Source organism: Lytechinus variegatus, chromosome 2, assembly GCF_018143015.1.
Source record: "Lytechinus variegatus isolate NC3 chromosome 2, Lvar_3.0, whole genome shotgun sequence".
NCBI lineage: Eukaryota > Metazoa > Echinodermata > Echinoidea > Temnopleuroida > Toxopneustidae > Lytechinus > Lytechinus variegatus.
In genome coordinates, this window is record NC_054741.1 from 28,046,877 (window position 1) to 28,118,965 (window position 72,089).

At 36.4% G+C, this 72,089-nt stretch overlaps 2 protein-coding genes across 3 annotated transcripts in view; both read right to left on the bottom strand.

Annotated features, from left to right (window-relative positions):
- Nucleotides 1-2,731: 2,731 nt before the first annotated feature.
- LOC121407748 (coiled-coil domain-containing protein 102A-like) lies at nt 2,732-53,618 on the bottom strand. Its single transcript, XM_041598939.1, has 9 exons — nt 52,954-53,618; nt 38,081-38,178; nt 14,410-15,918; nt 13,676-13,784; nt 10,522-10,638; nt 9,160-9,369; nt 5,003-5,173; nt 4,033-4,136; nt 2,732-2,846 (listed from the first exon to the last, which is right to left on the bottom strand). Exons 3-9 carry the CDS (start codon nt 15,639-15,641, stop codon nt 2,747-2,749), a joined length of 2,043 nt encoding a protein of 680 aa, XP_041454873.1. The 5' UTR covers nt 15,642-15,918; nt 38,081-38,178; nt 52,954-53,618; the 3' UTR covers nt 2,732-2,746.
- Nucleotides 53,619-68,045: 14,427 nt separating this feature from the next.
- The window catches only part of LOC121407750 (monocarboxylate transporter 13-like), an 18,922-nt gene continuing 14,878 nt past the window's right edge, over nt 68,046-72,089 (bottom strand). For both annotated transcript variants that reach the window (XM_041598940.1, XM_041598941.1), the window contains exons 2-4: nt 71,380-71,523; nt 69,805-71,055; nt 68,046-69,078 (exon numbers count right to left, since the gene is read on the bottom strand). In XM_041598940.1, coding sequence (XP_041454874.1) covers nt 68,921-69,078; nt 69,805-71,055; nt 71,380-71,523 — 1,553 coding nt within the window. In that variant the 3' untranslated portion in view covers nt 68,046-68,920. The remainder of the gene's footprint in view (nt 69,079-69,804; nt 71,056-71,379; nt 71,524-72,089) is intronic.

Consider the following 72,089-nt stretch of genomic DNA (forward strand, 5'->3'; position numbering starts at 1 on the left):
CTGTCAATAAAATAATAATCAAGTAATCACCGTTGGTGAAGGTGATGGGTAAACTATCGCTCGAGGCAAACGATCTTTCTGAAGCGAAGCTGAAAAAAGATAGCGTGTACATCCAGCTTGCCAAGGAAGTGATAGTTTGCCTCATCACCTGAAATTATTTTATTTTGCGCAAAGTTTACTGCTAACTTCTATGTACACTGCGCACGCATATCTAGATCTTGTGCGATCGTCACTGCATGTGATGGAGAATGATGGACACAAAAAAATGAGGGGAACGCCCTCTTCAGTTTGCGAGTACTCGGACTAATTCATAACACGTTATGAGCCCATGGGCTGAAGTGATCAGCGAAAGTTCCATCACTGCCCTGCCAGTGATGATTGATGGGGAAACTACCCCCTTTATCACGTGACTGATTCTGACCAATCCTATAGCAAGATTCTTAGTATGCAGAATATCAAAGAAATAATTTGAATTCTTGAAGGGTATTTGCACTCAATTATATCACATTGAAAATTTGCTATAGTATTATACATGTAGATTATACGGATTCAGAAGACAAAAACTATTCTAAAATGTCTCCTGTTATGAATTGTCACCATTTTAATTAAAGGCAAAACAAAAATAACGCAAACATCTAAAATTGACGAACATATCCAGACTGATAACCTTACATCAGATTGCTGATGTTACCTTATCTCAATAGATAGTTCTACTCATATTTCTTTCAACAGAAACAAAATTGTATAAACTGTAACATGGAAATGTATCCCAGAAAAGTGTGGAATGTGAAACTGGAATCTGTTTGGTCAGAAAGGACGGAAGCTGTGATTGGAAACTTGAAACTAACATTTCGCTTACACAATTTGTAGACAAAGAAACAAGAATCCTCACAAATACAAAAGGGGCCGTGAAACGGTTTTGAAAGTGGGGGGGGGGGTACTGACCATGCAAAAAATAAAAATCAGATTGTAGTTTTTACGTTTTTGTACACGGTTTTGAAAAAAATTGTAGGGGGAGGGGGCTGAAGAACCCTCAGCCCCCTCCTATTGGTTCCATGGCCCCTGCACAAGATTCAATTCAAAACCACTTCATGAATGCCCACATTCATTTCACATTCAATAAAAGAATGTTTGATACTGAAAGTCATTGTTTATACTAGATAATTACCTTCCTTCAACAGAAATCAAAAGGATAAAAAAACACATTTAGCAGACTAAAAACCATTGAGTTTCTAATCTGCAGTCTAGTTTCTTTTAAACTGACTAGTAAAACAGAGAACTTCATTGATACAAACATGACACTTGTCAGAATTGAATGCTAATTAAAATGAAAGCAATACTATCTCTGCAATAGATTCCAGGCAGAAATCTGGCTTAACATATTTCACAGTGGCTGTCCTTCATTCCTAATTGATTTTTACAATACTGAAATGAGAATAGTAAGCAAATGACGCTGAGTGTGATAACTGCTAAAACTTGGTCCAGACTTTCATTATTCAGGGTGCTTAATCATGACTTCTGCATGTATCCACCCCTGAGGATTTGCTTCTTTGAAATAACTATCACCATTCAAATAATATATCAAATAATGCACAGGTTCCTGTTTCAGGGCTGGCTTTACTAAGATTTGCTACTTAACGTACCAGTTGTCTTGAATAGGCTCTGGGATCAAAAGAGAAAACAAGTGGAATGCCTCTGGCCGTCTCACCTGCATCACGCGGTTCAATATAGCAGCAGTGCTGACTTTGAATACTACTCTAACTCGCACAAGATGTTCAGTGATACATGGTTACTCTTATGTCCACTTTTTATGAACTAGACCAATAAACTTACAGAGTTATGATGGTAATTCAACAGATACACCCAATTCGGCCAAAGTTCATTGACCTTTGACCTTGGTCATGTGACCTGAAACGTGCACAGGATGTTCAGTGATACTTGATTACTCTAATGTCCAAGTTTAATGAACTAGCCCAATAAACTTCCAAAGTTATGATGGTAATTCAACAGATACCCCCGATTCGGCCAAAGTTCATTGACCCTAATGACCTTTGACCTTAATCATGAGACCTGAAACTTGCACAAAATTTTCAGTGATGCTTGATTACTATTATGTCCAAGTTTCATGAATCAGATCCATAAACTTTCAAAGTTATGATGGGAATTCAACAGATATCCCCAATTCGGCCAAAGTTCATTGACCCTAAATGACCTTTGACCTTGGTCATGTGACGTGAAACTCATGCAGGATGTTCAGTGATACTTGATTAACCTTATGTCCAAGTTTCATGAACTAGGTCCATATATTTTCTAAGTTATGATGACATTTCAAAAACTTAACCACAGGTTAAGATTTCGATGTTGATTCCTCCAACATGGTCTAAGTTCATTGACCCTAAATGACCTTTGACCTTGGTCATGTGACATGAAACTCTAATAGGATGTTCAGTAATACTTGATTAACCTTATGGCCAAGTTTCATGAACTAGGTCCATATACTTTCTAAGTTATGATGTCATTTCAAAAACTTAACCTCAGGTTAAGATTTGATGTTGACGCCGCCGCCGCCGCCGCTGCCGCCGGAAAAGCGGCGCCTATAGTCTCACTTTGCTTCGCAGGTGAGACAAAAAATTGCCTAGAGATATTTAGTTTGATACGGTAGATACCAAATCCTTAGTGAGAAGAGACACTTTCAAATGCAGTGATTATCTTGCAAATTCAAACATGAGTACTATCCACTTCTTGATCAGTCAGAACAGGACTCGGTATCACTTTTATTATCATTCCTCTTCAGAGTTGACATTCTCTTCTTGGCAATAGTAAGATTTGAAGTCTGAGTACGTAGTCTACGAGAAAAAAAGAAAATGACAAATACACACACAAAAAAAGTCATTGAGTGAATTCGTGCGAAGAGAAACTTGGATGATTTCTGACCCAATCAGGGTCAAGTAACACAAAGGTTAGAGAATAATCGAATGTTTAATTTCTAGATTTAATTCTACATTGTGGTCAATGCAATTACTAATTATAAAAATGTTCTAAAATGATTGCTAAGGTTTGTGTTACTAGTCCCAGGGTCCTGTAACACAAAGATTGGTGACTGATCTAAAATTAATTTTCACAATTGATTTTACATTGTGATTAATGCAATCAATTATAAAATGTGACCAATTATAAAAAATGTGATTAATTGCAAGCAATGTGTTACGTACCCCTGGTCCCCATCTTACAAAGAGTTATGATCAATCCAATCAATCATAACTCTATGGAAATCCATCAGTGTCAAGATTTTGTCAAAAGGAAATTTGCAAAATATCCTTTGTAAACAAAGGAGAACACACCAAATTGTCAAGAAGTCACTGAATTTTATGAATAGAAATCATATACACTGTATAGAAAATAAATTGAACAAACATGCATTATATCATGTTGACTTTGCTGGCTCTCCATACTTTTGATTGGATCAATCGCAAGTCTTTGTAAGACAGGCCCTTGGTCTTCTGAAGTATGACTGACTACTGATTGAAACATGCAAATATTGATATACTCCATGACTTGCCCTCAAGTTATTAATGTGAAAATATGTGCTCAATCCATTGCTTTCATTATCTTTGAAATGCATCTACTTATCTCTGATTAATCTATGTTAAGTGAAAATTAACCATCATAAAAAGTAAAGCAATAGAGAATGATGATCACATTAAAAGTACTCCAGAAAGGAGGAAGACACATTCAAGCAGCAAAACACTTAATACAAGTCTAGCGCCCTCAAATGGCAAAGGCCTCCCAACCTTTCTGACTGAAAAACTGGGATGATTTTGCTAAAACAATTTCCACAGTAGTCGTATTACAAAGGAAGAAGGATCAATAAAAAAAACAAGAGCTAGGATTGGTCAAAATTTGAGACTCTTTTCTTCAAAGTCAGCAAGCTAACTGGGTGTTATGTATGGCAGGATGGCAGGCATACATTTGGCTCTATTTCTTTCCCACTCATTTAACACCCTTCCTTTATATGATTGGCATTTTTCTTACCTGTTTTGTAGATGATCTATTTGAAGGGTGAGGTTTTCATTCTGTTGTAACGTCTCGTCCAGGTTCCTCTGAATTTTCTTCACAAAGTTTATTCTCTCATCGACCTGGAAGCCCAGAGAAAAAGAGAAAATTTTATAAACAAGGAATACTCCAATAAAGTGATATTTATAATGATATTCATATGCTGTTTACATGTAAACAGTAGGGACAAAACATGGAGATATAGTAAAGAGGGAGGGTAAGAAGGGAAATGAAGAAAAACTGAAAGAGGATTATGGTGAAATCTTTAATCACTACAGCGCAATGTTGATTCCATATATGATTCTCCTAATCTAGAGTGAGAGTGTGGTTGGGGTGGAGGGTGTCAGTTCTCCCATGGGAGAGTGCAATGATGTAAGAATTGTACACTGCTACTCCATAGAGAGCAAGGGGACAGGAGAGAGGGGATGGGCATGGTTCACATGCTGGTACAAACATGTTTGAAATTAGGAGAGATCTACAAAAATGGTCTATTCACTATTGCAACTGCCATCAGACCCTGAACCACCTGCATCATTCATTGTTGTACCCCATCCTCTCTCCTTGTATATGTTTTTTTTTTTTTTGTTCATCCACTCTGGTCCCCATTTTCTCAAGGTCAAATACCAATTATATCCAAGATTATAAACCAAATTATGGTGCCAATTACCATTGCAATTTACTAGATTACCCTATCCTTAAGTGAGCAATATGGACAAAATTGGCTGTTTTCATGTGCAAAGGCCTATGGAGAAAAATTTGCTATATTTCTTCAGCTCTTTCAAATTCACTAGATTGTTTGCTAATCCCTCTTCAGTTCATCCATTCCAATCCCTGTTTTCTCAAGGACTAATACCAATTCTATCTTAAATATTGATTAAAATATGCTATATATTCACATTGGCAACTTCATTATGACCCTCATAAAATTCTGTACCATTTATCAGCTTACCTCATCCTCTCTCCTAGCAAGATCTCTCTTCAGTTCGTCCACTCTTATTCTAAGTTTCTTGACATCTTCTTCATGCTGTTGACATCTGGTGGTGGTGTGGTCTAGCTCGGCCAGTTTGTCCGCTAGCAGCTTCTTCATCTTGTTATGACTGTGCTTCAGTTCCGTTAGCTCCTACAAAGAACAAGGTATGGAAATATTCTTAGTTAATACTCAAATAAAAGTAAGTAAACATATTATCAGGACATTAAAAAGACAAGGTAGAATGATACCCCCCCCCCCAAAAAAAAAATCCAATTGACTTTCAAACAAGTAATACCATTTGACAGGATGTGTCTTACTCTCTAATACCCTTTTTACACAGGCTAAAATGTCCTTAACCCCATACTATAGGTGGGGCTAAATTGCCATTTAGCCCCACCTATCGTACGGGGTTAAGCTTAGCCCACTTTCTTTTTACACAGCAATTTTGCAAAGTGGGCTAACCCCACCTATAGTACGGGATTATTTGGCCCTGCAAAAAAGCAGGGTTATCCCACCAATTGCGGTGCTAAGAGCGATAGTACGGGGTTAAGATCGCATGTGTAAAACGAAAGTGGGCTAAGCTTAACCCCGTACTATAGGTGGGGCTAAATAGCAATTTAGCCCCACCTAGAGTACGGGGTTAAGGAAATTTTAGCGTGTGTAAAAAGTGTACGAGTGAAGTACTTGTACTACGAATGATCGACAAAAACCACTAGTCCGGGGTTAGCAAGTTTCGTGTGTAAAAAGCAAGCATTCCTTATCCGGGGTTAGCAATAACAATTTGGCATGTGTGAAAAGGAAAAAAATAGTACGGGGTTAAGGATAGTACGGGGTTAGCGATAGTCCGGGGTTAAGAAAATCCTGTGTAAAAAGGGTATAACTGTCATACAGTACAGACCACCCACTTAGTCAAGTATAAGGACTGATGGATAACAGACTTCCTTCATGCTTTTTTTAAAAGAATAATTACAGAGTAGAGAATGTTATTAATTTTGCCTATGTGTAAGCAGTTTATCATTACAAGATGTGTAATTGGTACAACACACAGGATTAAGAACCACATGTGTTCTAATTCACAGAATGAAATCTGAATACCGTAACCGTGTATTAACCGCACCCCCAACTTTGGACTAAAAAAAAAAAAATTCCCCTCACATTTACATGCATATTTGAGGTACGAAGAAACAAAATCTAAGTTTTTAAGATTTCAAAGTATCCAAAGAGATTCAAGCGGAAATCTGCTGTTCTTGATCAATTCATCTACAAATGTTAGAAAGAAAGAACGGTCCCGACAATATTGGCAACTTACACACCCACTCACCTCAGTCAGTGTACACACACAGCACTGCCATTACATTGCAAACTACGATACAGTACCAGTCATGCCAGTACATCTTATCAAATTATGATCTGTGTCTTTCCCAGCATAGGAGGAAGAAACATTCACATTTCTTGCATCACAACCTCACAATCACTTCTCAGAAATTTGATGTCTTAGTATGAATTTTGGATACGGGATTACAGGAAGGTTCGAGAAACAAAGAAATTGACATTTTTTCCAGTTGTTTTTTACGGCTTCGTGCCGTCTCTCTTGTGCGTGGTTTACATGGTATCTTATGAAAAGCAAACAGGAAGGAAAACAAACAAGCTGGCGCGAAACGGGACTTTGAATAGCGCCAGCTTAAGTCGCACTATAACCACATTACAACGCAATCTCTAAGCTCACTCAACTCCCGCTCAGCGGTGACAAAATATTACCGAGTATGCTTGGCGTCTCTTTTAAAATTAGCCAGGGAACTTCACTACTTTGAATCGAGAATAAAGTCAAAATTAGTGTCATGAAGGTGGGTGCGTTTGTTATGGACAACATTTAATCAATATTGTAATAATCGCTTTCCATTACCCGCGGCTCATACCCCTCTAAACGACATTGCCTGGGCGGCTACTCCCGGCCACCCGATGTGTTGTGAACTGGCAGACATCGAACATGTACGGGAGGGGTTACGGCGGGTTGGCTCAGACCCGTCACCGTGTATAAACCGCACCCCTGACTTTTGCTTCTATCCCGCCGAGAAAAAGGTGCGAATAATACACCGTTACTTACGGTAGCAGGTGCTACATGTTTAACGTGTCACAAATTCAATCAGAGGAGGGTATAAGTTCGTTTTTAAAAAGGGGAAGACCACTATAGGTATCAGTAACAGTTTGGACCGATTCTAACAATTAACAATTCCTAAAATATATTTTCAAAGAAAAAATCTATGCAAATTATTCAGGCAACAAATAAAATACAGCATCATGTTTTTTTTTATCAATTAGAATTACACATTCTCCAAATGAAATGAAGTGTTTTATGAGCCCTTTTCCCCAAAATGCAAACTGTCAACAGTTATCCCTAGGTGGCTATATTAGATATGTTGCCAAAGAATACCAAGGTTTCCAGAGTCTATCTACTAAAAGTTGGCATCTCCAGTAAATACTAACAGCCATGCAGAGGGGAAACACCCAACAATTATTTTGCTATCCAGGGGGTGTTTCACAAAAATTTAAGTAATCACTGATTAATATACAGTAATGCGCTTTCTTTGAGCCTGATTTGACCAATGTGGAGATGCATTCTATACCTCATGGCGCATGCGACTGGACGATTGTTCACATGTAAATCTTTGTGAAACACTTCACAGGACCATTACCAAAGTTCTACACCTGTGACTAATTAATTCAGTCTGCTGTCTGTTTCCCGAGCTTCCTCACTAGGGAACATTCATGTTATGACAACACCACACCCCTACATGACTTTGTACATACCCTAGACACTGCTGATGTGGTTCATAACAGGCGCACTCCTTGATTATAATCAAAGTCTGGTTTAATTAGGGCATGCACATCAACAGCTTTGGGGAGCATTATTAAACCCAGAGCGAAATTGTACTGAGACCCCCAGGAATTGGAAAGGTGTGGAAAGGGTAAGATGAAGGTCTTGAAATTACTGGTCAGATTTTACTCCTCAATTAAATTATGATTTCTCTCAATTTATCAATTCTCTCTCTACTTATCTCTCACAACTACCCCACCTCTACCACCCCCCCCCCCGAATGAAAACAACAACAGAAATGACTAGGCAGATCGTTGACAGTACACAGTCAAAATTTGTAAATGAAATCTGCAACTTCTTCCAATGATTTTTTACAGCTAAAAGAATTTTAAATTTTTTTTAAAAAATAAATCAAAATGTCTGAAAAGGATTTACAATAAGGAAATATCCCACCCCTTCAAACTAACAGCCGATTGTGTGCCATAACCATGTGGGTGGTTATTAAGATGTAATCTCTATTATTTCCTAGTTATTAAGTTGGCAATGCAGCTGTCATCTTCTGCTCAAGGTTGAAGACAATCAAATTAACACACATTTGTGTTTGGATTGATTGAATTTCCTTTCCTCTAGTTAAAACAGTCCTAGTCAGATTTTCTTGTCAATGATTTTCACTGAGAATTGTTATAATCTACTATAATCCTAGAATCTGATTGGCGGAGACCAAGTCTATCACTGAAAATCACTGATTAAATGCTTCATGAAATGCTCCCCAGAGTTATTAAGGAAGGATATTCAATAGTAATGATCTTGGCACAGATTCTTTGTTCCTTTTATAAGCATGACAGTGAACTTCAAGTTTCCCTTGGGCTAGTAATTCAATACTCAAATCAGAAATATCACAACTTAACTCACAGCAAGTAATTTTAGACTTTGGTATGAATTCCAACTTAAGCAAAATGCCTAAAATTTACTCATACTTTACATCCCAAGCCATTTATCTTAAAGGGCTCATTGATGGGAATAGTTTGTTTCCCCACTTTAACGAGAGTAAATAGCAGCTCCTCACATCTTTGTTGTGAAATCAATAAAATAAAGGCAATATCGCTCTTCTTATCGTTCCGGTGACAATTGCTCCGTTATGAATTCCAAACACTAATTGAATGACTAACTTAAACCCTGGATGTAGACTATCCCTTACCCTAAACCTAACATAAACCCTATTGCAACCCTATCCCTCACACTTATAAGAAATCAAGTCCGGATAAATATCCTGCAAGCAAATGTTGTGCCACCCTCTTTTACATATACCACTCAGTCTTACCGCAGACTTAGCTTTGAGATCCTCCTGTGTGTTCTTAATAGTATTCTCCATCTCCATGGTGGTCTGTTTGCTCCTGATGGAGATGGTCTCCCTGAGATCCTCAATCTCAGATCTCTGCTTCTTGTTCTCCCGCTCCAGGTTCAGCTTCTCAGTCTCCAGGCGCTCCCTCTTGCCCCATTCCGCTGCGTTCTCCGCCTGGAGCCTCTCAAGCTAAGGAGAAAAGAAATACGTTTGATGACAAGTTGAAGTTGGTATAACAGAGAGAATGTTTTACCATAATGAAAAGATGGTCATTGAATATTTCAAGTACACAGTGGCGGGAAATTCCAGTGAAAATTGACCAGATGGCCAGGAAAGTAAAACATCTCAAATAAATCATCACTGACTTCAGAAAAAAAAGTATTCATTAATAATTTGCACCCGGTGTTAGACATTATTTTGTAGGTTCAACTGTGATGAGAAATGGTATGAAAGAAGTGCCCTTCAAATTTCTCTCATCCTAAGGCTATAATTGCAAACTGCAGCTACGCGATTTCACATTGGTAGATCTTGACCTTAAAAGTCATTAACCCACTAAACCGACTAGTTTTTCTTTCTTCTGGTAGACTTGGTACTTCACACATGCTTCTAATCGAGGGAACTGGCCATTTTTGTATGAATCGTAAGAAAATGGCCGATCGAGACTGGGGTAGAAGGAGAGAACTTTTCGGGGTTTTTTGAGGTTCCAGTTTGTGCCCAGATGTCAGGAAACTGCCACTCGTTAGACCTTCATCCATATAATCGTGGTAAGTGCTTGATTTCTGTTTTAACTATTTATTTGGAGATTTTGACCATACTTCACGCTAGTCAGGTGAGTATGGAATTACACGTACATGTAAGGTCCTGGGCTCCCGCCCCCGTAGCGGGCGGGAGTTCCCTGGGTTAACATGCTGCCAGTTATGCTTACTTGTTCCACTTTTCTTTTCTTGTTTTATCATTCTAATGGGCTACAGTGAGGCTTACATTAGACTAGAATTTTAGTTTTTCATATTCATACCACTATTTCAATTTTTTAAAGTATGATTTTACAGGTTGAAATGTTTATATAAAACGTTGCTAATTTTTGTTTTAAGTCGGATTTCAAACAGCTTGTGTAATGTGTGCCAGGCTTTAGAGTACTGTACCTCTTTCATTCTCATGGGGTGCAGTGAGGCTTACATCAGACTAGAATTTCAGTTTTTCATATTCAATCCACTGTTTCAATATTTTTTAAAATAAAATTTTACAAGTTGAAATGTTCATATAAAATGCTATTATAATCATTTTTTAAAGTCGGATTTCGAACAGTTTGTGCAGTGTGTGCCAGGCTGTAGAGTACTGTACCTCTTTCCGTAGTGCACCTAGTCTCTTATCCATGTGATTCCTAGAGCTGGCTTCATCTTCAAGGTCATTAATGATTCTACCTATCTCCTGTTGATGAGATGTCTTCAATAGTTGCACCTGGGTTTACAGAAAAGGAAAAATATGATTGAAGGTATCCATATGTATTTCCCTACAATGTATTAAAACCCAAACACCTAAGAGATGAAAAGCAGCAGAAACCCTGATTCATACTTGGGTGACAGCTTCTACATAACAATGTTATGCTCATTATCACTTCATAAAACAATTCCTATCTAGCTAATAATAGGCATAATCATGGCTACAATCAGTCTTATGATGGCACTTATCAATTTTCCATTCTTTTTCAATATCATTAGTCATACACAAGAAATTAACATATTTGATAAATTATCACCCAAGAAAACTTTCTTTAATCCACAATTATGACAATTTCTTTTGGTAAGCTTACCAAAAAAGAAAAACAGAATTTTTTGTGACTGTGGAATAAAGAATGTTTTCTTATGTTTACACACCAAACAGATGAACCTTTTCAGTAAATTATCACCTATTCTTATTTATAATTGTGTCTAACTTATTTCATGACTTTACATACAGCAAGTACATTCTTTGTTTCATTTCAGTCTGCATCCCTACCCATAACCATTAATATCTGGTATACATGTGCCAATGTATAACCACTGGGATGAATACGACTTTGTTTAAAACCTTGTTTCACATGACAATGAGGAGAAAATATACATGTAAATATTTCATATAATGAAATACACAATAAATAGTGAGTGAATGTCATTAGTCCCCTCATTTGCATACCGACAAGGATGTGCATATAACTGTTTGTTTAAATTAAGAGAAAAATTTAAATGTCATAACTTTCTTATTTTACATACAATTTTAATGACATTTTCATTATCATGTTTGTTGATTTTTTCTCATTTTATTCAAATCAACACTTTGTTGGGATGAACTTGTCCTTTAAAAGTACCGCTAGAAATCGGCTTAGCATGGTTTTAATTCTACCAGTGGGAAGGCATCTCTGAGATGATGAATCTGTTTTTCTATCATAAAACGACACCCGAGGGTGTGGGCTGGAGGATATGACGTCATGTCTGTTTACATAAAGACCCTGTATTCTACATGAGTAAACAGAGCCGTGCTGTTTGACAGCACACTACAAACTAAAGCGTCCATTGGGAAGATTCCATAATAAAGGGGAACACATTCACAGCTTCAAGTAGAGAAGCAGACTCATGTAAGATCAATGGTGCTCTCTTCAATCACGATGATTTTATATACGGTACAATAGAAAATAATTTTCCTTCATCCAATTTAGCAACGAAACCCCAAGAATTTCATGTTGTATCATGTCCCATAACAATTCTTTGACTACCTGTTTACCTGTTTCACCAGAGAACAATAGATTCGGTCCACTGAATCTATTGTTCTCTGGTGAAACAGGTAAACAGGTAGTCAAAGAATTGTGACTGGTACTGTATGTTTGAAAATAATATTTTATTGAAATAATAGTACTTTACAAATATGTTGATGTAACATTTGATTCAAGAAATCCAGTTACAAGTTTTAGCAGTAAATATTCCTTTGATTTATTATAATTAAATTTGCTATGCACTAAATTCAATTATGATACCAATCTACTTTTTCTTTCTTATATCATGTGCATTCAACATTTCACCTTGATATTTTGTTGAATCATTGCATTTTGATTACATCCACTGATACATTCTATGTGCACAATATTATATGATTCTACATTGATTTATTACTCTTAATACAGATTACAAATCATGCAGCCACAGGGCTTCTAGGAAAGGATTTGAGGGTTCCATGACATTTGATCTGGCGATAATCAATCTGCTCTAAATTCCACACACTAATCAACTGAACTAATTTTTGCCCTGGGTTAACACACTTTACCCTGCCCTTAAATAACCCCCTATTGCAATGATTATTGCAACCCTAACCCTACATCTTAGATGAAATTAAGCACAGAACAATTGTTGCAGGAGCGAATGTCGTTTCACAGATTTGAGAGCATAGCAAACATAATATTTACTCCACATTTACATATCAGGTGCATACATTTACACATACGTCAACATAAAATAACTTAATTTGAATCCGTATACTTTCATTTTCTTTCATATTAGGAAAGTTGGTAAAATATTCTTGGTGAATAAGGAATCTATGTATCTCTTAAAAGCCAGTCAGAATCTTATGTATGTCTGGAAGCACGGAAGACAGTGACAGTACACCCTTGAGTCATATGATAGTCAGCATCACATTCATGTATGTCAGGTTCAGATGAGTAATCCCGGTAACCTGAGAACACCATGTCTCATCTTCGTCCCACACCTGCCGTACGTCCATTACAAACCCTTCTAGTCCTTCATAAAAAAACCCAAGTGGCTCATGAAAACCGAGGATTGGAAATTTAGGAAAGCCATGAGAAGCGCTGAATGTATCACATTGCGCATCTTTACCGGCCTTGTCAATGTAAACAAAAGCAACTGACAGTCTCGTCAAAGTCCTTGGAGATTCGCCGTGAAACCTTAGACAGACGCACAGACAGGAATAGCATCTCGGCGTCTCGTTATCACCAGAATACCAGAGTATGCTCTTAGAAGGGGAATTATATACCTGGGATTACATAGAAGTCATGAGAACTATTTTTAGTTTCATACATAACCAGTATTGGTTTCCTCCAGGTTGCTGTCCTATACAAATGGAATCTCTTACTTCGCTTTTTTTCCCCTCAAGAGATGCATTTTACTATAATTAACTTACTCCGGGAAAGCACTTTCAACAGAGGATGAATGAATTAGCCATCCACATTGAAATCAGCAACATTAAAAATTAAACCTTGAGTACATTTTATAAATGTATTAAAAAGAATGATGAAATAATAATCTACAGAAATCCTTTATGACCTCCAATATCCTAACATGCCATAGAATAGAAAGTTGATGAGTTGACTTTTTGAAAGTTAACATTCAAAATGAGCAGCAAATCTTCAACAATGATTCATGTCCTTTTAGTAAGTACCGTTGGAGATATGAATAAAGATAAGCTGCCGGGGCTCACATGCAAAAGAAAATGGAATATAATCATTATTTACCTCCCTGATTGCAGTGTCCTTTGCCTCTTGAAGATCTGATGTTCTGATCTTCAGAGATGATACCTCTTGTTCTAACTTGTTAATGGCTTGATGAAGGGTGTCCTTCTCTCTGATGGTGGAAAAATATCACCATTAATACTTATCATAACATTAAAACTGATTGACCAAAGATGACAATTGTGACAGTAATGATGGTGAGATAGATGATGGTGGTGAGATAACGATGATAATGGTAATGTGATTGTGATGATGATGCTGATGAAGATGATGATGAAGATGATGATGGTGATGAGAAGATGATGATGATGATTGATGATGATGATGGTGGTGATGACGATGATGGTGATGATGATATTGACTTATTTGACTATGTTAATGATGGTGATGATGATAAACTGACATACTATCAAGTAAAAGATCATGATTCTTTGAAACATGAAAGTTCCAATAATTTGTATTCATCTCCACTTTAATGGGACCATCGCTTTGGTTCAATATGAATTCAGATCAAAAGATATCAGAATTTCCCTATTCTTTAAGGCTACAGTTATAAAAAGGGAGTATTTACATCTGCTTTCAGAAACAAATTTAGAATTTCCCATTTCTATTTCTTTCATATTATACTCAAATCAATGTGTGTCTTTATGTGTAATGCTATACTCTTTTAGTGTAGAGTATGCACGTTAAGTTGATTTGATTAAAAAATATATATAAAAAAACATCATTCAACTTACTGCCTCTCCACCTGGATGGTCTTGGAAGCCTCATCTAGCTTCATCTGCAGCATGAAAGCCCTCTGTTCAGCCTTCTCTTCCGATGGTGATGGCATCTCTTTGGTCTTACCTCTCCTGCTTGGGCTATCCCTGGAGCCGTGGGATGAGGAGCCCTGGCTTCCTCTCCTGCTGTCCAGGTTTAAATCATGGAGCCCACCGCCCAAAATGAAGGAGCCATTACCCATTATGGTGCTTGAAGTCTCATCAGGACCCCATCCAGGAGAGGTCTGGATCTCCATGGGTCTGCAGATTGGAAGATCGGTCTGGCTCATGGTGTCACAGAGGGTCACTTCCTGCGATGGCAAATCTTGTGACTCCATGAGCTGTGAGACAAAGTCCACTCCCTGTGGCGGAGCTAGGTCTTGCGGAAGCTGTATCACACCAACATCCCTCTCTGGTAGATCACTGGCATGGTTCACATTGTCTAGAGGGGAGGCTTCAACGTCTCCTCCACTGCTTTGTTTGATTTTAAGGCGCAACTGCTCATTGTCTACAAGAAGTCCATGTTTCTCTCGCTTTAGTGATATCGCTTCTTTCATGGTTGCTTCTAGCTTGAGTCGTAGCTGCCTGACCTCTTCTCTGGCTTTGTTACGCTCAGCACGAACCTTACCCCACTTCTCCCTCCAGTTTGCTGTACAGTCTGACCACCATCGCATTGTCTTCTCCATCTGTGCTGCTCTGGCCCTTGCTTCCTCCAGCTCTCTAAGCCTCATCTCTTCCTTGTCTTCCATAGGATTGTCAAAGCAATGAGGTGGAGTGCCACTTCTGCTGCTATCGCTTCCTGTCCCATACCCCAAACTGTGAATCCTTGTAGCACCGACATGTGTCACATCGCCTGCCTTCGGTGGGCCTCCTGACATTAACTTGATATCTAATGGATGTGGCATTGTTTCACTAGGGTCCATCACCATCGGTGCTTTATGCGGTCGCGGTGCATGAATGTGTGAGCTAACATGAATGGGTCCTGACGAAGCATGCTGCAAAGGGGGTGGAGGCTCTGCAATGCTCAGTTCATGGTTGGCGTGGATATTTCCTAAACTATGTGCCTTTGTTGATCGCCCCAGTTTTGGGCTACTCATTGGTTGCCCTTTCATTGGATTTGGTGGAGTCCTGCTCCTCTCCCTGCCCATCTTTGGGCTCCCTGGACATTGTACCCTTGTCCCCATTTTGGGGGATCCATTCATTCTGTGCATGATCGCCTACCAATTCTACGAACAATACACTCCTGATGATTCAAAAAGAAAATCAAACACTCATTGCTTTGATCCACATAAATTCCCCTTCCTCCCGGACTAATTTGGCATGACTTGCATCCAGCACTGATCCACCGACGAAATCCTCGCGAGACACGGTTACGAAATGAGATTTTTGTCACTGGTGGTCACAGAGGCTTGCTGAACTCTTAAACCATTGACAGGCCAACGAGCACCTGATGGCAGCTGCTTTGTGGTTTGGGGTTGTAACCTGACCCTGGATAAAGAAGAGAGCGAGAGAAAAGAAGACAGGAAACTATGAATAAACCTCTCTTGCAAATGACTAAAAACATCTCTACGGATCGTTAATACAACAAGGTGAAGGTGACGGGTAAAATATCACCTTTTCTGCTCCCCACTCTCCACTACAGCTCATCCCCAAAGCTTTCAACAAGGATTATATATCTAAAGTTCATTATCAGCTTAAAAGACCCCCTAAATTTATATTATATCACAAGAGCCATCCTTCAATCACTCTTTTAGCACAAATTATAGATAATAAACACTGTCAAAATCTATGTACATCGCACACTGGGCCAAGACCTAATACTGTATCTTTATATTATAAATTAAAGAAGAAAACAGAAGTAAACCAAAGTCTCTAGAATTACTTTCTAATGATGAAATAAAAAGAAATTCAGTAAAACTGTGGCTTTGGCAATGTTGGCTTTACACAAGTGCAATGGAACAGGAAGGGGGTACTTTTATCATGCTAGTAGGTCCATGCTTTTATCATTTTTTTTTCCACAAAATTTATAAATGTCCCATCTGACTGTGATTCTTTGAATGGTCAGCCCCTCCCTCTTTTCCCCTTTTAAAACCACTTTACAGCCTATGATTCTAGCTCGTATTATTCAAGCTTCTCTGAAACAAATGCCCAATCGCTAATTTCCGTTTATGTGATATACATCACACTGTCAGCACTGTTTTGTACTATATATATACATATGAATTTCCAAACCAAGTCATATTTTTAATGTGTGTCAATGTGTGTGTGAATCCAATCAGGCCAAAAATACATTTTTTTTTCAGGGACTACTTTTCACAACCTACTGCTTTAATCTGCAATTTTGGATAAGCTTTAACATTGCATTAAATGTAGATTTTCGGGGGCTCTTTTTATTTTCTAGGGCCTTTTTGAGCATTTCGGGGGTGACTTCGCCCCGAGCCCCCATTGTATTTTTTTTCCTGAATCAAATGGTGATGACAATAGGATGTCACTACATATGTTCATACATGTATGTAATGCTGTAACCGATTTTTATTCCAATTCCCGATCCGATCTGATTTTCCCCTTTTTTCTACATTTTTCCGAACTCCGATTTTTGACCAGTGGGGAAAAAATCGGATCGGAAAAACCAAAACATAACAAGACAAAAAAAAAACACGTGGCGACATGTTTGCCGTCAAAATGCGCTGGTGATTTGTTTAGATCTCAGACAAAAGCGGTGGAAGGAAAAGAAGATAAAGGAGAAGAAAATTATGATTTGTTTTTATCTGTGATATTAGCGGAAAGGCAGGTGGAGAAGAAGATTATGATTTGTTTTGATCTCCGACATAATCGGGGAAGAACAAAACGATAATGATGATAATTGGTGATAATTTGTTTTGATCTCCGACAAAAATGGAGGAAGAAAAACAACGAAAAGACGATATGTTTTGATCTTAAGCGGAGGCAAATAAGATTTAGTTGAACACGCTGACATGCGCGGTAATATTTACGACTATCTGACTATACGTCCTCTAAGAGTTTACCATTACCTCCGCTATCACTACGATGTTGTAGAGAAGGTAAATATCATGGTGAACAACTCTGGATAATAATGCGTCTTTTTCGGGAGGTCATGCGACCTTTATGAGATTACGATTACCTCACGATGTTGTAGAGAAGGTGAATATCATGGTTAACCAATCTGGATAATAATGCGTCTTTTTCGGGAGGTCATGCGACCTTTAAGAGTTTACGATTAACTCCGCAATCACTACGATGTTGTAGAGAAGGTGAATATCACGGTAAACAACTCTTGATAATAATGCGTCTTTTTCGGGAGGTCATGCGACCTTTAAGAGTTTACGATTACCTCCGCCATCACTACGATGTTGTAGAGAAGGTGAATATCACGGTAAACAACTCTTGATAATAATGCGTCTTTTTCGGGAGGTCATGCGACCTTTATGAGATTACGATTACCTCCGCCATCACTACGATGTTGTAGAGAAGGTGAATATCATGGTAAACAACTCTGGATAATAATGCGTTTACCGTGATATTCACCTTCTCTACAACATCGTAGTGATGGCGGAGGTAATATCATGGTAAACAACTCTGGATAATAATGCGTTTACCGTGATATTCACCTTCTCTACAACATCGTAGTGATGGCGGAGGTAATCGTAAACTCTTAAAGGTCGCATGACCTCCCGAAAAAGACGCATTATTATCCAGAGTTGTTTACCATGATATTCACCTTCTCTATACAACATCGTAGTGATGGCGGAGGTAATTGTAATCTCATAAAGGTCGCATGACCTCCCAAAAAAGACGCATTATTATCAAGAGTTGTTTACCGTGATATTCACCTTCTCTACAACATCGTAGTGATGGCGGAGGTAATCGTAATCTCAAAAAGGTTGCATGACCTCCCAAAAAAGACGCATTATTATCCAGAGTTGTTTACCATGATATTCACCTTCTCTACAACATCGTAGTGATGGCGGAGGTAATCGTAATCTCAAAAAGGTCGCATGACCTCCCGAAAAAGACGCATTATTATCAAAGAGTTGTTTACCGTGATATTCACCTTCTCTACAACATCGAAGTGATATGTTGTAGAGAAGGTGAATATCATGGTAAACAACTCTGGATAATAATGCGTCTTTTTCGGGAGGTCATGCGACCTTTAAGAGTTTACGATTACCTCCGCCATCACTACGATGTTGTAGAGAAGGTGAATATCACGGTAAACAATTCTTGATAATAATGCGTCTTTTTCGGGAGGTCCTGCGACCTTTATGAGATTACGATTACCTCTGCCATCACTATGATGTTGTAGAGAAGGTGAATATCATGGTAAACAACTCTGGATAATAATGCGTCTTTTTCGAGAGGTCATGCGACCTTTAAGAGTTTACGATTACCTCCGCCATCACCACGATGTTGTAGAGAAGAGGCCTATCGTTGATCGGCGGTAGTGTCGCGCGCTGGAACGTCATTATCTTATTTTCCTTCCTCCGATTATGTCGGAGATCAAAACAACTCATCATCTTCTTCCTCCGCTTTTGTCGGAGATCAAAACAAATTCTGCCATCAGTGTAGCGTGCCGCATTTGTCCACGCGCCGGCCACGTACAAATTTTAATGTATTTTTTTGTTTTTGAATATCTTCCGATCCGATATCCGAACCGATTCCGATTTTAGGAGCAAAACTTCCGAACCGAACTCCGATCCCGTAATTGCTCTAACTTACAACATTACATGTATGTATTGCTTGATTTGCTTCAGCAGAAAGAGAGGGGGAAATATTCAGATGACACATGAACTACAACATTCAAACATGTTTTAACCCCAATCAAGTCAATTAAAGGGAACCGGTTGCAGAGATATATCTGACATCAGCCCTAAAAAGGTGGATGGATCAAAAGAAAACCGCATCTTGACAATAAACGATCATGCCTGTTACGAATGGTAAATTGCGGTTTTCCCCCCTCTTCATATAATATGGACAGGGATACACTGACATGTTAAAACAGAGGTTTTGGACATCAGGCTTATACTTGCAGAAAACCTCAGGGCCTCACGATGGCCTTGTCATCTATTAATTCTTGTGATGATTTAATGTCTATCAATTATATAAAAAAAAAATGAATCTGTCAGTGATCTCAACTGACCTCTGTGTGTTTTTTTATAGAAAGGCAGGTGCACGATACTCAAACCATATTGCCTAATGTCTTTACTGTAAAAGGCATGTATTAGTTAATTACTTGTCTCCCAAAAGGTCATATTCTAATTTAATGTTGATTTTAATAGGTCAATTTTGCAGCATATTCTTCAAGATAAACTTTTCAATATCAGGCCAGTAAACCTAGATATTGTGTGGACTGTGGAGATTATGAACTGATTTTTTTGAAGTTAAATAAAAAAATATTCATTATTACTATAGAAGGATATGAAGATTAAGAAAGAAATGGACTTTACTACAATATTTGTAACCTCATTGCAAATCTTGCAATTCAACAAGTGCGAGAAGTGCCTTCAGCGTATGAAATACTAAGAATGATCATCCTTTGACAGGGAAAGAATACAGGTGATGGCCTTTGAAGAAAGACTAGTGTACAGTAACAGGTGGTGAAGCATGGGACAAAGTTGATTATATATGATGGACAACACACAACCAATCAGAATATCATCATGATTGACAAGGGTTGAAAATAAATTAACAGGGAAAAATAGCAGTACTTATGAAGAAGCCCCCAAAAATGAAAGCAGAAGGGCTGGCATTCAACATTTATGCCCCCCCCTGCTGAAAAAAAAGGACCCTAGGCATTATCAATCATTTGTCCAAAGAGTCCCTTCAAAGACCACATTAATGCATACAATCTAAAAGCAACTAAATGTAATTTATGTAAAAAAATAAAGATCTATTGTTGTCAAAATAAGAAATATGATATTGGATATATCATCTAAAAATTATGGAGTATACCATACGAAAAAAACCCTCAAGATTTCAGCACATCATTCAGATAATAAGGTTAGAGGTCAGATACATCCTATGATCACAAAATAAATGAATCATTAAACATCTAAGTAAAAAAAAAAAGAATCTGGCAGTGAAAAGTCATAAAAATATTAGAAGCCATTAATCCACAGGAACCTGATTAAATATTAATGTTCAGTGCAATAAGGTAGAGTTCGAACTCTCGCTCAGCTTCAGTCTCAACCTGTCATGAATAGGCAATATCCAACGGCACTATTACATCAATTAATTAACTGTTACCCACTTGTGGTTGACGTTCTCAAGAACAGAGTCACAGATACAGTTATTTATAATCTTAGGGGTAATTTCATCAGTCCTCGGGGAAGATTCTCAAGATCGTCTGATCAGAATAGGATACATCCCTTCAATGTGGTTTTTACCCAATGACAGAAAGGAAATGAACTTGGCTAAAATTTAATTTCATTATGTAATATTATTCCGAGGGAATTTCATTTAGAATGGGTGGAATCTGATCGTGCAAAGATTAAACAAGTCATGTTTCTAAAAACAGATCTATGAGGTTCATTTGGGTTAAGCAGATTATCGCTGTCAGGTCGAAATCCAAAGTTCTGTAAATTGTGATCCAAAAATATTCTGACACCCTGAACTTCAAAATAAGATTATCATGAAATCCTCAAGGAATGTTTTATTGAATATTCATAAACCAGAACCTGAATGGGTATCTACTTTATTTTGAGCGATACTGTATTAGTAATCAGTTAGAAATGATGAATACAACTACTTTGAATAAAGATGAAATTGGTTGTATCCCTTAAATATGGTTTCCAATTGGTGGATCTCCTTAAGCAGTCAGTCCGCAGCCCGTCCGAAAGTGCTCTATTTTATTCAGCGGTATGCATAGCCGTCCGTGGTTATGCATACGTAATGAGCTGTGAAGACGAACTTTCCGATCGGTGTTTTTTGCTCTTAGAATCGTTTATTCCTCACAAAATTGGTCTTATTTTATAGATAAGGCTTTGAAATTTCTGATCAATTGAATAAAATGCACATTTGACGTATTTTGAAGACCGATATTTAGCTTAGAAAAAAGGATTTTTTTCAAGAAATATGTGTGAATAAACGGAGCGTATTTTTGCATAAAAATCACACTTGCGTCAAATTGATATTATAATCAATGTAAAGCGTAGACATTCTTCTTTACGACTAAAAAAAAATTATGAAATTTCATGATGTAGCAAAGTCAGGAACCACAAAAAACCACGGCAATGTCCATCGCAAAATGATTGGAATTGCAGTACAATTGCCGACACGTTCTGATTGGTCAACAGCGGCGCACAGACTTACAACATTTTATATAGCATAAAAAACCCGGAAGTGGTACGAAAGCGATCTGTGGCGATTTGCGTAAGAACTTTGTTGACGTGTGCAGGGACCCTGGTTCGAACCCGAGGAGGTGTTTTTTTTTTTCGCGGGGGGGGGGGATATATTTTGGCTTTTTCTTTAAATCATATTCCTCCCCCGTTCCTACCCAGCTTTATTCTCTTTTTTTTTTACTTTCATGTGAATTTCTATTTAGGGCTGTATTATTAAATCATGGAGCTATGAATAAATCTTACTTCTTCTTAATCACTTTTGATTTTCAGGTTCTTGATTACACTTATTTGGGCAGAGGTGGGAAGGGAAGTGAGTTAAAGGTCAAGTGCACATCAACAAAAAATTCTTTGAATAAATAGAGAAATTTCCCTTTTTTAACACAAAACAGTTATATACACAAAACAATGGTATGCAAATAGAGTTGATTATGTCATTCACATCACATTACTTTCTAAATTTTGGTTGCATTTTATTATATCAATTTTAGCAAATTTGTTATAAAAACTCTTCGAGTCACAATAGGTTACATTCATGGAAACTACAAATGTTAATGGAGGAATTAAAATCTCTCAAAATTTGTCAAAGAAAATCAAAATAAAACATACATGTCATGAACTGTGAACAGGTATGAAACAAAAAAATACACAAGTGTGTGTGACATAATCAGTTCTGTAATTTGCACCTTGACCAAGATGAGCATATAATTGTTTAATGAAATTAGGCAAATTTCTAAATGTCAAAATTATAATTTTTTAAATTTTGAATCATGTTTATTAAATTTTCTGCAATACTTTATTTTTCTTTAAATTCAAATTACTTTTTTGTTGGGGTGGACCTCACCTTTACTCTTTGCATGGAATGTAGGGAATGCACATTAATATTTATCCACGAACAAAATTGTCTTAAAGTGTGCAAATCAGTAATTGGACACATGTTCACTTTCCTTTCATCCAGGCCACTCCCTCACATCCACCAGGTTTACAGTCTTACAACAAAAATGATGAAGTAATCATAATACCATCACACCATAGCTCCATGATCACACAACATTCACACAGTGCTTCGCAACAAATATTTCACTTCTGTGCGCACATGCAATAATTACTGTGGAAAACAAAAACAAAGCGTAACCAAATTTGAATACCATTTAAAAGGACAAATATATTATAACTTGAGAAAAAATTGTGAACATACATAAACACTTAAACCTTCAGCACATTGGATAACATTAACAGAGTTGCTTGAGAACAAAATATAATTATGGGGCATTGCAAGAAACTTATGTTCAATTGCAAATCAACTACATGTTTGTGTTTAAGCAAAGGACTTACCCTTGATTTTGGAATGTGTGAATGAGTAGAAAGTTTCTTGCAATGCACCATTAGTAACATTAAAACTGTTCTTTGGTTTTGAATTGTGTATTCTTATTTTTGTCAAGCTGTATTCCTATCAAAGTCAGTATTCTTAGTCCTCTCCAAAACTGTGCTCGAATTTTCTTGTTTCCAATATCAATAAAGATCAATTTTCTGTTGTATCATTATCACTTCAAAATTTGCAAACGAAAATTGGCTTTGTCCAAATCAGTCCGACCAGTACATGATGGTTCATCTCCCAGAATGAAGTAGCGAGCAGGGACCAGAGTCAGCAAGTGTGCAGATCTGTGTGTAGAAGAGACAAAAAAGAGATAAATAATCTAAATTACTAAATAATCATTCAAAGTACATGTATGAATCATTTTACATGTAAGAGACTAATACACGTAGTACTGTACTGTCTGCGACAGCCACATTTTTTTATTTGAACAAAATGGTTCATAAATACTACTGAGTACGGTAGTACCAAACTTTTTAGTTGACTTTAAATTGTTTATTTTCTATAGAGTAGACTGTCTAAAATAATCATCATTTCATTCTTAACCGCAGCCTGTGGCAAAAATCATCATGGGACTCAACTTCGACTAGGCCTAATTATTAAGAAAAAGGTTAACTTTTTTTAAACATAAATCAAGAAATATCTCAATCTATAAAAACTTGATGGAATTCGGAAACCTGATAATCATTAAATAAATTTTAGAAGACATCTACTTATTGAGCTTCGTTTATATTAAGTCTTAATTACAAATAAAAACAGGTCCACCGTCCACAGACACATAAATAATGCGAGCCATCTGTCATTACAGAAGTTTCAACGTATGGGACCAAAGACGAAATCCTACCAACCCGCGACGAACGCAATTTTAGCATTATTTCGCGCCATCGTAGAGTGAACGCGAATGTTACTTCCGGGTAAAACGTAAATTTCTTGATTTTTAGGGTATCATTTTCTCTAAAATAAAAATATAAGGTGAGTTTGCGTCAAATTGGTTCTGACATATTTTGAACAGTGACTTTTCTTCTTTATAAAAAACCCCGATCGAAACAATTTGGTTATGTAGCAAAGTCAGGAACCAAAAGTGAAATTCCGACTACAAAATCGTAGTTAAAATATTACTAAAATAAGCATCAATTAAACAGGTAAAAATGGTAGGTTGAAAATGTCGAAATATGAAAAATTATATATCAAAATGTAGATGAAGGCCTTGAGAATAACTTACCACAATTCGTTTCGACGTAAACTGAAGTTAGCGACCAGTACAGAGCTATAACTTCAGCCCCTCCAAATCACTGGGAAAATCAAGCCAAATTGATCGCACGTTTTCCTTCGGAGACCGCTAGAGGGCCGCTGAATAAATCTTCGTGAATATGCTCATTATCGCGCGAGCTGCGGTCTGACTGTAATAATGAGACACATTTGCAGGTGCTCTATACCGAATGCTATCAATTACATATGAAATATGATTCAAAGGGAAGAATACACTGATTTATTTTTTAATACATAATTGCAAGTATGTGGTACCATTCCAGAATAAAATCATTATGCACTCTTAATTGCCAGTGCGATATGAACAACAAAACTACTGTTGAAATCGTAAACTAGCATTTGATAATAAAATACATAATGCTGTACCATCTATCAGACATTTTGACTCATGTTATTAATTTTTTTATATTATTGATTTTTTTCAAAGTACAAAAAAGTATAAATACAATTAACAGTTTTGCCAATGAATATGAAGAGCAAAGTAAAATTGTTTAAACCTTATCAAAGCTACATGTATGGACATCAATGTGTTAGAGTAGTCTTTCAGAAATACTAGGGTTCAGTGAAATAACACACTCAAACAGATTTGACTAAATTAACCTATTTACAATCTTGCAAAAGGCGGACATCCCAAACTGTCCGTACCCTTGACATGGTTATATATGAAAATGATTTGATGCAGAGAAATCAGATTATGACTCACTGCCAGAATGGGTCATTCTCCATAGATCGTGACGACGGCATCTTTCTGAGAAGGAGGATGGAATCTATCTCATCTCCTAAAATGGATTCATCTTTCAGTGAATAAACAAGCCAATCAAGATATTATAGCTTGACTCAGTGAGTACTGTCAAGCTTTGGAAATATCCTAAAGTGCACAATCACAGGCAGTTGAACATGTACATGTTTGAATAAGGGAGATACTGTATTTGGTGATACTATGTGTACTATAAATATATCAAAATATAATTTTGAAATATAGTAGAATGTTTGAGAGGTTATGAATGAACAGTACATGTATAGCTACATGTATGAATAAGCTGTTGCCACTTTGAAGAGCTAACTAGTGAATTACATACATTTAGGACTACATCAGAAAATGCTGCACTATCGAAAACTTGATGAGATTTTCATGGCATTCTCAAAGGTAAATTGCCAATTCATCTAATGCCAACTCGTCCACTCACCACATTGTCTACTTTCATTTAGTCTAATGCCATTCCGTCTATCAACATTTCGTCTAACAACCAATAACCATTTGGTCCAATCATCACTTCATCTAATCACCAATTCACCATTTCGTCTCATAACCAGCTGGTCTAATATCCATTTCATTTTCATTCATTCTGCACAATTAACACTTGGTCCAATTAGACCAAATGGTGTATAAACTGAATTGCTATCGGACCAACTGTTTATAAGACGAAATGGTTAGCGGGCGAACTGGCAATTAGACCATGTGGATAGTGGACGAACTGATGGCAGACCAAATGATAGTAGATGAGTTGGCAATTGGACGAATTGACATTAGATGAATTGGAAGTAAACCTCAAATTGGCAATTCATGAATTCAGTATTTAAAGAATAATATGAAGATAAAATCTTGCATATTTATGTTGCAATACACCTGTTACAAAGTATAAGGAACTCTGAAGAAAAACTTTCAATTCAGAGTAATATACATTTATGCATATGTATGCACACTGTTAACCCATGGGCATCTCAAGCACAAGAGCCAAACAAATCATAATTGCCTACATCTTTCAAAGATGTCCCTTGTGTACAACAGGTACAGGATGTATAGGAATACAATCCATATCATTATCATGGACGGACATCAAGTCTTACACAAGTCTCTTAGACTTTTGTTATGTATCCATATTGAGAAAATAATTGAATTGAAAAAAAAATCATGATTATGCTTATACAGGAGATCTTTAATGTACTGAGTGTGAAAGATTAGTTTTAGAAGAACTTATTCTTTGATTTAGTACATTTTCTTGTTAACAGCTGAAATGTTTTCATAACTCATAATTTATAAATGTATGCCACCATAACTTGCAGATTATAATCAAATCAATAAGTTATAATCGAATCAATATCAGTTTTTTCAAGTTCTCAGATCAATTTACCTTTTTTTTTTGCTTGTCAGATTTTACGTAAGGAAAATGTGCCCCCCCCCCCACTTTTGGAAAATCCTGGACCCACCTTTACCCAAGACCTTAAATTTCTTTGGAAGTGACAAAGCGTGGGATGTGGGGAAATGATTAGAAGGCGATGACGAAGATGGTTGTGTAATTGATAGCACATGTGAAAAGCTTACTCCATCATCATCACCATCACCAGAAGTACTACCACCACCAGAATATAGACTCAGACTGGCTCATCGCTATGACGATTCGTGATGCTGGCGTCAACGTCCGCACAATCAATTACAGCGTATGAATAATGGAAATGGGGGACGGAAGGTTAATGGTCTCATGGGTCGGAAGAATCCATATTTAAGACTTCCATGGTTATTTTAGGGAAATGTTAGAACCAGGGATGAAGTACCACATTTCTGAGGTAAATGCCTTGTGGTTTGCCACTCATCCATTTCTAATGTGCTCTCTTACTCATCACTTCTCGCTCGTTATGTTTGATTGTGATAGAATCCAGATTTATATGAATGCACGGGAGACCAGTGCCCAATACAAATAATGAGTGGTTTAAATGGTTGCTCATCCCCTATAGACCTCTTCCATTCTTTCTCCCACCCCACCCCTCTCTCCCTTTATTTCCATCTTTTTATCCTATACATTTTTCATATAATTTTCTATAAAAATCAAGAAAACAAATACCAGTATACACATGCACTTAATCTGTCTTCATTTTTTAAAGGTATCTAATGACCCAGCCCATTATCCCTCTGTTGATGCCTTAAATGCCTTCCTGAGTAGGATTCAGAAGTAAACGCTAAAAACAAGAATATTTTTACTTTAATACACATGTATATATTCGCACTTGCACTACAAGAACAAGAGCAAGGTAAATGCCAGTTGTGGTAACGATATCAAAATAAGTTTGTACAGAATCCAATGAAATGACCGCCAAAGTGTCTGTCTGTATAAATAAAATAAATAAATAAATTTATGTGCCAAAGGATTCTGGAAGAAATTGTGTAATTGCTGAGAAATCAGCAAATAAGCACAGGATTCGGGTCAAGCGTCGGGCCCGACATGCAAACCAATGATTACAGACTGTCCCACGTGCGCTTATCTGTGTTGGTGATCTTCAGTGTGAACATTTTCAGCGTAGATTTCAAGATTTCACAAAGTTCAGTTTATGTATTAAACTGTACCAGATCTAGATCCTTGATGATATACTGACAATTAAGCCTGGTTTTGAAGACTTTCTCATGAAGTAAGTGTTTCCTGCATTATGAAAAAAATAACAGTACATGAAAAGTTCCACACACACAACCAGCGTGTTTATCTTCATCACCATGAAGCAGCACTTACTATGGAAGAAGAAGACCCATCTCTCATAGCAGGAATTTACCTCAAGAGGGCGGCCAGCGACAGCCCTAGTTTCAAATAATCGCGCTATTTCTGATGAAGAAAATTATCCCACTCTAAACTACATGTATCTTGAGATCATTTGTAATGGAGATGCAATCATTGAGATAGTTCGCTGGATTAATCTTGAGCTTGCGATCTTAAGTCAACTTAGGTTTATTTGCAAAATCGACACCATTAACAAATTATCCCGCTAATTCGCGGGTGCAGACGTACTTGAGATATGACTTGGAATTATTTATTCACGGCATCATACCGTAATACATTAATGCCTCACTCGGGCACGAGTTGCTCTTCTAGCGCTGGTGGAGATGGGTTTCTTGAATCTTGAGATTAACCACGAAGAGGGCTGATCGGGCTAAAATCTTGAGATTGAGCAAACTCGGGCTGGTGCAGCACTGCCTCATGGATGATATACCAGGGAATTGAGAACTCCCTGCTTTTGCCACGTACCGTAGTTTACCAGATAAACTGGACTATTCTCCCCTTGAGCTCTTTCGTCCAATAACAAGGATGGTATTGCTTACAGTGAAAACATTATGATCGATGCTACATGAGAAAGTGGTATGGAATTAAGGGCAGGGAGGTTAATGATATTTGAGAAAAGACACTAGGCGGTTTCAAACCGCCTCGATCACAAGAATCCCCGTTAAATTACGAGAACTTTTTAAGGCTAAAAAATACCCGTTAGTTATTCCTGCATTCACACCGCCCCGAAACACATCCTTCGGGATAAGTTCCCGAAGTTACGAGCATGCGCAGTGTGGTCTGATAAGCAGGCAAGGCGGGAGATTCAAAATCACTAGCCCAACAGCCACCCACGCCGCCGCGCCCAACGACACGCTGGGATAAAAGTTCCCGTAATTTGCTTTCACATCGCCAAAATACCTGCGACCTTGGAAAAATCCCCACGAAAGTTCTCGTAATTTCGCCAAGTACCTACTATTTAGCGGGTATTTTCTTTCGGGGAGATTACGCGTAGTTTGCTTTCACATTACCAAAATACCTGGTATTTTCTGATCGGGGTAAATTTCCCGATCAGAGAATACCTGGAACTGGCGAACTTCGAGGCGGTCTGAAACCACCTACTGTTCATATTACATGATTGCTTTTGCTGAAAGATTTCAACAATGTGTAGAGAAATGTGCTTGTGATCAATGAATGTGATACAAGTAATATAAGATAGATGAACACAGGCAACATTCGTGTTGGCTTGCAGTATTATTAACTCTTTCACAAAATGTACTTCCTTCACTCTACATGGATTACTTCTATGTTTTAATACGTTTTAGCAGTTTTCTTTTCTTTCCTTGACCCTTTTTCAAAGTTTTCTTTCACTTGTTCTTCCTCCTGTTTAAATTCTCTTATTCCCATCTTTTCCTCCATTGTCTTTCTCCAACAATGACAATCCCTTTATCAGATTTTATAAAATCTACATATTGCATTTGGACCCATAATTCATTATCTCTCCTGCTGTATACTTTTTTCTGTTGCTCTCTTCCTATCTAGTCATATATGGAGCTCATCAAACTAGAGATAATCTACACATCATTTTGCATAATCTGAAATCTACATTAAGTTACTTGCAAGTTATTTATGATATAAATATCACACACCTTGGAAGGAAATTGATTCACTTGAAGGTAGTAATAAAAGTATCCTTTTAACCACAATTTTTTTTTATAGTAAATAGGGTAACTTTCATGGTTTGTTAGGTATTTCTCACATGACTGCTACTAAGAATCTCTTCTGCATAGTAAACTTTTCCATAGGACTGTACCAAAAAAAAAAATATAAAAAATAATTTTCCCGGACACCAATATCTGCTAATCAAAATTGAAAATTAAAATAATCCGAAATTGGTGGTAATATAAAGACACAATATAAAAGGAAAATTACTACTTGTGTGTGAAGGTATGTTTTTTTATGTCAGCAAAATGTCAAATACATGTAGCTTTTAAAATATAAAAATATTACATGCTATAGGGACCATTACACAGATGTTGTGGATACTACAGTTTAAGTACAATCAAGCAATTAATTGCATTTGTATGCTTTCTCTATTAGATATGAAGTCAGTCTGCTACAGTATGCATGTCTGTCTGGAATATAATTAATCTCATGTCATGCTCTATGGCATAGATCGTGAATTAAAAAATTGATATACCAATCCCATTAGCGCTCGGATTACTCATCGAAATACACTGACTCACAATTCTAAAAATTGAAATTTCTGTTTCTGTTTCTGTTTAATTAATTCTTGACATCAACTTTTGATTTAAAAAAAAAACATTGATATACAGTGTATAGGCCCTTTATTGTGAATATATTCTATATTATTGGTATAGTTTGTCAATTTGAAGGGGCTAAATTCAACTGTAATTCTATCTGGGGCCCAGTTTCATAAAAATTACAACTTTGGTATTATTGTGGCAATGTAGTGACAGGGTTCAGCAGCCAATCACAATCAAGGTTTTTATGGTAGTAATTGGCAGTTAGTCTCTATGAAATGGGTCCCTATCAAGATATGTAAAATGAAGAGCTTTGTCAAAACTAATAGCTCATTTGAATAATATCCAAATGTATGGGTAAATCAAAATAATTTACTTAATCATAAATCAGGGGGAGGAAAAAAATCCTGCCAAAAATATTTCGAACATTTTTCACCTATAATTTGATCAGTCACTTGCTTTGTCCACTGGAGTGCAATTCTCTTTCTATTAATGGCTAATATACCTGAATGAATCGTAACAGCTTCAAGGTGAATATATAATGACTTATTTAATTACTAAGGGGCCATCTACAACAGCTTAGATGAATGCAAGGACAATTAGACTACTGCTGATAATAAACCTACCAAATATATTTTGCTCTAATAGCAGATACAGTGTTGATTTTTAAAGCTTAAGTGTGGATGACAATTTTCATTACACACAGGTTCACGAAATACCATTATTTCCCTTAAGCCCGGCATATTAGAATAAGTCGTATTGTACTCATAGATATAATAACAGTCACTTACCTTTTGAAATACTAAGCTAATTTTTAGGAGCAGATCTCACAATTTTGAGTGTCTTCTTATAAATCGTGTGACATTGTTTGGTTATTGTAAATGTTTCCAACCTAGCATTCATGAAATCCACAACTTATTAAAGGCAAAAACCATGATTTATTGTAATAATATTAATCGACATGTAGTATGGGATCATATCATGGAGGATACATATCTTTTTTTGTCTAATGTACGCACGTGTTGTCGTAAAAACGTCCAATATGTTAGCACATTCAGGCTCTTACAGAAACACTGTAGCACTTCACGTTATGAAAAAGGAATGCGGTAAATGTATAAATCCCAGAAGTGCAACCAGACTGATTCATCGCCATCAATGGAGACATCCTCACCCAGTATCGAGCATCCAAACAAGGATAGAGAAACAGTTAAAATGAAATTAAGGAGGTATGCAAACACTCTCGTACCCCCTTGATATCATAAGCTATGTTTGTATATTCCGCCTGAAATTATGGCAAATGAGCAGGAATAACATTTGAGGTTTACTCCTGACTCACTAAACAAACTTTGTCTATCTAATCAAGTGGGGGTACATCTGAAATGTGAGTGGATTGTAAGGAATGATTTGGAGATTGTATTGAAATTTTGGGCAGGATCAGAGGAAATTTATCATATTTGGAATATGCATGATTGTGAAATGAGAGAATAGGATGGAGAACCAATTATGTACAGGAAGGAGTGTCAGTGTCTTGTGAACAACTCTCCCATTACTTCAGTATACATTTCACTTAAACTGCCTCTTATCACATCTATCGGTAGATCATGTATTCTTTCTACAGGAGTACAAATTTTCAAAGAATATATTTTGGATAAAGAGTTTGTATAACCATAACAAATAGCAAAAAAGAGACATTTTGAGGGCATTTTATAGTCCACCAAAGGGAAAGTTGTTCGCATGTGACATTACACATCTTTGTCGCATTGCCAATGGGAGGATCACGGATCACCATACATGTAACATTAGTGATCGCAATATTCAAATGCTCATAACTTTCTCATTATTTGTCCGATTTTTCTCAAGCTTTCGTTGTTTTTTCTGCTTGCACACAAGCCTACTTGTTCCATAGGTTTCATTCCCCTTTATAGTATTCATAAATCTACTTATTAAGTGGAAAATTGTCATATTCTTTTGATCACTTTCACTTTTTCTGTTAAAGTCCTTTTGATTCATATTTTCTTTAAGATTCATATATACAGTGTACAATAAACTACAGGCCTTACCTGCCTTCGGAGGTCAAAACTTGAAGAAAAAATCCCACAAATAACCACTTTAATAGGGCATACTAGTTATACTACCCCCAATAAACCCATAATTGGGTACATTGTACCCACTAAAGAGCAATCATATTGGTCATGTAACCAAACTGCTTTAGATCATAAAAAATATAGTAGTACAAAATCTACAAATTACGATATACTGAATCATACCAAATCATATTATATTAATAAATCCTAAGGCTTTTTCTTGGGTTCAATAACATTTGCTCCTGGGGCCCGTAACACAAAGCTTAGCAATGATCCTAGAAACACTTTTCTACAATTGATTCTATTGACTACAATACACAATCAATCGTGAATATCAAGTGTACGATTAACTGCTAACCTTTGTGTTACGGGACCCAGGTGACATTTTGGTACGAAGTAAATTTCTGCACATTAAGCAAATTATCAAACCTTACCTCCAAAACTAAATGAAAACCCTAATCCTAATCTTAACATTATTCTGAAACAAAACCCTATTACAATGCTAACAATAAACCCTATGCCTTCTGAGATATTAAGACTGGAGCAAGTGTCACAGGATCATATGTTATGTCACCATAAATAAATTCTATTAAGGATTTTTCATTAGCCATGGAGTGTACATGTACCCATGAAGGAATATATACAAACTATTTCAAAAGGAGTCCACTCCAGATTCAAGATTGTAGACCTACAATGTACACAAAAATTTCAAAGGGGATTTTTATCTTTTAGCAAGCTTTCAAAATGATTCTCTAGGTTGAGATCCTTTTTTTTTAATCAGCCACCATACATGTATGATTACACAAAAGCTCAGAAATATTCCCACAACCAAAAGTTGCAATCTCATATTAAACGATACATGATATTTATTCTGTTGTCGAAAGAGGCATACTATGAGTCGTATCATTCTTAATCACGGACATTATTCATACCACGTAAAACCACTGACGTCCTGTGATGAATGCAGCTATTCAACCCTTCATAAATCAAATCCTGTGATATCAAAATATATCCATGGAAATTAATTCTGAATGAAGGGGGAAATTCCTCTCCATGGGAAAATGCATGGGTAATATATAAACTGGTCTTGAGTGTATTTAATATGGAATTCCATTCAAAGTGGAATGTGTTGATGATTGTCATAGTACATTACACCTATTGTGAGCAGTTTCAATCGCAAAAACTGTACTTCCAATAAAACCAAGAGTGTAGACTTATTTATATATGGGAGTAGGATCCATGATGGGATACAGGTACATACTGTAAATAAATAGTTTACTGTAAAATGTACCTACATTTTTGTAGAACCCCTTTCATAAACCCAATTATGCGACTAATAACAGCATAATTTGGTCGTAAAATCGGAGGAGGACCAGAGTTATCCGCATTATTTTGATGCTGCTATTATCCGCATAATAGCACCAGATTTTGACTTTATGAACGCATTTCCAAATAATGCGGATAATTGCCATGGTGTGGTCACAAGGTCACCCTTTTCCAACACCACCGCATCGGAGGGGGCGTGTCCAGTTGTCATGACGATTATCCGCCTTTTTCAGGACGGGCGCTCGTAAAAATAGTGCAGATTATTTTCGGAGTTTGTGAACGCAATTTTTATTGAATAATCCGCATTACTCTTAGGTGGCTAATTGGAGGATGGGTTTATGAAAAGAGTATAAGTTTCACATGGAATTTAGACTATGATGTCCTGGATATAGTATTTTTAAAAAAGATAAAGTATAATGAGTATCACATATTTGCATTGCCATTCATTAGATTTGTCACCGTCATATCTATATGAGAAATGTTCTGAGTCAATTAAAAACTGACTGTAGTTTTGCAAGATCATCATACAACAAGTAGTTAATTCTGTCAACTATTTAGTTGTACAAACGTAGGGCCAACTTTTTAAAAGAAGGTAAGATATTCCCTCTTCAAAGTTTCAATTGACCTTTTATTCCATAAACATAAGTGAATATACTGTAATATATCATTACTCTTCTCATTTGCCCCCCCCCCCTTCCTTCCTCTACAACAATTGTTAACTGGAAATAATTTTTTTTTGAGAACTAATACACACAATGTACTTCATTAAAGTGCTTGGAGTTTTTTTTTTACAACAATCCAATCAAATTAATTAATAATTCAATCTTAATGCATCATAATGGGTTGATTGATATGACATTGACAATACATGTACACATGCATAGTATGTATTTGCCTATCAAGATCAAAGGCTTCTGTGCAGGCAAACCATATTTCAATAAACCATGATGAGATGTACATGTACTATATAGTATAAAAATAAATCACGTTCTCGCATGCAATGTGCCTCTCATCTTGACTACAAAATCGTTTCCCAAACCTGGTTCTACCACAGCGATATTAATCCCGCTCATCTCCTTCAAATTAAATCTGATTCTGTCACGTTCACCCTGCCAGTCTCATGAGAGATGACAAACCCTCATCATATCAACCAAACAATGAAAAAACTAGGGATAGGGAGGGAAAGAGTCGTCCCCTCGGGGTGGGGCAAGAGGTTTAAATGACTTTAAACAAAGGTTGCGATCACCCTTAGCAGTGCCTATGCCCAAGAACAGTTAATGAGTGTCAGGAAATGATTTGCTGCATTAGAAATAGTCGCCCTCTTTCCTCAGATTACGATCCTTACGATTACCCCTCCCTCCCCCAACCACAACTCCCCTCCGCCCTTTCCCCCTGGATACACAAATGAAAACAGAGAATAAATTATCACTAACAGTTTATAGTATTTGCAACCAACATCTGTGACATCTTAATCCGTAAACAAATAGGGCCTACTATTATGCGAATTATTCTGAGAAAGCCAATAATTTTTACCAAGATAACTGCATCACACAAGATTCAATCTAAAGATAACCGATTCAGGGAAAACATTATACTCTCACCTCTCCTGACATTTACTGTTGTAAATTTTGTAACTTCTCATCCACCATAATGAACAATGATATCATCAGCAGCATCATCACTGTCGTCCTCCTATCATAGATGTAAGACCCACGTTTGTATACCCGCACACTGTCAACTCGCCATACACTCCAAAGTCCCTCAAACATTTATTAAAAACTAAATTACATGCATGACTTTATTTAATCAATGCCCATATTGGTTATTACTACCATTTATCATTTGTCAAATAGAAACAAACAATTGCATAACAGAGAGAGACAGAGAGAGAAAGAGTGAAAAACAGAGACAGAGAAAATTGATTGATACTTAATGCAAATATAGCTTGAAGGGGCTGGAGGGGAAACGCGCTCAAGCTGAAGTAGGTCCAAAATAATATTCCTTGCTCCGAGACACAAATATAAAGCTTGATGGAATGTGGCATTTGCCTGAATAGCAGCAGTTTATTACGAAGGGTTCAATCTCAGCTAGCTTGATTAGGAATCGGATGATTGCATCGGTTGTGATGGAAAGCTTTAAAGCCACATATAATGTGGTTGCAAATGAGATGGGATTTACTAAATTTGGAGGTCTGTTTCTTTCGTTAAATACCAGTGATGATGAGTACAAATATGCTGTTGCTGAAAAATGAAAAAAAAATGTTTTTTTTTTTAATATGATTCAACTGAAACACTAAGCAAAAGAAGCCATACATGGAAGAGGTTTCATGGAGTGATTTGTCAATGATATTCTGATAAAATTTTTGAAAATTTTCAATTTGATAGGCTAAGAGCAAGTGCTTACAAGAAGCTGCCTGAAATGTTTCCCATGTGCATATGCAGGTCTGATGGGGTCATGTTACATTGGAATCAATTCTGGAATCCGTAATCTAATTTTCAGGGACTAAGTATACTTCATGGATCATTGACAGATTCCCGAAATTGCTTCTGGAAATCTAAAAAGTTAGAAGTTTTCTAAAAAGTTAGAAAAGCGAAATCAGTTTGTTGATATAGATACCCTGTTGACCTTAATTGACAAACGCCAAATGAATTGATTGGAAGATCATGTTTCAGAAGCATAACATAAACATCAAACACAATATCCTCAGAACTAGAAATACAGTACACGCCTGTCCTATTGGTGTAGAGGACTTGCAAGGACTTGGGAAAAAACTCCTCTCCCATCTAGTCCTGTTTCGTGGCACAAACTGGCAACAGACAATTCCTTTTCAATGGCAATATATTTCTCCTGTTCAATGGATATCATCCAAGGACTATATTACAAACTACATTCACAACATAGTCTAGTTCCAGGAACAGAGTAACTCCTGTTAATACAGGCAAAACTAAAATTTTGTGTTCATTGACAGCATCTCACTAACATTCAATGGCCAAAAACTTGGACAAAACTATTAACCAAGTCATTATTACAATGTTCAATGGTATTAAATCCATTCTAACTCCATCACATCATTCAATTCCTGTTCAGTAACAAAGTCCTGGGTTCCATCAAAAACAGACTTATTATAATTACCGGTAGATGAGCTTGCCATTTTGGTGGATGAAACTACCTTGGTAACAGGACACAGCAGCAAATCAAAATCACGGTTGTTACAATTCCCAAGTTACCCGAATTGTAAATCTTTGTAAAATGGGTCCAGGTTCCGCTAAATTAATAACATAAATTGGTTTGTTCATTTCAACAACATGCCTCAAACCCATGACCAAATCTGAGCCATCTTCAATGACAGACCATCAATAGAAATAGTCTGGGTACAATCCTACAATGACCATACATCTATTGATCAAAAGGCAACCCCCTTTATAGCTCTATGCTCAGATTCTTAATAGCAACAATTTGTTATGTAATCCCAACTTTTATAGATATATATACTATATACATGTATTTATTTTTAAATTTTAGTGATTTGTCAGCTGCAATTCTTATGTAATATGTGGGGAAGGCATTCAAAAGAAAATACAACACTCCATTGACACACCAATTCCTTATTCAAAGGGCATCCTTTATTGCTCAATGATGATAGTTCTTGATCAGTCAGCTTTAAATTTGATGCATTTTTTATGGAAAAAGTGGAAAATTTATGAGGTACCGGTGTACATCTTCCCAGGTTTTCAAGAAAAAAGAAAAATATATGATCACAACAAGAATAAACCCAAACTGATGTACATACAATAATACTGTGTGTTAGTTTTTAACACTCTTAAGCTGAAAACTTTGCCAAGTTCCCATCAATACTGTGAAAACTTCTTGTGCTGCATGGTTGGGGATTGTATACTTTTATAATACTTCTCGGACAAGAAAATAGCCACCAGCAGAGACCTTTTATTCATATATAATAGGCTTTTTGAATTAGGTAGGGTACTATTAAGATTTTAGATCCCAAACTCAAACAAAAAATCTACAGGAAAAACTCCCAACTTATTCAATCATGACTGCTGGCTAGAAAGGTGATAGAGTGTATTATCCTTCGATTGGTGTAGAATGGGAAAAGGAGATTACTTGAAGGGGAATGGGAAAGGAGTTTTTTAGATGATAATCTATGAGTTTTGCTTGAGGTCTATAAGGAAGGGTATATTATCAGTGGAATCCTTCGAGAGGAACCGGCAAACAAACTTGAAAAGATACCTGCTAGCAGTTTCGGTCTAAACTGAGCTCTGACTTTGCCTTAATGTGAACTTGAACGATATGCAAACTTTAATAAGCATATGAACTAAATTTCATGGGGATCATGTCCACATAACCATATCTGCATTCAAATCATATCCAACTGTGCAAAACTTGCATTATACATGTATTCATCACTGTATTCCATCACTGGAGGTTTACTACTTACAATTATGGCTCCAGAGAAGCTTCTCCAGTCTAAGCTTTGAAACAAAATGTTTTAGACTTGTCCGAGACTGATGTTTGCTGTCTGTCTACACGAAACACCTGCAGGATTGAGTGAAAATCAAAAAACAAAACAATAAATTGCTTGCTTGAAGTTTATTCTTTGGTGTATATATATTTTTGTTTACCTTCATACATTTGTCTACAGAAATTGGTCAATGTTTTAATGCACTATGTAGGTCTGAGTACTTGGAGGAAAAAGATGATTGTGAATGCAAAAATGAAAACAACACATATATCCAAATGGATATAATGCACACACACACACACACACAAAAGAAAGTTCATGGGATTGTAGTAATTAAACTATCAAAGCACTGTCAGACAAGAAAATACAAAATACAATCAATTTAAATCTGCCTTCAAATAAAGTAATCCTGGAAGTCCTGAAACTTGAGATTGTAATTGAACTTGTTTTCATGTCAATTCAGACTAAAATGGATTAATATCTGTAACACAAGATTCAGTATTACATTCAGCGGTTCTAAAGGCTGTACAAGTTGTACTGACATACTAATAATTCTCATTTATGTACATGAAATCATTTTATGCATTATTTTCTGATTCCACCTCACACTTTTGTTGAATTTTTTCAATGAAGTTTTTAAAAACATAGAATAAGGCATGGCTACTTATTTTCATAATTCATATGCATATTTCCTAAAATCAATATTACTGATGCATGAATGAGATTGTGAGTGGAAATACTTCAAATCAAGGTATAAACATAGGCTATATATTTCAAGCCATATCATATCAAAATAAAGAATGGTGTAGGATTCACATTGTATTATTTGTAAGGCCTACTGTCCATGGCCTACATGTTTAATCCCATAATAATGCACACTCATCCTACCAGCCTTGTTCACATCATGCTATTTTCAGCTCTAGGGATAAATTGAGTAACAAACAGAAAATGGATTCAATGATACTAATCCTTATAACCTTGTTCTCATCCTAATGTCATATATAGACTCAAATTTTGTAGCTCATCTCATGGACCATGTCCTTTCTACAAAGGGGTCCTTAGTGATGGAACTGTAATGGCCTCATTTACATCATCACAAATGCTAATTATTTTCTCTTTGGGAATAGCCTCATTTCAGTAAAGATGACTTATGTAAAGAGTCAATTCAGCTTCGCTTCGCTTCTTCCAAGGAAGCTCCTTGCTTCTTCCATGTTCTAGTAGGATCCATGCTTCTTCATAGCAATCTCAAATCCCATTACATTGGTGTCGCCGAGACAACCTTTTACCCTTGGAGCTCTGTATTAATGAAGAGGCAACCCCCACCCCTCAATATTCTCTGTACGTACCATCTATAATGTACATGTAGGAAGAATAAAGATTAGCACCCCCCCCCCTCTTGCTATCCATATGTTGTAAAGCAATGTCCCTATAAACCAACTTCAAGAAGGCCAATCTGTGGGAAAAGGGCCTTCTATCGTTACATTAATGTTTTCAACCATCTGGAATAAAAAACGTGTCCTCTACATGTAACACCCATTTCCATGTCAAGCTAGCACAGGTAATGTATGGCCTACATGTACAAGATGCCCCTGTAGAACTGTCCCAGTTTCTTTTCTTTATCAAGACTTCATCTTAAGATATCTGTAACTGTAAGACAGCATTATCGTCTAATAATCTGTACAACCACCTCCAGCAAACCTATTTCTCAACAGAAACTCATCGCAAGTCCTGAAACTCATCGCAAGTCCTAATGGCTGCAATATGGCAAACTCTCAAGGGAAAGTTAACTGTATACCAAGAATAGAAAACATCAAAAATAGTAAAAAGCTCATTGCATCCTCTGATTCTATCCTAATCTTATTCAGAACAACAAACGATTGTAGGCCTAAGAATCAAAGGATTTTATACAAGGCACAGTATCCCCCCCCCCCCCCATTATCCATCTCTCCTCTTCTGTACAGTACAACCTGAAACATGTTACCATAAACATACATACATGGAAGCTCTTCCTCATGATAATAAAGAAGCCCCATTCTATCCTATTAGTCCATCCTCTTCCGTAAAACCATGTCCCCATCAAGACCATTCTTGCAAAGAAGCTAATCTAGGTGATAATCCCATAAATCTCCACAGAGCCCCCTCAATTGCCTTTGAGTCATCCCCTCCTCTAGATTTACGGTCTTCTAACCTGTTCCTTTCTCTCACGCATTTCTTGGTTTCTGGGCACCGGAGAAGAAAATGAACTTCAATATTTTTCCTCCGAGCAGCATATGGGAGAGATAAATGTCAGATGGGGAGTATTACTAATAATTGGCTCAATGTTTCACCTTCAATAGGTGGTTTCAAACCGCCTCAAGCATAAGAATCCCTGTTAAATTACGAGAAAATTTTTAGGCTAAAAAATACCAATTAATTATTCCTGTATTCACATCCCCCGAAAGATACCCTCCGAATAAATTCCTGAAGTTACGAGCATGCGCAGTATAGTCTGAGAAGCAAGCAAGGCGTGAGATTCAAAATCACTAGCTCAGCAGCCACCAATGGCGCCCGCACCCAACTAAATGCTGGGCTAAAAGTTCCTGTAAATTGCTTTCACATTGCCAAAATACCTGCGACCTTTGAAAAATCCCCGTGAAAGTTCTTGTAATTTTAACAAGTACCTACTATTTAGTGGGTATTTCTTTCGGGGAGAATACGTGTAATTTGCTTTCACATTGCCAATATTATTTGGTATTTTCTGATCGGGGTAAATTTCCGGATCAGAAATTACCTGGATCTGGTGAATTTCGAGGTGGTCTGAAACCACCTATTATTCCTATTATTCCTCTTGCATTCACTGCAGTAATCTCACCAAGTGCAAATACATTCTTGTCTTTGGCACACTGAAAATTTCTACCTAGATGGAGTAGGTCCACTTAATATCAACCACCTTTTTTCTTTAGTTGATAACCTTGCAGGCAATACCTTTATTGCTCATTACTACGTGTAAAAATACAAGCAAGTGAATAACTGCAGTATCCACAAGAATGTTAAAGATAATTTACATTACACAAAAGAAGGTAGGGAAAATGGTAGGAAATTTACAGAACTTTGCAACCAACTTATTCATTGTGTAACAGAAAATAAAACTTAAATTGTTTATGTATGATACATTGGATGATTAATAAACAAAACTATTTGTTTATCTTTATGCCAAATTCTAGATATGTACTTTCTTGCCAAAATTTTTGTTATGAAAATTGTTGTAAAAACCAATAAATGAATGAATGAATTAGATGTGAATTCATTCACATTATCTTGCCAGCACTAACCACTGCTAGTTATTAAACTTTTTAAAGTATATTTTATTCTTTTTTTAACCTAATATAAAATATATCTGGACCATGTAGTAAATAATGAGTCATCTCATCCTTTGTATAATCTTGTCAAGGGGCAAGATAAATGAGTACACTGAAAATTCAATCAAATACTTGGATATTGTCTCTCCATTCCCTTGCTATCTTGAAAAAATGATTTTCCTATGAAATTGGTTTAATTAGTTTTGTTGAAATCTGACCATGATTCAAAGATTTCAGTCCCTGCATATGACATAGTAATTGTCTGTGAAAGTCATTGATCGCAAGTAATTGCTTTAAGAAATGTCCCCCTCCCGCCCCCCCCCCCCCCCCTTTCATCTTTACCTCAGATAAGAAAAGAAGCTCCTATAAAATGTTTTGACTACAGGTATGCACAACTTTCCGAGACAGTGATATCTTTGATTCACATAAGTCAATAATACCCCAATATAAAAAGGATCCATCAAAACATATCTAACTGGAACAAAGGCATTTTCATAATCAATGGGTTACGACCCTGAACAGGTCCTCGCAATCCTATGATATGGTTAACGCCTTTCCATTCAACCCTTGGTTCCCCAGATCCTAGATGATCCATCAAGGAAACCAAGCGTCAATCATAACATCCAACCACAGTTCCCTGGTCAAACCATGGTCGGGTCATGGAGGTGACGCATGGCGCATGAAGTAGACCAATTTCAATAAACAACATTATGAACAGGACTAGAATATGTCTTCAACGTTTTCATCCATTGTGGCTTGGCTGCAGCATTCATTCTTTTGTTATAAGACAGTATTTTTTTTCAACTTGTCTTTTTTTCATTCTACTTCCTTTAAAGCTTTCTGGCTTTCACTATTGTCTCTCGCCCCTCCGCTTCCTAAGCTGGCTCTTCCCCCTCCTCCCATCCCAGACTGTCTTGAAGTGTCTTCCCACCCTACATGAATCCAACTTCAGATCGCTGCAACTTATTACAGCAAAACTAGGGGCTTCCAAGTTCCAACAAATAAGAAAAGCACTGTCAATACATTATAAAATGAGCCAGGTATATTGATATGTCAATGCACAATAATTTGTGTTGAAACTCCCAGTTACTATAAAATTACCATATAACAGCACCCAAGCCAAAATGGTATAGGCATCCATGTAGCTTCCTTCCTCATTTCCAAACTCGATAACATCTCTCCAGGCTTCTCGCTCCCATTTTTTCTTAACTCCCTTTAAGCTACAACCCCTCTTTTTCTCCTTGCCCTCTCTCCTTTTCTTCCCTCCCCCCTTTCCCCCTCTTCATCTCCATCCACTCTCCTTCTTTTTCACCCTCATCTCTCTTCATTCCACCCCCCCCTTGCCACTTGCATCTCTCCCAGTTTGCAGTTCCCCTCTCTCAATATTGCCATCGTCCAGCAAACAATTTTGAAGTAAGCAGCCACAATAAAGATAAGAACAGTATGAAGAATCATTGGGAAATGATTAAAATACACTGCATCCAAGATCAACCTTTCTTAACACTCGCCTAATGCTAGCCTTACTACAGGAGCTCAAATTAATTTTCACCCCACACCTGATGAGAAGTGCACACTGGCAGCTGTCCCAAGCTGAACACACAGCCTAAACAGCTTTAGCTTTTCCACTTATTTTGAGCATCGATCGATCAATAATTGGAGTTGACGCATGGTCCGAAGAGTGAGGAAGCTTCAATGATTCTTGGTACATTCGCAATGCCTGTCCGGTCCCATCCATGTCCTCGAAATGGCTGGTTTCGATGTAGTGATGGCCATGGTAGAATACGATATGTAACTCGGTAGTAGGACATGAAGATAGAAATAACAAATTTGCAACTCACTTAATATCAATCTCCTTCAAGATTGCCCACTTGTATACATACCAGTAGCTACATATGTGCTGTACATCTATATGTACATCTGCATAGAGCAAAGTCAAGACTAACCCATAAAACTCATATGCTATCACTCCAGCAAATACTGTACCTTGGACTTGATCCAGACAGACAATTACATGAAACTGCTGCAGTACCAATGTCACTCTCTATATCAGAAACCCACTCCTGACGACTACGATAAAGTACAGAAGTACAGAACCTGACACACAGCATTCTCAGATCTGTGAACTCTACTGCTCCTGCAGAACCTTTTCTATTCATTCAGTTTCACTGTTTACTCTTCCCATCTCCTCCCGGATCATCCCAGTCCCACTCGGATATCAGATGGGTGGGATTCACAGGTTCATTATCACCATCAATCTACACATAAATATTTTTGTTTCAAATAAAAATGGCATCTAGGAAAATTTTTTATTATAATTGTTGGAAATTCTAATTACACTAGATATATACTAGTAACAGGGCCCAAAATAAATGAAAACTCTTTTGAAATTATTCTTTACTTTATCAAAACTTTTCATGAATATATTGTATGTGTAACTGCCCCAATTCTGAAATTTGAGTCAGCAATAATACACAAAAATTGATTGTTTTTTCAACTGGTTGAGTTTTCAGAATCATCTGTATATGCACCTGATGGGCAACATTCAAAAGACTTTGAATTAAAAAAAAAACCAGGTTTCATGATTCTAGTCTGAATGACCCTCCTATCATCCCACACCCATTGGTATCAGAAAGACAGGATTCAACCTAATGAAATAATCAGTCGACTGGTAAATTATTGGAAGTGATGCCTTCCTCCCTCTTTTTTTTCCCCACCAATAGCCACGGGATGAGTCAGCTTTAAATATAAGCTGCCAAGTCGGGGGAAAGCCTCCAAATCATTAATGGGATAAAGTGAGCCGCCTAGGCGAGGACCATCGCTGGACCTCGACCAGCCGACCGTAAACGTGACAATCACTTGGGGTTGATTTACCGTCGCGAATTGCGGGTTAATAAACATTGTCTGTAGAGAGCCGCCTTTTTCGGATTGGAAGCCCTCATTTAACTTCATCACAGCAGAAAGGGGTGTTTATCACACGTACATGTACATGATAGTGAAAAGTAAAGCATAAAGCTCTCTGTATATTAGAGGGTAATCCTATCTATATCAATTTACATTAACTCAGTCCGAAGCACACACTCCAGCTTAATATCAGTATTAATCCTTGACTCATCCTAGAAAAACAAGACAATGAACATAAAAACCACATGCAGACATAAATGGAGATGTACAAGTAGGCGAAAGATCCTGCATTTCTTTTAACTAAAATATCAACAAGAACTGCTTTTAATATATTCTCTTTAATTTTTTTATATAATATTTAGATTTAGATGAACACATTCTCAAGAATTTTCAACTGTACAACGGTACACAACCATGGACTATGCATTATTTTCACTGCATACATGTATGTATGCTAAGAAAAATTAAATTAAATACGGGCTTTTGACATCAGGAGATAAAAAGGGAACAGCGATATAATATACAAAATTTAATCTTTATTATCGATTATGTATTAAAGTCTCATACAGTATGTATCTTATCTTCTCACCATTAATTAATGGTAAATCACAATTTCTTGGTAATAAAATTGTCAATCTGAATAAAGATACTTTTATTTCTCCCAAATATTTACAAAAGAAATGGGTTTGAAATACATAAATTTGCTATTAACGAAACAAACATAGCAAATCATCATTAAGTTATATTAATGAGTGAATGCAGGGTATCATCGAAACCTGCTTACAGAAAGCACACATTGCTCCTGGCGTGAATGTCATAAACATTAATCCGTTATTTATCCTATGAAATTGTATACCATTTGGTCTAGCATTGTGGCTTTGTTGTTTTTTGGACAAAAAGAGAATTAGGACTGGGGTAAATCATTGCTTGGTACTTGTAACAGTCATAAGTACCTTTACGAATGCTTTATGAACAATTTTTATACATGGCAATAATTGGAAATTGTTTACCAACGGTGTTTGTAAAGGTATTTGTGACTGTCGTGTAGCATAACATACATGTACATGTGGAGCTCTACAATTGTAATGTACACAATCTACAAAACCTAACTGCAAATTATCATAAGGTCTTGACACTATGTAACAATTTGAAAAAAAAAAACACTTTACCTTCAACATGCACTGAAAATAAACATGCTCAAAGCATGGTCCTCTGCATTTTGGAACACAGTTGGTGCTACATGTAACACCCACCCGTTATGAGATTTGGCAGATAGAGCACCACCCATTATTGGAGTCCATGAAATATGCACCAATGGCAAAAAATTCATTGGAATCAGAATTTATCCCAAAAATATAAGTCTGTCTTAAAAACTGGGTAATATATACATAGACAAAATATGGAGAGATATCACCATATTTAAAGGACAAGTCCACCCCAACAAAAACTTGATTTGAATAAAAAGAGAAAAATTCAACAAGCATGACACTGAAAATTTCATCAAAATCGGATGTAAAATAAGAAAGTTATGGCATTTTAAAGTTTCGCTTATTTTCAACAAAATAGTTATATGAACGAGCCAGTTACATCCAAATGAGAGAGTCGATGACATCACTCACTCACTATTTCTTTTGTATTTTATTATATGAAATATTTTATTTTCTCGTCATTGTCATGTGAAATGAAGTTTCATTCCTCCCTGAACACGTGGAATTCCATTATTTTAACATTTTGTGCTTCAGGCAAGGAGGTCCTAATCGTCAAATTCGTAAAAATTGACATATTGTATAATTCAAACAATAAAAAAACAAAAGAAATATGAGTCAGTGACATCATCGACTCTCTCCTTTGGATTTAACTGGCTCGTTCATATAAATATTTTGTTGAAAATAAGCGAAACTTTGAAGTGTCATAACTTTCTTATTTTACATCCGATTTTGATGAAATTTCAGCATTGTGCTTGTCTGATTTTTCTACATTGATTCAAATCAACACTTTTCTGAGGTGGACTTGACCTTTGACCTTACCTAAGGCATACCGGTATACAATAATGCAGTTTAATTAATAAAATGAGAAATTATCATCGATCATTTAGCAGTGCACTATTCAATAAAATTTTACTGGCCACTGGTATTTTGAATTTTAAAAAAATATGGTAAATTTTAGACTGTTGCACTCTGCTGGTAATCTTTAAATTCAGAGAGCCAAGCTTTAAAGTCTTGCGCTAATCTACTGTACAGGTAGATCTCCTACATTCTTATTATTGTCACTCAGCAGCATGCACCTTCATCTACACACTTGGTAGCTTACGGTAGGTGCTCTATCATCGACTTCATGACCGTGACTCATGGAGTAATTAACTTCACCCACATGCTCGTGAAATTCATCTACGATAAATGCCCATCTTGATTATTTCAATGGAGTAGGAATGAATGAACATGAAAACTGTTCGTTTCAATCTCTATTCTGGGGAGAGGTTTCATCAACATTTTCGTCCGACAAGTTGCCAGAACGGACATCTTTCCTTGATTCTCATTGGCTAAGAAGCACTGTTGCTATTGTAACTGTCAGATAAAAAGGGACTTGTTGGATAAAACGTCTGACAAGTCCTTTCATGAAACGCTCCTCAGGACTGTATCTCTGGTAAAGAGGAAGTGCAAAATATTTTTGTACAAGTACATATTTTATGACTGGATAATTTATTTACACAAATTCATTTATATTCATTTACTTACTAATACTAACTTACCTATTTAAGAAATTCATTTCATTTTTCCAGTTTACTTACTTACTTTATTTAGTTTGATATTTTCTTACTGATTTTTTCCATTAATCTCTTTGGGGTGGGGGAGGGGAGGTACAGTATAAAGCCTGTAAGATTCCTACTACATCAAGGTAATTTTGATCATCAAAAGGAATTGACAGTATAAAGTAATGAATGACCTTACTGGTCCCCAGAATATCATAAGCCAACTGCAGTTATCAATCGGCCAACATGTTCAATGCTATTGCTACAATTTGACAAAAATAAGGGTGGGGGATATTATTGGGCTCATACTTTGGCAGTTCATAGTCCAGCCACTTGTAAAGTAAAATCATTCAAAACTTTTATTATCAACATTTTCTGAAACACCCCCAGGAAACAGAGCAAAAAAATATAATGTATCCCATGACATCAAGCATGACACTAATGCAAGTAAAAAAAAGAGTCCCCTCATAAGATAAAGCATGCTCAAACATGGCATTGGTAGAATACTAAAATACTAACAAGAAATTATGTGCAATCTTGTTGCATTGCCAAATACAGAGTGAAGACCCATTTTCAAGGGCACTAGATTGGTGCTCGTCAATCCAATTTTGAGAGAGAGAGTATGAAGGATGATGTCATCTCTGACATCATATGGATTTCACTTCACACGAAAATAAACAGAGCGAGGACAATATATTGATCTGAAAGAGTCACCTTCTGATTTGATGGATTGAGAGGATTTTCTTGCACCAGTCTTACTTTCAGTTAATTATCGCTATAAGGAAAACTTCAGATTGAAACAAAGTAAAAGTACATAATGAATGCCATACAACTTGCTTACAAAAAATTATTTATTGAATTAAAACAGATTTTTAAAATCTGTAAATTAAACAAATGTGAAGTACAATGCATTTGCTTTAAACAGAAAACATTCAAACAGGACATTTACATATAAGAAACAATAGCAAGAAAATATGTACACCAAACCCACTCAGATTTGTTAAAATTCATTTTCCTGTTCAAATTCTGTTGAAATCCATGGTAAAGAGTAAAGATCTAATTAGACTGTTTGAACTTTGCTTGACATTAATATCGGAAATTATCAAATTTCTGTCTAGAACTTTTGTAAGTGTAGTCGCATATAGTAGCCATTTAATCTGTTTAACTGTTGATTCTTGGTGAAAATATGAATATATTTCACATCCTGTGACTTTTCTCCAACTCAAAGATGTTTTGAATTTTCTTCGAAAATGGCAATTTAGGCACTTATCTTGAAAATTCAGTGATTGAATATCTTCAAAGAGATTTTTTTTTAAGCAAAATATCCAGACATTCACTAATATCACCAAAATTAGCATGCTGTTCTTTTTAAAAGAGACCAAAACCCAAGAAGAGAAGCAATCTTATTGGATAGAATAAAATGAGAGGAAATATTTAAAACAAGTTTCATCAAAATCGGTTCTATTACAAGCAAGTTATGGAAATTTGAAAAGTCTTGTTGTACTTTCTATGGGGATCCTCAAATTGGCAAACATGCTTCAAAATGGCTAATTTTCCCACGACATATGTTATGCTCAGAATGAAGCAATAGGCAATTTTCAAGAAAATTGGGAAAATTATGTACAAAACAAATGGAGAGTTGTCCACAAAATCAGCCATTTTAAAGCATGTTTTCCAATTTGAGGATCTCCATAGAAAGCACAACAAGACTTTTTAAAGGTCAAGAACTTGCTTATTTTACAACCGATTTTGGTGAAACTTATTTTAATTTGTTCTTCTCATTTTACTCTTTCCAATAAGATTGCTTCTAATCTTGGGTTTTGGTTTCCTTTAATGACATTACAATGTCAAACTTGTGCATTACCAACATGCGCATTTGCATGTATCAAAGTGAATAAATCACTCTAGATATGATCTCAGTTAATTTATAATGTCCGAAGATATTAGGTGTGGACTTTAAATCACTGATTTTGAGACTGATGGAAGCATGGAAAAGGAGTGAACAGTGTCCTAACACTGGATTATACATGTAGATGTCATAGATTCTTGTATATATGTACGGTGGGATATAACGGCTAGACCTAGTGTGCCTTCTTTCTACTATCCATCGCATTTGATTCTTTTCTGGCGGGACAGAAAACCTTATTTATTAATGAGTTGATAACTCAACTTTCCCCCAAACTGCGGATGTCAACGCAAGCGTCTGAACAGCTCTGAATCTTTTATTACCATTTAAGAAATGGAGTGAGGCACGTCACCATTGTAGCGCAAAAAACTCTACTAAAAGGCACTCGTCATCCCCGACCATTTGCCATACAACAAAAGGTAGAGGATGGGACTAGTGGTACGTGAGGCGTAGATCTAACAATTCTCTTTGAAAAATTAAAAGTAAGAGAGATTGACTTACCAGTCTTTCCACCCGAACCAAATGTTGATCTTCTTTCCGTTGTTGCTTTGATGTAAGCTGGAATCGATGTTATGTTGTCATTTATTTGAAGGCTCTTCGAGAAATCGTTGGAATGTATGCGGAAATTTGTCATGGTCTTCAGCAGCGCATTGACTTCTACGGAAAGGATGCATCACGCCCTCTTGTGCTAAATTAAAGAAAGCTAACGGAAGCGACCACACCACTGACATCTACAGAGCTGTATAAAACTGCTTCTCTCCACAGATACCTGTTTCCGGTCATGCTTCTATTTCGGATCTTCTTCTTCTTTCCTTGGTTGGCAACCAGTCAGGATTGACTATTTTTGCCACAGCTTTTGTTAATTTTCAGTAGCTTATTATATATTTTTTCCATTCCTTTTTTCCTTCTCTCTCTAATTCTTTTTTTTTCTTTTTTTCTTCCTTTCCTTTTCGCCTTGTTATTTTCTTTGTCTTTTTTTTTTCTTTTTCATGTTATATTTTTTTTGTGTCTTTTCTTTTTGTCTTCTCTTTTCTTTTTTTGTCTTTTTTCTTTCTTTTCTTTTTTTCTTCTTCTGTTTTCTTTGCTTTTCTTCTTATATTTCTTCTTTTTTCTCTTTTTTTTAAATTCTTTTTCTTTTTCTTTGAGATCCAGCGATAGTATTCTCTTTCTCCCCTGACACACGATATTTTTTAAATTATAGTTGTTGTAGCGCCATCAGCTTAGTTTATTCTATAATTAACTGTATCTTGTCGTATGGTGAAAGGAAATATGATGCCTTTTTTTTTGGGGGGGGGGTTATTGCTTCTTCTCTTGACCCCTCTCTTTTTGTTGAGTACTATCATTGTAAGGGTCATTTGGGTTTTTCTATTATTTTTCATATTGTTGTTGGTGTTGTTGAATATTAGTTTTCATCAATGTAAGCCCCCAGTTTACCACCCTGGAATTAATATGGGTGAAGGGTTTATATGAAATATGAAAAGAATGAAGGGGCAAAGAGCTCAAGTGATAAAACAGAACATAATTACGTTTCATGTCTTTTTTATTGAGTTTCTTTTATTTATCCCCTTGAAAGCCATAGAACAGATTTGTTTTGCATTAATTTTATGGGATAATTTGTAAGAAAAAAAATTCATTTGATTGTAATTTTTTTTTTCATTTAACTGAAGCAATTTTTTTTACTGTTTTTATTATAGCAAATTGTAATTCTTTATGTTTGGATTTGAAATAAATAACATTAACTTGAAACTTCCCCGCCCTCCCCCTTTAATATTTGGATCTGCCCCTAAATAGGCCTTTGTGGTAAGATATCTTTTATTCCATTTATTTTTTAATGAAAATCCTATAGGTGTGGCTTTTAAGTCAATTTGTATCGATCCGAAACAAAATTGCAAATTTGTCTTGATTGAGGCTATCAAGACTTCCTTACCAATATGCATTACGAGCAAAGTTTTGTCGAAACCTTGATTGGTCAGCGGTCCAAACGGGTTGATGAGTCTTGATGGTTCGTGAGATCTTTTTTCTTTTTCGATTTGTCACTGTCGAACACCATAGACGTAATGGAGGCATGTGGATGAGGTTCACGTAGAGAAATCGGTGAGTTTTTATTCATTTTTTTATATTGTATTGATGACTTTAATGTCATTTTGTCAGAATAACATTTTGATGCAATGAATCAGTTCAATTATGAACTGATTTGCGATGATTTGGGAAATAGATTTAGGTAAAATAAGCGATGAAAATTTTTACAATAGACCAGTTCGTAGTTAACTTCATGGACAATTTTGGTCAAATGACCTTTCATTTCTTTCATTATGATAGGCAGATTTCAAAGCAAGATATTACGTAAGCATGCCTTGCATAGCAGGGTGAAGAAATTGAATAGACCAGGTGACTAGAATAGCACACCAATGAACACTTTATGAAGGTATTTGTTGCTTTCCTACTTTGAATGCATATCATAGCATGTTGCACAATGTACTTGGCAAACTGAAATACCAGTCGTTCGTGGACGCCTTGTTGTTGTTTTTTTTTATGTAAATGAAAATTCAATTCAAAAGAATATATGAATAATCAAGACATCGATGTTGGTGCTTATCTCATTAGATTTTAAACCACCATGGCACTTTAGTACAAATGACCTTCCTCTGATCATGCGCAGAATCTTTTGATCATGCGCAGAAAGGAACTACGAACTGGCTTATTGGAAGGCATACAGCCGAGAACGAGGTTATATTATTATAACCTCGTTCGTAGGATGAGTGCTAAAAGGATGTAAATTCGCATAACAAAAAATAGACTCTCTCCTCTTTAAGGTATCCTAAATCAAAGATGGAAAATAAATTCAAAGATGCAATTAAATGTTTCCAAATTGGTATTAAAGTTTTCACATTGTGACCATCTTTCGCATTATGAGCGAAACAACGGCAAGAAGATCAATGCCATAACAGTGAAACTGAGAATTTGTGATGATTTCGGGGCAAAATGGCAGTGCCAGCCCACTGCATAACATATGACCATAGACTGATAGAGCTAATATACATGTAGCTCCATGATATGAACAAAACTAAAGCTTTGGTCTCTGACTCCGCTGGGCTCCGTGCACTCACCAATTACAGAGACTGAAGTTCTAACTCGATCTTTACAGGGACTCAATGGGTGATTTCAAGTACACCAGCTACAACACCATACTTGAAATCACGCTGGTGTTGGGGTTGACCTCGGAAAATATGACGTATTTCCGGCAGTTTGTGTTGAGCTCTGGTGTTGAATGTCATCTGCTGAATTGAGCATTACAGCTGGTGTTGACGATGTACAGTGTACGTGCAATTTCCCTATTCACCAACACCAACCCCGAGGGATTGGGAAAATCGTAATTTCAAGTTTGGTGTTGGTGTTGATGAACTGTAGTTCATGAACAGGAGGCGAACACGATGAAACACCCCTGTAAAATTATCTATTACAGTAAAGATGATTGCAAATCATTAGACTTTTACACATTTTAATGAAAAATTATATTTATGCTTTCTGATTATTGCAGAGGCATGTCTGAATAGGATATCAATAACGCGATCGGTATTGCTCCCTGAACTCAACTCGATGTTGGGGCTCAGTTCAGCAGCCTTTTCACGCTCTCAACACCAACACCGAACACCGTACTTGAAATCACCCAATGGCCATGTTTAAGTTTGGATAAAACAGGGAAGTGGGAGTTGTGCGACAGCTGAATTTGAAGTATTAGTAAGTCATTGTTACTAATGTTAGTCAGTTTTTTTCCTCTTATTTTTATTTATGGCATTTTTTCCCTGTTTTGCCTTTGGTGCATTTCAGGCCAAAATGGAATAATCTTTATTTTGGTCCAGTTCTTTTTATATACCGTATTTAGGCCTAGGCCCTATATGAAATAAAGACAAGAATCGATATTAGAAATTCTGGTATCATGGATACTAATACTTACCAAATAATTGGAACTTGAAGTTGAATGAAGTTCTGGCAACACAGTCGCGAGATCAAGACGAAAGGCTGAGCCTGAAGTGACGTTACCAATAATTCATAACATTAACAAATAATGCCGTCTTTTGATGTTGACATGTTATTGTTGTGTGGTATGAGCCGAGCGCGAGTCTCATTCTGTCAATCATCTGACCTGTGTTTCTTAATAGGAGGAAACATGAACAGTTCCAAGCTTCAGCAGAAGTCTATCTCCAATCAACGACCCACTAACGACACTGTGTACTATAGTCTATACTGCTACAAATACAAGCTAGCTGATTTCGCCTACACAGGCGCGCCGGTATACGGTACCGTACCGTACGTAGATCTACCACAGGCGGCTGCACTCGGACGAAGCCTTGTATCAGTCTCGCTAGAAACAGCAAGCAAGCGAATGGAGAATCCGGCAGCTTGTTGATCATGCTTATTTTTTATGTGCAAGGTGATGATGAAAGCGAGCTAGAAAAGTCACCCGATGAAACCGCAAGCTGTCGCTCTTTACGTTTGAATTTTGAATGGCGTTGACCGTATATGACTGTTTCATTTTTGTTTTATAAAAAGTCATATCATTGAGAGAAATACAATTCTCTCTCTTTTTTGTAGTATACAAGAGATATATAATATAATTGATCAAAAGTGTTTATCTAGAAGAATGAAATTTACCCAGCAGGTCAAAGTATTTAACGAATTATTCAGTTTCAGTTTTTGTTTCTTGTATGAGTCTTTGCTTGCAGACCATTTATTAGCAGGAGATCAATTTATACAATAGGTCAGTTCATGAAACAATAACAATATTATTCCAACAATAATTGGCAATGGTAATGGTGTTATACCCCCCCCCCGGCCCCCCAGCATCGTCCCAATGTTCGATCCCTTCTCCTGTCTACATAACTTCAATTTCAAAGGTCTGGGGCTCCTTTTTTTTATAAGATTTAATTTTTTTCATCACAATGTATTAATGTTTATAAAAAAAAATTCTTTATTCATTGTTGTGATTCTCACGATGCTTCAACTCTTAATGTTCCCCCTTTTCCCCTATACAGAGTTATCAATAGACAGAGTGGCGACACGCGCACTGAAAACATGATACGCGCGGTCAAAGGTCAGCCATGGGGGGCTGATTAGTTCCCCTGCGCACATTTGGCAATCATCACTATTTTTATTCCCGTTTTTATTATTCCTTTAATTGATTTTCGGCAAACTAGCCTAGGTCCGGAAGAAATAATAATCGAGTCTAAAAGTAATTTCTCCTCTTTGATTTAGAGCTTGATGATGGATCCCCTTTAACATTTTGGTTTAATTGTCTGGCAATATTTATTAAAGCTCAATTCCGTTTTTTTTATTGAAAATTAATTTGAAGAATTATACAAGTTTGATCCACTCAATTTATAAATAAAAAATGGACAACAAAAAATAGGCAACAATATGGGAATACAACAAATTAACAAGGTGATGCCGAAGACATAATGGAGTGGAAAACTTGAGGGAGGGGCAGGGCAGTTTTCTACTTCTGAAACACTACACTGAAATTTGTAATCACAACGCCGGTATCGTACCGGGATAATAAACAAGAAGCAAAATATAAGTGATCACACAAAATATATAGGAAAAACATATATTTTGACGATATATGTTTTTATTTAAAGTTAGAATTTAATATAGTTCCCTGAAAAATGTGGGCTATATAATTATTTGCGCTGATTTAGGGGTCGGGCCCATACAGGTGGCAACTCCTAGCTACAATATTTTCACTGACTGTCAATCAATTAGAAATAGGAGCATTGTACTCATATCGAATTTCATGTCTTAAAATGAACTCGAATAATTTCAACAGTATGAATATTAGAATTTAATCAAGATGTCAAAGGCTTTGTAATCGGATCGGCCGGCAAACTTGTCCTTTTTATGTCACTTAAAAATTAACCATTTATCTTTCTGTTTTGTATAACGAAAAGGGGAGTCTTATACCTTGGTCACATTTGTTCTACGGCGGCCGTACTGCGAGTCGAAAACAGTCGTTTTATTCATTTTTATTCAAACCACCTACTAGCTGGTACCAAAATAAAATGTTAAAACGGCTGTTTTCGACTCGCCGTACGGCCGCCGTAGAACAAATGTGACCAAGGTATGAGTGATGAATTATTTCTTAATTTATTGTTGTTTTCTTTAGTATTATCATTATTATGACTATCATCATTGTCACTATTAATAATTATCATTGAAATCATTATTTTTATTATGATCATCATTGCCATCGTTATAATTACTATTATTATCAGGGCGGCGAACATCATACTTTCTTTCTCTTTTCTTTTTTTAACTAAAATAGTTGAGGCGGTTTTTGCCACCCCCCCCCCCCCCTTCCTGGCGATGCCCTTGATAAGCACTATCATCTTTTTAATAGGGGGCAAAGGATCTAAGCGTTATATAAACTTTTTATCAAACGAAAAATAGGGGGTATAATGAGAGTGCCAATACCCATACAATAGTACAAATTCCCTTCGATTTTCTCTTCTTCGTTTGATTTTTTTTTTTAAATGTAGAGGGTGGTCGCCTTTCAACCCGTTGCGCCTGAACATCATTATAATATCTTGTACATATCTGAAGAAATGTGATTTAGAGTTGTTTCCATCTTAGGCTTATTCTGAAATGATCATCTATTTAAATGCTGATTATTTTCCTCTTATTTTCGGAACTTTTCGATCTTCTTAGTAAAAACAATTTCACTTGATTTTAAATTTGCGGATTGACAATAATTGTCACATTAAAAAAATATATTTACCTCCATTTCCTCTCATTGGTTTAATCTGACAATTCTCCTGGCAAATGGTGGAAATTGTCAATAATCTTTTAGTTGTAAATGTACATGTTTATCAGTACTACCCCTCCCTTTATCACTCTCTTTGCCTCTCTCATCTCTGGGTCTCTCTCTTCCTCTCTCTCTCTCTCTTTCATTCTCCGATGTATACCTTCTAAACTTTTATAAAGACGCTTGTAATGCATGTTTAAGATGGAGAGCCTATAGCTATAGCAAGATCAAGGACAAATATTGAAAATGAGGGAGAAAACAACCAGACTGCTTAACCCATAGGCGGATCTCATTGGCGGAGCAAAAAAAGGGGGGGAAGAAAAAAAGGAAAAGGGAAAAGAGAGGAAGGAGGGGGGGGAGGGAAGCGAGTGAATAAAATAATGTGAGGGGAAGAGTTGGAAAATACCCCCAAAAGTATCTTTCATATCACAATATATTGCATGTTTGATGTCTGTGATACATATCTTGTTCAATATGCTGATACGGAGCTTAAAATATCAAAATTTTTAAAATTAATATAATACAAAACATATTTCAGCTCGGACATCGAGCTTTCATTATTTTCTTTGATTTAAAAAATTTATTTCTGGGAAATCAATGAAAAATTTAAGTCCTAGCTCTCTTTGATACTTCCATTTTTTTTAAATCCACAAGAGCTTAAATCATTCTGTATAGTTTAATTGATTTACATAAATTGCATAATTGGTAGAAAAAACTTTACAAACGATTTAAAACGTTTTAAAACAAATTTTTTTATAAAAACCTTTTTTTTATTACAACCCTTGATGAATTGTTAATAAAATATTAACTCATGCATCCTATTCATACTTACAAAAGTGCTTTAAATGTCAAGTTTTCAAGCCTTGACATCAACAAATTTCGCACTCTCATTGGGCTTATTAATTAATAAATAAAACGATAAAATTTTCGAGAATTCTTGATAATTCAATAAATTTTTTATAATGGAATATTGGCACATTTCACTTGGCGTTTAGGAAGAGGAATAGAAAGATGACCATTTTCATATGATGACAAAGTGTCCTTAGAATTTCCCAGTCCTAGGTTAAAATATTTCAAGAAATATCAGCTCTCGCTTCACTTTCGCATCATCTGTTACATGCATTCCATATCCACTTTACAATTTTCATTTTCAGTGCTTGTAATAGAGCTTCAATGAACATTTTTCAGATCAGAATATCAAAATTTTTAATGTAGGAAGAGACCTAATTACCCATCTTCATGGTTTACAAAACATGAATAGAGAGTCCCGTTTTTAGGTCTACATGTAAGTCTCAATTTTTCCGCTCGCATTGTTTAATTATTCTGTTCATGACTACAAAATTAGAATTTCCTTTTTTTAGGTCGAAATGTCAAAAATTTTCAGCACGCGCTTCTCGCTTGCATTATTTGATTGATCTAATATGTATCGTCGTCATGACTAACTGCAAACAGTCCTTAAACAGGTCCCTTTTCGATCAGGCCAGAACGAATATCAAAAAATTACTATTTATTCATGAATTATTTAGCTACATACGCATTTTGTTCAGGATCACAAATTACCCCAAAATGTTCATTTTTCAGGAAAATCTATATGAAATTTTTGAAAATTTTAGATCGAGCTTTGTGCTCGCAATAGTTTAAATACGGCCTTTATATATTCATGTTGTTTTGTAAGAATGAAGTGACTGTTAGGTCTAGCCCTTCAAAGAAACAAACAAAATAAAACTTTGAGCAGTCGATTGGGGAAAATGTTGGTGAAAAAATTCTTCCCCAAACCCCTTCTCCCACTTGGCAAAAGCTCGATCCTCTCCTGATAACCTGATACTTTTTTAAAAGAGAAAACAATGATAAGATATCATAAGTGATTTCCATGTAAGAAATATATTTCTCTATGCACGATAAGATGGATTCAAACAATACTTTGTTTTTAATCTTGCGTTATGTCACTCAATCCTTCACATCCGATAAAGCTCATAAAAACTTTTAAATTGCGCATGCATATCCTATATATACATCGAGAATGACAATAAGAATGAAATAAATCTCAATCGGAAAATCATATCTTGGTAAAAAGAATAACGGTGAACAATTTTTTTTTATTTTCCCATTACATTATCACATGCATTAGATTTAAAAAAAAACAGGCTGTTGAATCAATTTTAATTAAACTAGATTTTTTTTAAATGAATTTCAAATTTGAATAACAGACACTTCTTCTTGTTCTTCCTCTGCTTTTATCGGAGATCAGCATCAAAATGCAGTATGTCGTAATCCATCCATCCATCAAGTACATTGCATTTGAAGGTTAAATTACATAATCAATTCATTGAGGACAGGAAAGAGATACGTTTCATATGAATTTTATATAAAAATAGCATATATGGAAATGCATTTTGATATAAGATAAAAAAAGATGGGTATACATGGAAATATAAATATACATCCTGCAACATAAGGTGATGACAAGGAAATTTTATTGAAAATGTATACAATAGTCCCAATGACATGATGCATTTGTAAACAAAAAAGAGGAAATACCCTAACAATACATTTATGAAAATAAAAAAACAATCATACATAAAAATTATATCAATATATGTTGTTCATTCTTTCCAAATTGCACAATTATAAGGGGGAATGAAAATATATTTTACTTTCAATCTTGCATTATTTCCTGATTGTGTTAACTTTCATTCCCTGATAAATTATTTTTAAAACATTATCAGCTGAGATGTTTATTAGATTATGACTTACCAGAAACCACCTTTGAAATTAGTAAACTCTGTTCAGCTAGTTGTTTCCAAAGTTGATGCTTAAAACTTGTAGTCACTGAGGTCATTACCTTAATTGCATGATCTTTGAAAACACATGCAATTATGATAACAAAATTAGTGATCAAGTACAGTTACCAGCAGATAATCCACAATGAAGATATGAGGTGCTAATATGTGGCTACACATTAGACCTGTGCCATTTCCATCATCAATCCAAGCAAGCATTGTTGTCATAGTCATATTAAGGTCAAAGCACATGTTAACACATTTTGAATACTACACTGACATACACTAGGAGTGAATAAAATTACAGTACTGTCAGGAGGCCCTGAACTTGTAGCTAGATGAACGATCCCCATAAACCAAACACAGCTGGGTTACATACAGCAATAAATATGCAGTCCCTGATAAATATATTTGTACATGTAGATCTAGCACCATTACTGCTATTGAGGACATAGACCAAAGCACTTTGTGTCATCATTCCTTCTGTTTGTAATTGTATTAACTAGAATCTAGATTGATTCACCTGCTGTCTTGAGAGGTAGATCTAAGCTCTTTTATTGGATTTTAGCCTCTAAATATCGATTAGTTAGAATCAATCTTGGCCTAGACTAGGTCTACATCTACTGTAGATATTCACCAACTTTAGACCCTAGTCCAGATCGAGTAAATAGACTTGAGTACTGTCTGCAGTACAGTTGTTAGATTGCAATTTTAATCTAACAACTGCACTGCATGCAGTGCTCAAGTCTTATTACTAACCTGACTACTTAGGCCTAACGTTAGATCTATGTTTTCTATAAAAAAAATCTAATTCTAAAAATGTTAACACATTTGTCTTATAAAATATAACAAAAACAGAGTCTACAGTATAATATAGGGATACTTTCCTCTCTGATGAGATATTTCCATCTATATATTAGTAGATTTAAGATTAAGACTAGCAACTTAGAACTAGACCTAGGCTAGACTAAAGTCCAAAGTTAAAAAGTGCCTCCATCCATTGGCATTGGTGGCGCCATCCCTGCAATTAACCGCCTAAGGCCTATAGGGTGGGCTAAGGTTTCCGCCGCCGAAAGTTCCGGCGGCGCAGCTCCTTATCTTTGGCTAGGGTCTTATGAAGGGTAGTCCCATATGCTAAATTTTATGAACTGTTTTTGGTAGAAATTAAATGGATTTCCCCCAAAATAACATTAAATAAGTTGTTAAAAGATCATTCAACCTTGACAGTCATAGTAAAACACTATTTTCAACACGTTGAGGTAATTTGTGCAAAACATGATTACACAAAACTTGAAAAAATGCAGTTTTTCTCTCTTACCAAACACTTTTTTCGACATTATTTTAGAAGCCGATTTATGCAAAATAACACCAGATGTATCTACAAAAAGGCAACTTTATATGTTAAAATACTCACATTGGCGTCTAGAAAATATATCCGCGAGTGGAAAGTGTCGAGGTATTTAATCACTAAATGTGAGAAAACGTGTAGTTTATTGATATTTCCGGGGGTATGCACCCAGCAGAAGATCACAAGCGCAGAAAATATGCCAGAGGGAACTAATTGGGGCTCCATGAAATATCGGACCAATCAGAGCACACTTCCGGTTTCGCCACTCTGTCTATTGATAACTCTGCACCAACCCAAGGCCCTATATACATACTGCCATCTGTTGATCTGCGCAATATAGCTCTTTTATTTTTCTCAGTCTTTCGTTGTCTTTATAATCACTGGCGGATCCGGGGGAGGGGGGGGGGGGGCCGGCCGGAGCCGGCCCGTGCCCCCCCCCTTGAGAGGCACAATCAAACCTTGTAAATATAAAAATGCTGTTAATACTGAAGTGTGCACCCCCCCCCCTTTGGCAGTGAAGTGAAGACCTTTTTTTTTTTGCTTGTCACATTTTTTCTTGGACGAATTGTCTTTATTTTTTGTTGTAAACCTTTTTTTTGCATGTCAAATTTTTCCTGGGGGAAAATGTGCCCCTTCCCCCTGGATCCACCCTTGTTTATAGTGCATACATGGGCCACGGAACCGCGGTGGGGCAGGCTTTCAACCCCACAAGATCGAGTACAAAGACGTAAAAATTACCATAAAGATTGTGATATTTCATATTTGGCATGGTCAGCCTAGCTGCCCCCTTTCAAAACCGTTCCGCGGTACATGTCAAATAGTAGGCTATATTGACCTGTGTTATTTCGGAGTTCTATTTATTTAAAAGGGGATGAAAGCCAAACTATAATTTTTTTAAGGAAAGAGACAAATTAAACAGATATGTGAAAGTTTGAAAAAATAAAAATCATGAACATGATTTTTTATTGTGACAAATATCAAATTGGTCGCATTATATAGGCCAAGTGATGTAAAGTAAGTAGTCAAGATAACTTGTCCATTTGCACCAATACATAAAATGACTAAAAAGTAATATTTCTCATAAGTTTACTAAGAGTTATATATTTTCTCTTCTCAAGATGAATAGGTAAAAGGAAATCGCCCTTCACGAGAAATTGGGAGTTTGGGGAAGTTTACACAATCGAAATCATTTTTATCAGCCATAACTTTCTTCTCTCAATCGCCAACCTGTTCATTTGTCTCTGTCTCATGGGTGTCGATCCGGGGGGATATGTCCCCCAAAATTTCAGGTGGTGGATGGCCTATATCATCCCCCAAATATTTCGAGAGCATGAAAAAAAAACCCAGTATATATCTTCAGATTTTTTTTTTATTAAAAATACATAAAATCAATAAAAATAGACGGCACAGAAATACAAAAAAAGAAAGAAAAAGCAATTCGTTCCCCGAATCAGTTAATTCTAAGTTGTTGTTTTTTTCTGAAGTGGACAAGTCTGTTTTGAATACAGTTAACGCACTCATCTCAGATCTGTATGTGATAATTGAGCTTACCGATATAGGGTATTTTCATGAGCCATAAATAATTGCATTATGTTGAGGCCCTCTCTCATTTCGATGGTGCATAAAAGAAATATTGTTTTAACAACAAATGCATTTTATATGTTCTTAATAAGTTAGCACAAGTTACACATAGGATTATTATAGTGTAATCATGTTTAATAGCATATTTTCCCTCGTTTTTTCCCCTTGGCTCATTAGTAGTGAGATCAATCTAGTAATAATATGGCAAGGTTTGCCATGATAGTAATGGCCAATGCAATTTATATTGCTTTTCAACAAAAAATTATACTCTTAAATTACAAGGATTTGTAAAAATAAATTCATTACGGGGATGAATAGTGACCAGTCGATATTAGGATATAAATTTAATCCTTAAGAATTTAAATGTTGATAAATTTTTATTTAAAAATAAACCTTTAAGATTTACATTTAAATCGTTATAAGGATTCATTTTAAAACGACAGGTCATTATTCACAGCCGTAATGGGTTAATTTTTAATCCTTGTCATTTTAGAGTTTACTCTCCAAAAGTAAGGAGATATTTAATTGAAGTGGATGAAAGGATATAGCAGAGTTTAAAGAAAACGTGATGTAAGAACTTGTGAAAGTACGAGAGAAGATAGGTAATGAGGAAGTGAAATATTATACTGTGTATACCAAACTAAATAACTACTGAGACTGGGGAGAGGGGGAAATGAGCATACGTTAAACAGAAAACTTCTTTTCGTCAATCGTCACTACAGATATCACTGTATTTTTCTACAAAGAGAATGCCGATATTGATTATTAGGCCCATTGTGTGTTACAATGTTTGGTAATTTAATAGTGAAAGTGGACTACAATATTATGGCCTAGACAGTGATTTCAGTATGCTCTTAAATTCGATTTTCGCGTGTTAATTTCTTAAAAAGTCCCTACCCCCTCCCCCATCTCGGTCGATTCGCTCCCTCGTCGGGACTCAGACACCAATCCTCTCCCCTAATCATCGTAAGAAATCGACGTCTATTTCTTTACATTGAAGCCTACAATATTTTACTGCTTATAGGCCTATTTCTCTGACGATGAATACCCCCGGGGGGGGGGGGCACACTCCCATTGACGAGTAGATATCATGCCTACCCCCCCCAAAAAAAAAAACACGTAAAAAGGGTATCTTTTTCAAGATCGGTCATGTATACATATGGGTAAAGTAATAAGGGCGTCAAAAATACTGAAAAAAAGTATACAGTGCGTATAAAAAAAAGTTTACACTTAGAAAAAAATCCTGTAAAATTATGCATTTGTAATATCGTGAAGATTTTTCCACATTTTAACATTGGTACAGATCCATTTAAGCAAATGACGTTATAATTGTCGAAAAATATTTCCGCTTGAGTGAGCACCACTTACTTTTGAAAAGTTAGTGAAAAATGATTTGCGCAGAACTTTGAAATAGTTATGCGAATAAAAGTAGACCTTAATCATGAAGAACACGTGGAATTTAGCTAGTAAAATTGATTTGAGGATATCTTTTACCTTTTTGTAACTTGTTTCCTTGCACAAAACACTTCAAAGAGTGCATTGCGCCCCACACCACTCCCCCACACACCGAGGCCATTGTGACGATATTTGCTTACACAGAGCTGTGATTTACATGAAATGGCTTAGGCTTGATTTTTATTTTGTTAATCATTGTCAAGCTTGGGAAAAGTGTGGAGAAACAAGTATCAAATGAAAAATGAAATGTAAACCCACTTTAAATGAACTTAGTGAAAAATTGCTGGAGATGTCTGATGTGCATTTGTTATGATTATGCCCCCAGATCCAGCTGGCACAAATAGGGTAAAGGTTGTGCTTACTAAGTGTTGAAATTTCAATTTGGGTGGCAAAATTGTTACAAAATGCTTGAATGTATCCGTTTTATTTCAAGTGACTTAAAGTGCAAGGGAAATGTAAGAGAAATGTTTCGCAGGGTAAGTTTGATTTCACCCTTTCCCCTTGACACATTATGAAAATGAGCATTTCTGCGCAAACAGATTTCTGCGAGCTTTACAAAAATGGACAGTGCTCACTCAAGCGTAACATTCTGTCAAAACTTTTACTTTCATTGGATAGATGAGACCCAAACCCAAGATTATATGTGAAAAAATTACCCACATGTTGTATATTTTTCAATTCCCAGGGCTTTTTCAAAGTGTTAACTTTTTTTTATACGCACTATATATTCCACAAGAAAATCTATTACGGTCCAATTTGCAAGGGTATAAAAAAAGACTAAAATGATAAACTATCGCTGTACTTCTTTATATAGTCATTGCAAGGATATACAATTTAATTTGTTTCAATAGTCTTGTTAAGGGCAGGGTTTCTCACGCCAATACTTGCTCATTTTTAGAACATGGAAAATACTTGTTTATACCTTGGTCACATTTGCTCTACGGCGGCCGTATGGTGAGTAAGAAAAGAGCCATTTTTACATTTTTTGTCCAACTAAATATAGGTGGTTTGAATAAAAATGAATAAAACGGATGTTTTTGACTCCCCGTACGGCTCCCCTAGAGCTAATGTGACCAAGGTATTAGTGCTTTTCGAAACCCCATGGACGCTCATGATATTAACTCGTCAATGGAAGTGCCTTCCCCCACCCCCCAACCCCCTTCCACCGCGGGATGAACGACACAAACATAGTTACATACAAATGTGGAAATAGAAATACATGTACAGAAGCAAACATGAAATAAGATGTGGGTGCGTGTTTTGTCCACCAAAAAATGACCTTGGGAAATGTTCTCTCTTGTTTTTTATAATCTATTGTTCACTTAACCTGAATCGCATACATTCGTAATTCCGAAGCTCTGTTATTCCGAAGGTTCGGATATTCCGAAGGTTCGTAAGTCCGAAAAGGAAATGAGGTTCGTAATTCCGAAGGTTCGTTAATCCGAAAACGAAATTAGGTTCGTAATTCCGAAGGTTCGTTAGTCCGAAAATGTAATGATTAACGAACCTTATTTCGTTTTCAGACAACGAACCTTCGGAACAACGAACCTTATTTCGTTTTCGGACTAACGAACCTTCGGATCAACGAACCTTATTTCATTTTCGGATTAACGAACCTTCAGAACAACGAACCTTATTTCGTTTTCGGATTAACGAACCTTCGGAACAACGATACTTATTTCGTTTTCGGACTTACGAACTTTCGGAACATCGAACCTTATTTCGTTTTCGGATTATCGAACCTTCGGAATAACGCCACAAAAAATTAATGCTTGGATTAACGAACCCTTTTACGTTTTCGGATTAACGAACATCGAGGTATAGGCAATTTGTTTGGGAATTACTATGGAATTACGAAGTGTAACCGTGACGTGCCTTATTATAGGCCTAACTAAAAAAATGCAAAACGTGAATAAACGTCAAAAATTGAGAAAAAAGACTCGAAAGAAAATAGGACTCGTGTGTGTTTGGTTCAGCTTTTTATCAGCCTCCTCCATGATTTTGGTCAATGTTGTTTGATGTTATTAGTTTTACTGATTCCTTCCCTTACAATGTACCTCACAAAACGACAAACATTATTGTTGGAAGTAAAAAAAAAAAAAAAACGACATGAAAGGAAGTAGGACGGTTGTGTCTTTTGTCCGCCAAAACCTTGCTCCCAGGCCAATAATGTTTAATATTTCTCTTTGTCTACTTTTTTTTCAACCAATTGTTCAAAAAAAATTAGGGGCGATGGAAGTTCACTGGTAAAACTCTTTGATTTTTTTTGCTGATTTCTTCCCTTACAATGTTCCTCACAAAACGACAAACATTATTGTTGGAAGTAGAAATTTAAAAAAATCAATAATCATTTTTGTGACGAACTGTTGTCACGTACCACTCACCTAATAATCTTTTAAAAGGCTGCACCTTTGTATAACGGAAAGCGTATATTATTGTGCCCTTATTGACGAGGCAAAGAACTAAGACCATTCAAGTGATAATTTGATTTTATTTGATTTAATGTTTTCTTCTGCATCCATGGAACATTCGTATAATACATTTTCCATAACATCCTTAACATAATATGATAGCATTTTTGGCATGAATCATAAATAAAGTGTACTAAATAATTCCAGACAAAAATGATTAACTACCAAATTATTATATGATATTCACAATTTGCAGGATTTTCTTCATAAGCAGATTGCTTGAAAAAATGACAATCCCAAACTAAAACTAATTAAATTAATTAATACATTTATAATACATTTATAATTAATACTTTTATAATGGTAATCTAAATGAAGAATACAAAATAAAAGGACAATTGGGGAAAATAGGGTAGAAGGGAGGGGATGGGAAACGTTGTGTGATATTATCATTCATTATAGAAATGTATTCACACGAACTTCCTCTGAACCTATTGAAACCTAAGAATAAAAGAAGACAAGAAATTCGGAAAATAAAATGTGTAAACAAAATTTGGTATTTTCATGTCATGTTGGGAACTAAAATCCCACTTAATTAAGATTGTAGACACGATTGATAATTCTTATAAATTTTTAATGTCACTTTGAAACTTTAAAGAAAGTGTTGGTAAAATCGTGTGCTGCGGTTGAGGGTGGATGGGTGATGTGGGAATACAAAAAAGTATTCATCCCCGGGGGGGGCACTTCCATTCACGAGTGGATACCATGTGCGACCATGAGGTCTCAAAAAGCACCCTAAACACCTATTTTCCATATTCTGAAAATGCACCCCTTAACAAGTATTGGAAACAAAACGATACTATTGGCAAGTATTCCATGAATTGAACCCCTATAAACAAGTACAGCGATATGTTATGTCACGGAAGTCGGTCGTCGGTTTTACCTTTACCTACGCTACATGATGGGTTTAGTACAGCCCAACTCGCGCAAAACCCCGCTCTATAACAAGACTTGACTTCTGGGGCAAACATGCATCCTTTATAAAACAATTTAGTCTTGACTTTTAATACCTTCGCAAATTTGACCCTAAACACTCCTTGCGAAATAGACACATTTTTTTTTCATTATTTCAGTGTTTTTGACACCCTTATTACCTTACGTCCGTAACGTGCCCTATCTTGAAAAAGAATCCTTTTCACATGTTTCTTTGGTCGCGCATGGTATCCACTCGTCAATGTAAGTGCCCCCCGGGATTTCATCTCAAAATCTCGACCTAAAAAAATCATTCTTGTCAATTGCACTTTGTGTCAGAATCATCGTATTTTAATTTAATATCCAGTGACGGATTCAGGATTTTCCAAAAGGGAGGTACATTTTCCCAACGAAAATTTGACAAGCAGAAAAAAGGTCCTTCATTGTGTTTGGACGTCAAATATTCCCATTACATTTTTTTTTACTTTCAAGGGGGGGGGCACACTTGTGTTTAAACATTTTTACATAAAAATATTGACTATGTCTCTCACAAGGGGGCAAGGGCCGGAAAGGCCCCCCCCCCCCCCCCTCTAATTGCATCTGCCTCTGTCACCATCCTCTTTTTTTTACCAGAGAGGGAAAGAACTTGGTCGAAATAACACAAAATAATACTTTTCATTTATATTTCATTAGAAACAAATTTTGATACTGCTATAGGAGATTCTATAAAAATAGAAAAAAATGCACATTCATAAAGAAAAAGGAAGAGTAATTATTCACGTAGTATGGATTGAATATGATACTATCAAAATCAGTATACTTTGAAAGGTATTCTCTATTATTAAATTTCTGTATGAGAATCTACATTTAAAATGTAGGGTATATAGTATTCATATACATGTATAATTATGATTTTCGTTCTTCTTCCTTCTCAGCTGTATGTTTATAGATCATCATGAGCAAAATGCTGCAATACTAAAGGAAATACTTTCCATCATCTCTTCATAATACTGGAATCTCGAATAGGCAATTACGCATACACGAGATTGCAAGAGACGTATAATATTACTTTGTCCCACATTCGAAAATCTAACAGTTTTTTATAGGAATATGGGGCACATTTCATAAATGCGTCAACTATACAGCTCAACACAAGATCAGTGAACATGCAGTACTGATCTGTATTAGATCCATATCCCATGCGTCTTCATTTTATTCATGTCAATATTGAACCGAAAACTTTGAGGGGGCCAGATATGATCGGGTGAAATTAATAAAAAGTTGCGAGTGTGCAAATATTTTGACATTTTTATTACAAAAATCCAATTTTGTTAGATTTTGACATCATATTCAGGAAATATCATATGTCATATGTCACCTTCCTTCTTTCCTATTCTCATTTTTCTTCTTGGTCATGAACATTATTTTTTGAGGGGGGGGGGTGCAATCGCCCCAACCCCCTCCCCCCCCCTCATTTTGTACGCCAGTCGGCGTCGACGCTGTGCTTTCCGAATGTGCCCCTGATCTGAGAGTTTCGTAACTGCGTTCGAATGTTTTTTTAACAAATATGGCACCATTCATAATTATACTGCACTAAATCAAGAGTTAAACATAATTGGAATTCCCATTTATTGTATCCCAAGCTTTTAGCACCCCTCGTTCCCCTCTCCCTCTCCCGCCTTCTACCCTCTATGTGTCTCTTCTTCTCTCTCTCTCTCTACTGTCCCTCTCTATTTCACTCTTATCCATTGTCGTTCTCGAGCGCCCTCAATTCATTCTTCAATCATGTCACTTTCTTTATTTGTCCATAGTCTCCTGTACACACTAGAGGATTTTTTTTTTCTTGTATTCTTAAGAAATTATTTTTCCCTCTTGACGTAGTTTTCCAGGTAACAGTTTTCAGGTTTCCACTGTAGCATGTCTGCACATTCTCTTCCCTTCCCTCACTGCTTAATTGCAGTGGATAGTCTTATTTTATTATATGAAGAGTATTTGTGATTCTCTCTCTTTTCACATCAAAGACCGATTCATTCTTCAAATTACTTGTTTCATAATGTACATTATAGCCTATAGTTTACAATACAACCAATCTCATTTAACATGACAATTATGAAAATAATAAAAGCAATTAAGCATTAAAAATTCGTTATTTAGAAGCATAATATAAAATGCTCGAAATCTACGCATATAATACTCTTTATAATAGGTTGTACACGTCAAATAATAAGATAAGAATAGCAATATAAAGATTAAAACAATGATGACGATGTTGATAGATAATCAAAAAATATTTCAAATTGCTCGCACACAATAATGCACAGTGAAGTGGAGATGTGCTAGGTAAATTGAATGACAAATTATCGTCTTTGTGTTTTTTTGTATCATATAATTGTGGCTGCTAACAACTTTTCTCAGAGTACAGAACAAGTCGCAAGATCTGATTACAGACCCAACACGGTCTTTGCTGGCACTTTGGTGGAGCATGGCGACCTTACATCTTAGACGGAATAAAGCCAGGAGCCAATGTCGTGCCAACATTTTTGTTTCATGAAAACGGAGAAACAGCTTTAGGAAAATTAGATAGCTTTGGTTCTGGGTTTGCCCTTCTTCAATGTCGTTGCTTCCCGTCTTTTGAGAATAAGGATGAAAACACTGAGGGCAGCAGACAGTGACGAGAAAACTGCAGCCAGAACGAAAGTGAGCAGAAAGCTACCAGTCACATCCTTCAGATAACCTACAGAGATACATACAGGACGATGTAAATATATTGCAAGAATTATGGACTAAGATAAAATCATATAACCGGTTTGTTTGGTTGAGTGGAAGGAACTTTGTTTGTTATTCATAATTTATGTTCGATCATTTCAAATGATATCGGCCTGAGCCATCCTATGTTAGTTGAATTTTCCTTGTACACATCATGAACTGCCCTGTCACCTGTAAGATGAGTTAGCAAAAACTAATGATTACAAGACCAGGGCTACGTAAATCAGTCAATTCAAGCCAGGGGCGGATACAGGATTTCCCAAAAGGGGGGGGGGGGCAATTTTTTCAGAGGAAAATTTTGACAAGGGCCCCCCCCCAGAGGTTTTCAACCACAAATGGAGGATATTTCGTACCCAAAAAAATTGACATGCAAAAGAAAAAGGTTTTTAACCACAAATTAAGAAAATTTCGTATCCGAAAAAAAAATTGACAAGAAAAAAAGTCTTCAATTTCAAAAGGGGGAGGGCACATCTCGGTTTCAATTATATTTTTACATTGCAAATTATAGTTTCTCTTCTCAAAGGGGGCGGGGGGGGGGGCACGTGTGCCCCCCTCTGGATCCGCGCCTGAGTCAAACGAATGATAATAATCATACACTTTGCTTAACACAGGTTAAAATTTACAAATATGTGACAACATTTAGCAGGACTAGTACCAATACAAAAAAAAACAAGAAAAAGAACAAATTATTTACCCAATGCCAAACTGCCGAAAAGACCTCCAAATCCTTCGACAAGGAGAAGCCATCCTAAGGAGATTGAATTGGCACAGTCATCGATTACCCTCTGCATGACGATGTTGAGTGAGACAATAGTCCCTGCAGACACCCCGAGGGTCAAAGATGCCAAGACAGCAACCGCATAAACCCTTATCAGGAGTCCTAGGACTAGTGAGGACGATGCCATTAGTATCTGTGCTCCTATGTACAGATGCGTGGTTTTCACATACCCTTTCATCACTATGATGCCATTGGAAAAACGGCCAACGGCTTGAGAAATCCCTACGGCAGAGAGGAGTGTAGCTGCCTGCATGGGAGAGAGTCCTCCATGCGTTCCAGCAGGGGCAAGGAAGATGCTACAGGTCATGTAGGTACCTGACAAGAAAAATATGGCGACGAGAAGTGCAGCGTGGCAAATGGAAGTTGTCCGGCTGATGGGTTTGGCACTGAACTTGCAAAGATTGGATATTCTAAAAGTAGATCGAACAACCTTTGCATTCTCAAGGTTATGATATTCGTTTGGGATATCATTCACTCCAGTTTGACTACCGGTGCAATCTTGACAACTCGAAAGATTGTCTTCTCCAGAGACATTGGATCGAGAGCATATATTGTCCTTTGTCATGGAGATGCCAGACTTGACATCAACGTGTCTATCCAAAACTACTAGACCTTCTACCAATTCTTTGTTTTCGTCGATATCTTTATCTGAGTCACAGAGACGGTCATCACCATGGGCTGGAATACCCGTTGATGATGGATAACATTCTTCAGTGTCAGACGATTCACTACGGTTTTCGGCAGCTCCCACAGAAGAGCCTAAGTCTTTTGTTTCTGAAGACTCCAGACAGGAAGTAGGTTGTTGGTCAGAGAAAGTTTTTCGAAGCAGGAGTTCATGTGTGCCGTTTTTCACATCATCTTCATCATTGTCATGATTAAGGTTGGATACTTTGCAGTCATCACTGACCACCGGTCTTCGTTTCCTGATGACCTCAGGTTTTATGAGTGCACCAATGACAACAGTGTTAAGCGATATGGCCGAAGCAATCACTAAAGCCCCCCTCCATCCGTAGTAGGAAGCAAGGACCCTGAGAACTGGGGAAAAGACAAACACCGACATGGAGACGCCTGTAATTGCCGCACCATTAGCTAGAGCATAGTGACGGTCGGAGTAGTACTGTCGAATGGTAGCTGTAGATGCAGTGTAGATGGCACTTCCTCCAATCCCTAAAGACAAGAATGAAACGATAACAAATTGAGGAACAAAATAATAATGATTAAAGTGCTTGAAGAAAGTTGATTGCAGATACCTTTTGATACTGACAGAAAATAAAAATTACAATTTTTTACCCAGCTTCGTCTGTTTTTCTTCTTTTTACCCCTCCTTTTATAATGGTTTTCGATGGATCCCGAAGTACAAAGTATCTCTATTCTTACATTCTTCATTTCTCTCTCCTCCCCTTCTCTCGATCTCATCAACTTGTTGCAATTTCAAATGTTTCGTACAGTACTCCATATCATATACAAGTACATGGTTTTTTTTTTCTTTACCTCCAAGCAGACTGTATCCAATCCAAATGAACGCAATGTGCCTTGCGAATGCCATGATGAATATTCCTGCAGACAGCACAACACCACCCATCATTATTACCGGTCGACATCCTACAACGTTGAGAGCGTAAGACACTATTGGTCCTGAAATCGAGAATAGAATAAAAGTAAAAAACAAAAACATTAAGTACAGTAACGTACATCATTCCGATATTAGGGCATTTTCGCATTCGACCACTACGCAGAGAATTCTTATTAAAAAGCCTTTCATTGACAAAACGGTCTTTGTCGAAAATCGGTGAATCCTAACAACAGGGTCGTCCTGGAACTCTGGACAAACCAGATATTTGCAATTTTTCGTCAGGTCCTAGTTTTCGGGCGATCTGCAATTGGTCTACCAACTGAGGCTTTCGACGAAAACCTCGATCTCATTGCAGCTGTCCTTTGTGATTTGAGTAGCATTTTCAAAGGAATTGCAAACCTAGGCTAATATTCTGCAGACAAGGTTTTGTTTATAATCGGGCGATGTCACGCAACCTTTTTGGAAAAATAAAGATACGTCAAAGATACATGGAATGTGGTGTGTGAAAGAAAACGATTAAAAGATAATAACTAGGTGTAGTAGAAATTCTTGCTCCCCAACCGTATCAATAACCTCAAAACTTACAAAATTTCATAATCTAATCAAATCATTAGTCTCTTTTTTATGC

Bases quoted from the DNA above. Each gene is read 5' to 3' on its own strand.
- LOC121407748 (XM_041598939.1), bottom strand. From the start codon at position 15,641: ATGCACAGAATGAATGGATCCCCCAAAATGGGGACAAGGGTACAATGT. The intron at 4,137-5,002 runs GTAAGCTGATAA...CTGGGCTTCCAG, and splicing joins TTGCTAGGAGAGAGGATGAG to GTCGATGAGAGAATAAACTT. The intron at 2,847-4,032 runs GTAAGAAAAATG...TTTTTCTCGTAG, and splicing joins ATAGATCATCTACAAAACAG to ACTACGTACTCAGACTTCAA.